The following is a 72,089-nucleotide window of genomic DNA, read 5'->3' as shown; positions in this document are numbered from 1 at the left end:
CCTTGGGTTTGCGCTCTACCTCACCCAACACTGAGGCCACGGGCTCTGCCTCACTCGACCTTTGAGGGCTGGCTCTGCCTTGCCCAACCTCTAAGGGTAGGCTCCACCTCGCTTGACCTCTAGGGCAGGCTCCGCCTCGCCCCACCCTTGGGTCTGTGCTCTGCCTAGCCCGACCTCTGAGGGCGGGCTCTACCTCGCCCAACCTCTGAGGGCGGGCTCCACCTTGTCCGACCCTTGGGTTTGTGCTCCACCTCGCCCAACCTCTAGGGGGGACTCCACCTCGATCGACCCCAAGGCCGGGGGATCCGTCTCGCCCGACGGAGACCCATACCACCACCAACTACTTTAGGTCCAAGCGAATGGGCCTGGGTCAAAGCTCTGACACTAGGAAGGTGACCGGCATGCCTTGACATAACCCATGGTCATGACAGGCTATACCTAGGGATTCACATCAGAAACAACGTCGGGCATACTGATGCTGTTCTGCCTAACCCTCATACGAGCACTGACAGGCGCATCAGTTCACCATGATGTCCGCTAGGATGGAGTGGAGCACCACGACCAGGAGATGATGCCTACGCATGGTGCTAGTGACAGATAGGGCCACGACATGGAGCTATTCCTGTTGACGTCTACAGGGACAGTGGGACCCGCGTGAAGGAAAAAAGGACCCAGCAATCCTGGAGGACTCCTCCTTCTCATTCTCCTCTTTTCCCTCCACTGTAACCCATGCTTTCTCTTGGCCTATAAAAGGGAAAGCAAGGGGTCCCTTGTACGGGGACTCAAACCCATTGAACCCCAAACCAATCAGAACACACAAGCACATAGCTGAGAAGCGACCGAGTTCTCGTCACTCATTCGTTCCTCTCACCAGAGACTTGGGACGTGTTCCTCTCTTCAACCATTTGTAACCCCTACTACGAACTTTCAGTGCTTGTAACACTGAGCAGCAGTAATGAACTAGGACATAGGGACATTCTGTCCAAACCAGTATAAACCTTATGTCCTATTAGCATACCATTCGAGCCAGACACGCAATATTAGAAATTTACTAGTCGATAGCAACTCAAAACATTGACAGTTGGAGCACTAGGTAGGGGCCTTTTGCAGTGTCTCGACATCCACACAAGGCCTCAGATGGCTGGTCGCAATGTCAATTGGGTCCTGAGCACACATGTGCACTTCGGGGACCTAGACTTCATCGTCACGATGGAAGGATAGTTGGCGTAGGCTCCCACCGCCATCCAACCTCTCCACTTGTCCAGCCTCGATGCGATCGCTGAGGCGCTTGAGGAGCTGCAGCTGCATGCACTAGAGGCTCGCGCCTTGGGAGTGGCCAGCTCCATGGCTTCGACTATGGGAGGTTAGAGCGTCAGCTCGATGCCTTCCTAGGACCCCGACCATCCCAGGAGGACTTATGCCACCTCACCTTCTCGTTCGCTAACGTTATGGCACAACTTGCCGGAGGAGAGCCCCTCTCCCTAGAATACCTCATCTAGAGCATCCCAACAGTGCTCCTGTTTGGTCTCCGCAATGCCACAGAGACCATTGGCCACCTGGTGGTGCAACACGTGCCTCCATTCCCCATAAACGATGAGTTCATAGGGATGACCAAATATGTCATGGAGTCTTTCCATGACCTCCTCACAGAAGAAACTGGAGTCGCCCTCCATCTCTGACTCTAGCAAGGGAGCCATCACCCCTCTCATAATGTTTTATGGTAGGTACCCCCGAGGGATACATCGAAAGCATCCATGAGGAGGAGGCTACCCCGACGAACGACCTCAACAATGAGGTTGAGGGGGATATAGGGGCTCCACCCCGCTTGCGGATGGAGCAGCTAAAGGTTCAGCACCAAGAGCTCGAGGAAGCATGACTCTAGCTCGAGCTAGGAACATGCGGAGCTCGATCAAGCGCCATGGACACGGTGGGCACGCATGCGCCATGGCCCGCGACATGAACCTAGAGGATCATCAAGGACTGATGAAGCCCTCCCACACTTCGCTCGGGCAAGCCAGAACATCGCTGCTGCGATGGTCTTGCTTCGTGGGCTTCTAGGGCCTGCAACACCCCTAGGATCATTAGGCCCATCACGAGATTCGTATGCTACTCGAGTGTGTGGCGGCGTAGCAAGCTGAAAGCTCATTGTCTCGATGATGCAAGCTCAACGCTAGCCAACGCACTCCCTCAGAGTGACCCAACAAGGATGCATCAGTCCACCAGGCGCCGCAAGGCAGCAGGCTGCGCATCACGGTCTAGGTGCATGAGCGTCTCAGCTATAACTATGATGCGCACGACACCCTCGACGCCCGCAGGCGTACCCATGGCGATACGGGGGAGGGAGCTAGCCGTGGCTACCACCCTCATCGTGGCGGGTGCTATGACAGCAGCGAGAACTGAAGCCTGAGCCCTGGCCTACCGAGACCTTAGGCCTTCGGCCAGCATATCCTCAACGCCGCCTTCCCGCCATGGTACCGACCACCAACCAACATCCCAAAATACTCTAGGGAAACGAACCCCAGACTATGGCTCGAGGATTATCAGCTTGCTTGCCAAGCCAGTGGAGTGGATAATGATGACTTTATTATCCGCAACCTTCCTTTGTTCCTGGCCAATTTGGCATGAATATGGTTGGAACACCTTCTGCCCAACAGAATCCAAAGTTGGACTGACCTAAAAGAGATCTTCGTGGAGAACTTTCAGGGCACGTACACGCATTCTAGGAACCCATAGGATCTCAAAAACTATAGATAGAAGGCCAGATAAACCCTCTGTGGGTACATCCGATGCTTCTCCTGGCAGTGCAACGAAGCTATCTAACATCGCTGATGCTGATGTTATAGGAGCTTTTCCTGTCTAGGACCACCTGTGAGTCCCTAGTTCATAAGCTAGGAGGTAAGGGCCCGTGAACCACCAAAGAGCTCCTCGACATTACCACTAGCCATGCCTTAGGCTGAGGAGGTGGTCGGAGCGATCTTTGACCACCTCAAAGGACAAGGCGAAGCAGGATGAGGATGTCGGCGAAGGTGCCTCCAACCATCCCTCCAATAAGAAGAACAAGTAGTGGTGCGTGAGGGCTCACTCGTGGCCGCCATCGACCATAAGGGGGGTCGGAAGCCCATAGAGGGTACCCCGAACCACTCTGAAGAAGCTGCTCGAAGGGCCATGCTTGAACAATTCCTTCCCCATCAAGCATCTATACAAGGACTGTGGCCTCATGAAGTGATTCTTATCTAGAGGCTTCAATAGGGGGAGCATGGGAAGGACCCCAAGCCAACTGCGGACGATGCTGAGGGGATGGATGGTGGCTTTCCGACGCCGGATGGCTGCCTCATGATCTTTGGAGGGTCGATGGCCTATGACTCCAAGCGTCGCTAGAAGCTCGAGTGCCGTGAGGTCTATACGGCTAAACCAGCCACACCTGTCTTCCTCCAATGGTTGGAGTCCGCCATAACCTTTCATTGAACCGACCACCCAGGAGAGCGTTTCACAACCAAGGAGATATCCGCTCATGGTCGACCTGATTATCAGCATGAAGTGGCTTACCAAGGTACTGATGGATAGAGGCAGTGGCCTCAACATCATGTACGCTGAAATACTTGACGCCATGGGCAGCGACCGATCGCACGTCCGACCGACCAGAGCACCTTTCCATGACATCATGCTTGGAAAGTAGGCCATGCCACTTGGATAGATCGATCTGCCCATCACCTTTGGGGATCCATCCAATTATAGGATGAAGACCCTCACCTTTGAGGTGGTCAGGTTCCATGGAACCTGCCACGCCATCCTGGGACGTCCATGCTACGCAAAGTTCATGGACGTCCCTAACTACACCTATCTAAAGCTAAAGATGTTGGGACCATGCGGGGTCATCACCATCGGCACCTCCTTCTAGCGCGCCTATGAATGCGAGGTTGAGTGCTATGATCACACCGTGGTAATCATCGCCTCCAAGGAGCTTGCGACCATTGGGAAGGAGGTCGCTGAAGAAGCACCCGACCCCAAGCGGTCAACCGGGTCTTTTGAGCCAGTGGAGGGCGCCAAGGAGGTCCTCATAGACCCCAACAGCTCCAAGGGCGTGGTACACATTAGCACCACGCTTTCCTCCGAATAGGAAAGCATGCTCATTGGCTTCCTCCATGTCAACAGAGATATCTTTGCGTGAAAACCCTTAGACATGTCGGGCATTCTGAGAGAAGTTGCCAAGCATGCCTTGAAGATTAGGCTAGGATCCAAGCCGGTGAAGCAGCGCCTGTGTCACTTCGATGAGGGGAAACACAAGGCCATCGGTGAGAAGATCGTGAAGCTATTGGCGGCAGGGTTCATCAGGGAAGTATACCACCTAGAGTGGTTAGCCAATCTCGTCCTTATATGAAAGAAGAGTAGGAAATGGAGAATGTGTGTTGACTACATGGGTCTCAACAAAGCATGTCCAAAGGATCTATTTCCTTTGCCACGCATAGACCAAGTAGTCGACTCTACCTTAGGGTGCGAAACCCTTTGCTTCCTTGATGCGTACTCTAGGTACCATCAAATTGCGATGAAAGAGTCTGACCAGTTCGCGACATCTTTCATCACCCTGTTTGGATCATTCTACTACGTCACAATGCCGTTCAGTCTAAAGAACACAGGGGCTACGTACCAATGTTTTATGCTCAAGTGTTTTAGAGACCTCATCGAGCGAACCATTGAGGCCTATGTGGACAACATCGTGGTCAAGTCCAAATTGACTGACCAGGTCGTAGCCGACCTTGAGCAGACCTTCACAAAACTCTGAGCAAACAATATTAAGCTCAACCCTGAGAAGTGTGCTTTTGGGGTCCCAAGGGGTATGCTGCTTGGTTTCATTATCTCCGAGCATAGCATCGAAGCCAACCCAGAGAAGATCTCAGCCATCACAAGGATGGGCCTAATTCAGAACATGAAGGGGGTACAACAAGTTACAGGGTGCCTCATCACGCTCAGCTGCTTCATCTTGCACCTCGGCGAACGAGGTCTCCCCCTCTATCGGCTTCTGAAGAAGGCCGACCATTTCAAATGGATGCCCAAGGCCTAGGAGGCGCTTGACACAATCAAACAGCTCCTGACGAAGGCCCTGATCTTGGTTCCTCTGATTGATAGAGAACCGCTTCTGCTCTACATTATGGCCACCACACAAGTGGTCAGTGCAGCCCTGGTGGTGGAGCGAGAAGAAGAGGGACATGCCCTCCAAGTACAATGCCCTGTGTACTTCATTAGCGAGGCCCTGTCCGATTCTAGGACCCGCTACCCCCAAATCCAGAAGCTCCTGTACGCTGTCCTCATTGCCAAGAGGATGCTGTGCCACTACTTCGAGTCACATCTGGTGACAGTCGTGATGTCCTTCCCCCTTGGTGAGGTCGTCCAAAACCAGGATGCCATGGGAAGAATTGCAAAGTGGGTACTCGAGCTGATGAGACAAGGCATCTTGTATGCCTCCTGGATGGCCATTAAGTCCCAAGTGCTGGCTGATTTTGTTGCAGAGTGGACCGAGATCCAAATGCCACCAACAGTCATCGACCAGGAGTACTAGATGATGTACTTCGACGGATCGCTGATGAAGAAAGGCGCCAACGTAGGGCTAGTCTTCATTTTGCTCTTGGGGTACGCATGAGGTACATGGTTCGCATCCATTTCCCCTCCTCCAACAATGTGGCTGAATATGAGACGCACATCAATGGCATGTGCATCGCCATCATGTTGGGTATCTGATGCCTCGATGTTTAGGGTGACTCCTAGCTGGTCATCGACCAAGTCACGAAGGAGTCGAGCTACCATGACACCAAGATAGTTGCATACTACCGAGAAGTTTGCCAACTGGAGGACAAGTTCAACGACCTCGAGCTCAATCACATCTCGAGGCATCTCAATGAGGTGGCCGATGCGCTAGAGAAGGCAGCATCTGGTCGAGAGCTAGTGTCGATATGCGTCTTCACCAGCGATCAGCACAAACCCTCGGTCCACTATGAGGAGCTAGAACAAGCCGGTGACGGGCCGCCTGCCCTTGGCTCTGGGACCAACCAGTTGTTGGCTCTATCCATCCTTGAGGTCATGGAGCTTGATGAGGATCCAGCAATAGAGCCTGACCCTCTGGCTGACTGGAGGACGCCTTACCTCAACTACCTTCTCAACGAGGCGCTGCCAACAGACAAGATGGAGGCTCGGCGGCTCGTGCATCGCGCCAAGTCTTTTGTCCTTATTGAGGGAAAAATCTACAAGCGAAGCCACACCGAGATGCTGTAGCGCTGCATCCCCATCAAACAAGGAAGTGGTTGCTGAGCGATATCCATGGTGGGATCTGCGGTCACCATGCCACGCCTAGAACCCTGATCGAAAATGCATTCTATCAAGGCTTCTACTGTCTGACCGTAGTAGCCGACGCCAAACATATTGTGCGCACCTACGAAGGGTGTCAATACTATGCTCAGTAGACCTACCTACTGGCCTAAGCACTCTAGACAATCCCCATCATGTGGTCATTTGTGGTCTAGGGGTTTGATCTAGTCGGACCCCTCAAAAGAGCGCCCGAGGGCTATACCCACTTTCTTATCACCATGGATAAGTTTACAAAGTGGATAGAGGCCCGATCGATCTCCACGATCAAGTCTAAGCAAGTTGTGCTATTCTTCCTTGATATCGTCCATCGCTTTGGAGTACCAAACTCCATTATCACAGACAATGGTATGCAGTTCACCAGGAAGAAGTTTCACCAATTCTACGATGAATATCACATCCACGTCAATTAGGCTATCGTAGCACCCCCCCCCTCCCCGCACGAATGGGCAGGTTGAGCACACGAACGACATGGTCATATAGGGCCTCAAGCCTAGGATCTTCAACCGGTTGAACAAGTTTGGTGGACAATGGGTCATAGGGCTTCCCACGGTGTTTTGGAGCCCGAGGACGACCCCTAGCCGGGCCACCGACTATACACTATTCTTCATGGTCTATGGTTTTAAGGCTATCCTTCTAACCGACCTCGACTATGGAGCACCAAGGGTCAGGGCGTACGACGAACAGGGAGCCGAGGCGTCCCTCGAGGATGCCATGGACTAGCTAGATGAAGCGCGCGACGTTGCCCTCCTCCGCTCGGCCAAGTACCAGCAAGCGTTGCGCTGGTATCATAGCCATTGAGTGTGGGGTTGGGCCTTCAACATCAGAGACCTGGTCCTTCACCTCATCTAGAGCAGCAAGGACCACCACAAGCTCTCTCCACCATGGGAGGGACCATACCTCATCATGGAGGTGCTCTAACCGGGCGCCTATAAGCTCAAGACCATCGACGATGGAGTCTTTGTTAATGCCTAGAACATCGATTAGCTACGTCTCTTTTACCCTTAATAAACACACATTTTCTCTTATCAGTTTCGCTATCAAACTCCCTTACCTTTAGTGACACCCGACCTCAGCAACGGTGGGGGGTCAGGCCTCACTCGGGGGCTAATAAGAGCATACCTATTTGGTAGAGATTCTCTACGCCTGACCCTCTCTCATGTTAAGGCCCAGAAGCGAGCTTTATCGAAACAAACACTAAGTAAAACTGGTCAGACTATGAGAGACCTACGCCTCGGTGGCTATGGTGCCTTTGCTCACTAGCGTGATCAGAGTTTTTCCACACCTCGGTCTTTTTTGGCCTTAGTCACAAAAAGTGTCGATGCGCGTCTAAGAGTTTATCCACCTGGACAACTTTCTCCATGCCCGACCCCCTATCATGTTAAGACCTAGGAGCTAGGGTTGCAAAAACAAGCTCTGAGTATAACTAGTCAAACTACGAGAAACCTATGCCCCAGTGGCTACGACGCCTTTGCTCACCAGCGTGATCAGAATTTATGCACCCGCACCCTGAGCTTTACGACCTTAACGATGGAAAGGGTCAGAATGCACTAACCTTTTTATACAAAAGGGAGAAGGGCTAAAAAGTTGTTTGGCTATAATAAAATTTAAGAGCTTATCTATTTGTTACAAGTTCGTCGCCTAGCTTATTTGCCTAACTAAATTCTTGTGCGGGATGTTCTCATCCTCTATCTCCACTGGTAAGTCCTATCCCAGTGGGGCAATACAAGTCAACCGAACGGCTTAGCCACTGCCGAGGGATGGGTAGGGAGCAGCAGGATGCCCCACGTGGGTTATGCCAACCCCGTTACAAATGACGGACTCAGATTCTGCTCGAACATATCCAGTAAGAGCTATCTGAACCCATCACTCATGCCATCGAGGTAAGTCCTATGCCAGTGGGTCACCCAAGTCAATCGAACGATTCAGGCCATTGCTGAGAGATGGGTCACCCTTACTTTACATGCATTAATTTTGCTATCGAGCCCCCTGCCCCAGCGACAGCAAGGGGTCGGGTCTCGCTCGGGGGCTGGCAAGAGTGTCTATTCGGTAGACATTCTTGATGCCCGACCCCTATCTCATGCTAAAACTTATAGGCAAGGTGTGTGGAAACAAATACTGGGTCAAATTGGTCAGACTAAAAGAAACCTATGCGCTAGCAGCTACGATGTTTTTTGCTCACTAGCATGATTAGAGTTTGTTGCCCGCACTCTAAGCTTTAGCCTTCACCTTCCCAGGAAGGATTTAGAGGGGCCCACCTACGGAATTTCCATCGAGGAGAGGCCAGCATATCACCCAAAGTCGACCGGAAAGCTCGGGTCATAGCCGAGAGATGGGTATGGAGCAGTGGGGTACCCCATGTAGGTTATGCAAACTCCGTCGTGAATGACAGATCCAGATCCCACATGGACATATCCGATAAGAGCTCCTCAAACCCATCACTCGAGCCATCGAGGTAACTTTACCAACCCCACATTTCTTTTCCAAAGCATGATCATTCATTCATCCATGCTCATGCATGCATTCATGCATTCATCCATACATTCATCCCATACATTCGAGCATTGCATATGCAATTGCTGCACCACAACGCTTCGCATCATGTCACGAAGCGGTAGTCGTCTCATTCAACATGAGCGGTGACCGACTGAGGTTTAAAGGCTAGCCCATGAAGGGCTCGAGGCTGTCTTGTGTCAACCAGAGCCAGTTGAGAAAAATATAGATGAGCCCCAGCGGCCTTGCCCGACCTCACTCAAAAGCAGATAGGGTCATCTCAACCTTTCTTGTTTGATCCTAACCTCGAGTTGAGCCCACAGAATCTCCATCGAGGAGAGGCCAATGGGCCACCTGAGTCGCTCTCCGGAGCAACATGGGCATCTATCGGGAGGTGAGTTAAGGAGCAGTGGAATGCCATATGAGGGCTATGCTAATCCTATCATGAACGATGGACCCAGATTCCACTCGAACATGCCCGATAGCGAGCTCATCGAGTGCGTCACTCAAGCCATCGAGGCAAGTGATGTTAGCTCAACCCCTCTGGTTGTGAAAACCATGGACAGGGCAGCGATCACAAAGATGTGCCGACCCTCGATCGGACTCTTGCTACATGTGGGGGCTCGAGGAAAGTTGGACTTGCAAGGAGACCGAACACGCAGTCGTAGAACAATGGCTCAGATCCCCTGTTCGCACAAAAACAAGAGATGCTTCTCCTACTAGTTTCACTATCCTCTCCTCGATCTTTAGTGACACCCAACCCCAGCAATGCCAAGGGGTTGGGTCTCACTCGAGGGCTGATAAGGGTATACATACACCCTTTCAGAAATAGTCGCCGTGCCCGACACCCTTCCTCATGTTAAACCTAGTAGCAAGGTCTGCGGAAACTAATGACTAAGCAAGGCTAGTCAGACTGCGAGAAACCTATGCCCCAGCAGCTATGGCACTCTTGCTTACCAGCATGACCAAAGTTTCCCTCCTACACCTCGAGCTCTACGGTCTTAACAAATAGAAGGGTCGGAATGCATGAACCCCTTTTCACACATAAAAATGGAGGAAAAACAAATCCATTCGCACCAAAATAAAAGAACAGACTTGGTCAAACGAGACAAAATAACAAGTTTGTTTAAATGATACACAAGGGTCAGCACTTATCCACTAATTACAAGAATGATCGACCGACCTATTGAACTAACTAACCCCTCTAGAGGAGAACTATGCCTTCAATCCTGTCCACCTAGCCCTGCAAAAGGGGAGCCACCGCCGCTTCCATCTCCTTTAGCTCATGGACTTCATAGCTAGGCTGCAAAGCCATGGCTCATCATCTCTAGATCGATGTTGTCCCCATAGTGAGAACTGAGTAATCATGAAGGATTGATTGACCCCAATGCAAAGTGCATTCCTCTCGAGCTGGCGCACCCACATTGTGATCTCGATGGCACGAGCCACGAGCGAGCTGGTCCCCTCCATCCGCACCACCTCAAGGTCGTCACAGACCACTATGAGGGCGGTGCTCAGGATACCAAGCTCGACATTCTCCACCTAAAGACTCCTCCTTGCCTTGGTGAGGTCCACGGCCAGCCCCGCAGAAATGCTTTTGGCCTCCAGCTTCTGGATCATCGTGTTTCCAAGCTCGGCCTAGAGGGAACCGACCTTCTACAATGCATCATTACGCTCCAGGTAGGCCTAGTCATGCTCTTGAAAGGTCTAGTCATGCTCCTCGTGAGCCACAGCGTGTTCTGAGCAGAGCCTCTCCGTGGTTTGGAGTAGCTCATCCCGCTCCTTGCGTAGCCGAGCGACTGCCGTAGCATCTAGGCTTGCCTTCTCTAGGGCCACAAGCTTCTCCTCGCCCCCCAGCTTTAGCTCTGTTTCCTTCTCAACCTCGACCAGAAGGTCGAGGATCCGCTGGCGGGTCTCGGTGTCCTTCTAGAGTAGCTCATCCTACTCCTTCCTGACCTTGGCAGCTTCCTCATCGTCCCTCCGTGACCTCACCGATAAGGCCTCGAACGCCTTCTCGGCCTCGATAGCGTGCCGATAGGCCTTGGCCACCCACGACCAAAGACTGTCCACCTCCTCGGTGAGGGGAGTTAGCTCAACCATCCTCTGCTAGGCGGCAACAAGCTGAGCGGTTACCTCCCCGCATAGCCACGCCTCCTCGATGAGGTAGTCCTAGGTTTCCTTCTATTCATGAAGGAACCGAGACTTCCCCCAGCTATGAGCGATGAGGGACTGAAGGGAGATGATGGTCAGGATGCAAAAAATATAGAGAAAGAAAAGGGCAAGAGGCAGGATCAAGCAAATACCTGGCCGGAGAGAACAACAACATCGCGCAAGGCATCCCTAGCATGGTCCAGGGCTTTGAGCATGGACACGATCCCCATGTCGAGGCTCTCCTGTTCCATGCTCTCGACGGCGGCGACGAGGGTGAAAAGCATTGATGCTGGCTCATGTGGATTTGTCCACTGGAGCAAGGGATCGCCCCACGCTAGGTGAGTCGCTACCCACCAACATCAGGGCTAGGGACAACTCACTATCGGCTCCAAGCACAGCCGACCCTTCTCGCTGTGGCATCCCCACTAGGACACTCCCTCCGATGATGGAAGGGGTTAATGGTATGGACACCAACCCCTCTCCTAGCACCACTGATGTCTGAGGCCCCCTTGGCCGTGTCACCCTCTGTACGGCCCACGCTAGGCGATGTCGCTTGGACTGCCAATGGCGATGGGTCATGCCAGTGCCTCAGGTGCCACCACGGTTGCGCCCTGGTTGTGGCCCACCTATCATAGCCGCTGCCACCTCCACCTGCATCAGTGGGGCCCTATCTAGCCACAGTAGGTGCCACGAGCACGGTCAGGTATCCCCATCTACCTGATCGTTGGTAGCGGTATCACCGCCATCACCGGCTGCTCTGTGACCTCCAAAGGTGCCCCTTGAGCCCCTATGTCTGCCCATCCCGCTGAGGGCATGAGCGCCACCATGGATAGTGCCTGTCTAGCCAGAGACGTAGTTGCACTAGAGTCGCTCTTGCCCAAAATGGGCATGGTGCTAGCCGATGGTTGTCACCTCGCTTGAAGGGCGATGTTTTTTTTTGGTGCCAGTGCTAAAGGATTCCGCTGCCTACCGATGCTACAAGGGACAAAAAACATAAGTCACGATGAAATCCGACCAAAATAGGGAAAAACATAGGAGCTAATAACTCACCTCAGTGCCGTCGGGCGGTAGGTACGTTTGGGGGTGAACCCCTCGACCTCTGCTCTGCCTCATCAAGGCGAGGCCGATTCGAGCCGCCCCCTACTCCTGGGTAGAGGGGCTCGCTCCCCTTGACTCTTGGCGCCCCCTACTCCACCGACATCTCATGCATGGTAGCAGAGCTGCCCGCCCCTATTGATTCATGAGGGAGGCCAATGATACATTCTGCCTCTACTGGCTCCTCGGACGTACCCTCCCCTCTGTGGAATGGGAAGGGTCCTGACTCCTACAAGGATGAACTAATATCTGTCAGCGCATCCTCGTTCTCTAGGATGTCCCACTCGACATCGTCGGCTACCTCGTCATCGTCGCCATCATCATCATCGTCGTCACTGTTGGTGACCTTCCCCCGTTCCCATGCCTCCAGCTTCCACTGGCTCTTCCTCTTCTTGTCCTCCTTCGCCTTCCTCCGCCTCTCGCCCTCGGCGCAATTCGCCGCCCTCATGGATGAATCCCTCAGCAACGGCACCGAGTGATCCATGAAGATGAGGTCCCTCGGCTGGTCTCGCCCCTCTGAAAGTTAGTATTAAGAGGTCGGGAAATCTATTGAAGAGAAGGCATGAGAAGGGTAAACTTATGAAGACGACATGGCCTAGTTCTGGCCACATCAGAGGATGTCCCGGCACCAAGTAGATAAAATTGGGGGGGGCACCCGCGTTGTCCTGCAAGAGCTCCATTGCCTCCTTGATGTGTTGCATGATCTCGGAGTTGGGTAGCACCCCCGCGGTGAGCGTCGTTCCATCGAATGACGCCTCGGGCGCCATTGCGTATAGCGGGAGCACATGCGTCATCAACGGTGCCACCCTCATTGCGTGGTAGGCCCTGATGATGCTCGACCCCTTCAAGCCATTCTCCTTGAGGATGTGGATGGCGGTGATGTGGTCTCGGATCTTCTTCTTATCCTTCTCCAGGATGCCCCACTTCCTTCATGACTCCGGGGCCTCTTCGATCAGGCGCCCGGTGAACTCTGGTAGCAGGGCGATGGCATTGTTCTTGAGGTAGAACCACTGCGAGTGCCACCCCTTGTTGGACGTTGATAGCTGCATTGATGGGTACTCACCGACCCAATTGTTCTAGAGCTGGATGCTAGCGCACCCCATCAGCATGTGTAGCTCCTACCTATCATTCTTCTCCCTCTTCTTCTAGAGGTTGACTACGAATAAGTACCTCCATAAATCAAAGTGGGGGTTGATCCCTAGGAACCCCTCACACTAGGGCGATGAACGCCGCCATGTGCTAGATCCCATTGGGATTGAGATGCTATACTTCGATCTTGTAGTAGTGCAGCAGCCCCTAAAGAAATCTGTTGGTGGGGGTTGCAAACCCACGCTCGTGGAAGTGGGCGAAACGACACCACATAGCCGTCAGGCGACGACGGCACTGTCCTCCTCACCGGGCAGCAGCCACTCCTCGGCCACAGGCCATGCGCAGAGAAGACCACGATGGATGAGGCCCTCCATGCACTGGAAGGTAATGTCAGAGTGGCACCACGGAATCCATTGGAGATGGGGGCGGGTGGATGCGAGCTCGATAGCGGCGGGGATGCAGATACAGGAAACCTGAGCGAATTGGCGGCAGCGGTCATGGTTGCAGAGGCAAGGATGCAAGGTATGGAATCCAGGGGTGAACCCTTTGGTTTTACAGCAGCGACGAATGCTAGGAAACCAACCGTGCGCCTAGATCTACATGCCTGCCATGATCTATCATAGCGTCCTGCCACGAGATGTGCACACGCAATCTCTGTCCGTTCCCTCAAAAAACTCATCGAACATTTCGCCTCTCTAGATGGACCACGACTCATCACGAGTAAGAGGAATACGGATCTAAAAGTGCCTCTATGGCCCGACTAGGCCTAGGAGTTCATAGGTCGGCCCATCGATGGGTTTGACAACTGCTCTAGGCACCTTTAGGGTGTGAGGTGGAAAGGGATGGGCCCGCTAGTGGCCAGTACCTGGGCGCACGAGTGCCACGGGCATCCCAGCTCACATTCAAGACTTCATCAGTTACGATCCATAGGTTTTTTCGAAGAAAGGTACTTAGCCCTCGGGTCCGGTCGAACGGACCCGAGAACTATATGGATTGACCGCTGAGAATCTAGGGTCTGTCACCAAGCTGACCCAAACTAGATCCCCATGAATGGGATGCTAGGGGCCCCACTCAGACTAGCCCATTAATAGCTCACTGGGTGCCATGATTCGTCCTTAGAGGAAAATCATGGCACGGCTCAGCCTCTCTGTTTTTATCAGAAAAAACACTTGAGGGAAGACAATCGCAAAAGACGAACCTGATCCTCGACTGGGCCCCTTGCTATGGGAGAGGGCTTGAGGAAAGGGAATCACTGCCCCTAGGTCACGCTGTGGGCAATAAAAGAAGGCCGAGGCCTTTAGAGTCCTCCCGTTTCAGAAAAGCCTCTGAAGGAGTATTCTACTCCTCCGTAGGCTCGGAGGCTACTTGCCGGGCACCAATACTAGGGTACTTGAAGTGGAGGAGCTAATAACCATCAACATTGATTCATCAGAGCAGTCAAGAGCGTGACTACAGCTCCAACCGACCCCTAGGTGCGTAAGCTCCACCTCGCCCAGCCTCTAGGGGCGGGCTCCACCTCGCTCTACACCGAGGCTTGCAGGCTCCGCCTCGCCCAACCTCTAAGGGCTGGCTCCGCCTCATAATTGTGACCGAACCACCCAATTTATACAAGATTAAGTATGATTGTCCTTGTTAAACATGTTAACACGCGCATACTATCACTTATATAAACCCGGTAGTCCGTCGAGTACCATGAAGGCCCCGATACATCAACTTCACAACCAAGATCATACTTGATTAAGCAAATACATATCACATATACAGAGTTTGCAGCAAAAATAATATTACAATAGGGTCACAAGTAATTAATACAAGTTCAGTTTTAAATCCAATAGGTTAAAACAACATAACTTTGAAATGATTACCAAATCATAATTTTGAATCATATTGCTTGCTTTGATGACACCCTCCAACAAAAGCATAGATGAGAAATAAATACAGAATAGCCAAGCCCACCAGCACTTAGTCACCACCTTCAGCAGACAGAGCACTTTACCTACAATAGGGTGAGATAAAACTCTAAGTACTCAATTGTACTCAGCAAGACTTACCCGACAGGAGAAAAATGAAGACTCCAAGGATATGCATGGTTTATTTGGTGGAGCTAGTTGGATAGCATAATCTTTTGCAAAAGAGCTTACTATGTAAGTCCTTACTTTCAATATTTTAGCATCAAGTTCAGTGAAGCCAATTATAGTTAAGTTTGCATCTATCCTATAACAATCATTTGATTAATAAGTATCACAGTAGTAACCAAATTCAATTATCATGATCAACATAACCATCATGCTTTATCAGTTACTACAATTGTCGGACAGTGACCAAGTTTCTCACTAACCGGGAGAGATGGTAATTCGAATCGATTACATCTGGCTAGGCAATCCCAAACACACACCCATACGAGCCCACATTAGCTCACGTGGGTCACCATTCACTCCATTCGGTGGTGAGTCTAGACCGTTTCACAAAACTCATGATCCTACATGCTCACATGAATTGCTCAAAGCCCAAAGCCCATAGCAAACATGGTCTTGGACTAGTCCCCTTCCATCAAGCTCTCCTCCCAGCAATGCTAACGGTCCAATATACTCAGCCCGAATGAGCTAATCGGCTTCATGGTTAACTATAACTCAGGCCCCTGGTATGTGTTTGGTACCTTCAATCTCAACCAAGGTCTGACAATGAAGCTGGTCCTTAAATGACACAAATAGGATCAAAGAAAACATGCCTAGCCTGGCATCAACAACTAACCATAATAGCACCAGATCCCGTCCAGACACCTAGTTATCCATTATCACCTGGTTCTTTTCCACGATAGCAAATATAGCCAACCATGTTAGAGTAGCCACCTATGTCTCGTAGGCGATAGGAGTCACCTGACTTCTACCTATCTAAGAAGCTAAGCATAGAGTGACCTATACATACTAGTAAGGATACATTTATATATATTGTAGACAAGATAAGACATACAGCAACGTGTTTCAATTCAACTCCTATACTTAATGCACAATACAAAATACAAACTCAAGTGTATTTTAAAAGAGAGGTAGAAGGCTTAGAATGCTTCGAGGCTTACTTGGGTGACTTCATAACAATAAATTAGTTGGCTTTAGCTTCAGGACACGATCAACCATCGTCTTTATCTTCTAGACTTGGTCACCGTTACACCATCTTCTGGTCGGTTCCAACACCACTGTTGAATGCATAGAAGAGCAATGTATGATACATCATAAGAAGGTGAGCAAGGAAAACACAAGGTCACTGTCGGGAACCAATACTAGGGTATCCAAAGAGGAGGAGCTAATAACCAGTCAACATTGATTCATCAGGAGCAATCAAGAGCGCGACTATAGCTCCAACCGACCCCTAGGTGCGCAAGCTCTGCCTCGCCTAATCTATGGGGGCAGGCTCTGCCTTGCCCAGGCCTCTGAGGGTGGGCTATGCCTTGCCTGACCTCTGAGGGCTGGCTCCTGCCTCACCTAGCCTCTGAGGGCGGGCTACGCCTCGCCTAACCTCTGAGGGTTGGCTCTGCCTCACCCGGCCTCTGAGGGTGGGCTATGCCATGCCTGACCTCTAGGGATGGGCTCCGCCTCACCTGACCCTTGGGTTTATGCTCTGCCTCGCCCAACACTGAGGCCATAGGCTCTACCTTGCCCGACCTTTAAGGGCTAGCTCTGCCTTGCCCGACCTTTGAGGGCTGGCTCTGCCTTGCTCAGCCTTCGAGGGTAGGCTCTGCCTCACCCGACCTCTAGGGGCAGGGCTCCTGCCTTGCTCGACCCTTGGGTCTACGCTCCACCTCGCCTAACCTTCGAGGGCAGGCTCCACCTCGCCCGACACCGAGGCCGCGAGCTCTACCTTGCCCTGACCTTTGAGGGCTGGCTCCACCATACCCGACCTTTGAAGGCTAGGCTCCTGCCTCGCCCAACCCTTGGGTTTACGCTCTGCCTCACCCAGCCTCTAGGGGGACTCCGCCTCGACCGACCCTAAGGCCTGAGGGATCTGTGTCGCCCGACGAAGACCCATACCACTACCAACCACTCCATGTCTAAGCGAATGGGTCTGGGTCAAAGCTCTAACACCAGAGAGGTGACCGGCATGCCTCGATATAACCCATGGTCGTGATGGGCCATACCTGGGGATTCACATTAGGAACAGCATTAGACGTACTGGTGCTATTCTACCTAACCCCCGTATGAGCACTGACAGGTGTGTTAGTTCACCATGATCTCTGCCAGGATGGAGCAGAGCACCATGACCAAGAGACTGATGCCTACAGCATAGCACCAGTGATGGATAGGGCCATGATGTGGAGCTATCCCTATTGATGTCCATAGGGTCAGCGGGAACCGCATGAAGGAAAAGAAGGACCCGATAATCCTAGAGGACTCCTTCTCCTTTTCATTCTCCTGCTTTTCCCTCCACTGTAACCCATGCTTTCTCTTGGCCTATAAAAGGGAAAGCAGTGTGTCCCATAAAGGGGACTCAAAATCATCGAACCCCAAACCAATCAAAACACACAAGCACACAGTCGGGAAGCGACCGAGCTCTCGGCACTCATTCGCTCCTCTCATCAGAGATTTGGGACATGTCCCTCTCTCGACCGTTTGTAACCCCTACTATAAACTTTTAGTGCTAGTAACACTAGCAGCAGTAATGAACTGGACGTACGAACATTATGCCCAAACCAGTATAAAACCTTGTGTCCTCTTAGCATACCATCCGAGCCAGACGCGTAATATTAGAAATTTACTAGTCGGTGGTAACTCAAAACACCAATAGTTGACGTGCCAGGTAGGGGCCTTTTGTGTGTCTCAACATCCACATAAGGCCTCGGATGGCTGGTCACCTCAATTGGGTCCTAGGCGCACACGTGCGCTTCAGGGACCTGGACTTCATTGTCACGATGGAAGGAGAGTTGGCACAGGTTCCCGCCACCGTCCAACCTCTCCACTTGTCTGGCCTCGACGCGATCGCTGAGACGCTTGAGGAGTTGCAGCTGCATGCACCAGAGGCTCGCACCCCTGGGAGTGGCCAGCTCCATGGCTTCGACTACGGGAGGTTAGAGCGCTAGCTCGATGCCTTCCTGGGCCCCTGACTCTCCTCGGAGGACCTATGCCACCTCACTTTCTCGTTCACCAATGTCATGGCGTAGCTTGCTGGAGGAGAGCTCCTCTCCCTAGAATACCTCATCCAGAGCATCCCGATAGCGCTCCTATTCAACAATAACTTAGGCCCCTGTTATGTGTTTGGTACCTTCAATCTCAACCAAGGTCCGACAATGAAGCAGTCCTTAAATGACACAGACGGGATCAAAGAATACATGCCTATACGGCATCAACAACAACCATAATAGCACCGGATCCCGTCCAGTCTCCAGTTATCTATTATCACCTGGTTCTTTTCCACGATAGCAAATATAACCAACCGTGTCAAAGTAGCCACCTATGTCTCATAGGCGATATGAATCACCCGACTTCTACCTGTCTAAGAAGCTAAGCATAGAGCGACCTATACATACTAGTAAGAATACACCTATATATATTGTAGACAAGATAAGACATGCTGCAACGGGTTTCAATTCAACTCCTATACTTAATGCACAATACAAAATACAAACTCAAGTTTATTTTAAAAAAGAGGTAGAAGGCTTAGAATGCTCCGGGGCTTGCCTGGGTGACTTCATAACAATAAATTAGTTAGCTTTACCATCAGGACACGATCAACCATCGTCTTTATCTTCTAGACTTGGTCACCGTTACACCATCTTCTAGTTGGTTCCAACACCACGTTGAATGCATAGAAGAGCAATGTACGATACATCACAAGAAGGTGAGCAAGGAAAACACAAGGTCACTATCGGGGACCAATACTAGGGTACCTAAAGAGGAGGAGCTAATAACCATCAACATTGATTCATTCGAGCAGTCAAGAGCGCGACTATAGCTCCAACCGACCCCCAGGTGCGCAAGCTCCGCCTTGCCCATCCTTTGGGGGTGGGCTCCGCCTCGCCCGACACCAAGGTCGCGAGCTCCGGCTCACCTGACCTCTAAGGGCTGGCTCCACCTCGCTCGGCCTCTAAGGGTGGGCTTTGCCTCGCCCGACCTCTGAGGGTTGGCTCTGCCTCACCCGGCCTCTAAGGGTAGGCTATGCCTCGCCTGACCTCTAGGGGCAGGCTCCGCCTTGCTCGACCCTTGGGTTTGCACTTCGCCTCGCTTGACACCAAGGTCGTGGGCTCTGCCTTGCCTGACCTCTGAGGGCGGGCTCCACCTCGCTCGACCTTTGTGGGTGGGCTCTGCCTCGCCTGACACTTGGGTCTACGCTCCACCTCGCTCGACCTCTGAGGGCTGACTCTACCTCGCCTAACCCTTAGGTTTGTGCTCCACCTCACCCAACCTCTAGGGGGGACTCTGCCTCGACCGACCCTAAGGCTGAGGGATCCGTCTTGCCCGATGAAGACCCATACCGCTGCCAACCACTCCAGGTCCAAGCGAATAGGCCTAGATCAAACCTCTAACACCAGGGAGGTGACTGGCATGCCCCGATATAACTTGTGGCTATGACAGGCCATACCTAGGGATTCACATCAGAAACAGCGTCAGGGCGTACCGGTGCTGTTCTGCCTAAACCTCGTACAAGTACTGACAGGCGTGTTAGTTCACCATGATGTTTGCCAGGATAGAGTGGAGTGCCACGATCGGGAGACGAAGCCTATGCATGGTGCCAGTGATGGATAGGGCCACGACGTGGAGTGTCCTTGTTGACATCTACAGGGTCAGTGGGACACGCGTGAAGGAAAAGAAGGACCCAGCGATCTTGGAGGACTCCTTCTCATTCTCCTCTTTTCCCTCCACTATAACCCATGCTTTTCCTTGGCCTATAAAAGGGAAAGCAGGGTGTCCCATGAAGGGGACTTGAACCCATCGAACTTCGAACCGATCAGAACACACACACACACAGCCAAGAAGCGACCGAGCTCTCGGCACTCGTTCACTCCTCTCATCAGAGACTTGGGACCTGTCCCTCTCTCAACCATTTGTAACCCCTACTATGAATTTTCAGTGCTAGTAACATGAGCAGAAACAATAAACTAGACGTAGGGATATTCCACCCGAACCAGTATAAACCTCGTGTCCTCTTAGCACACCATTTGAGCCAGACGCGCAATATTAGAAATTTACTAGTCGTGGCAACTCGAAACACTGACAGTCACGATAGATTGGGCACAACCACTTATATGAATGAAAGTTAACTAAACATCACACAAGTCTACCCTAGAGATATTAAAGCACATCAGCATCGCACACAAGTTAACTTTAGTTCAACTATTTCAAGCAGTCATCAACCGCAAGCTAGTCCAGCTTAGCATCAAACATACATGACTATTTATTAGTTAATTGGTTGATCATATTACATGGAGAGCTCATGAGGTAGTTCAGGTGTATAAGTTAACTTCACTGAGGACATGAATTAATACTAACAAACATTCAAACAAGAGCAAGTTAATAACTCAACTTCCAAGCATATGCAGAGAATCTAGACAGCAGCACAACATTTATTTGTGAGTTAAATGCACCAGCGGCCCTCGAACTTGTAGACGTGTGTCACATAGGTCCATGAACTTGGAAAATGCATTTCTGGGTCACTAAACTTGTTAAGTGGTGCACCGCAGGCCCATACCAGCCACGTGGACATTTTTTTCTGACGTGGACATTTCTTATTAAATAGGTCTGCGGGTGTCTCGTAGACAAGAATCGTTCGTAGCTGGACTGGTCAGGCAGCCGTGTCTCGAGTCGTGTGGGCAGGGTTCGAATCCCTTTGACGACGCATTTTTTTGGTTGACACTATTTTGTATGGTACTGGCGTTTTTGCATGGCACTATGACCGTGCGGGTGGGTCGTGTTTACGCGCGTTGCTGGCTTGCTTGCTCGCGTGCGCACTGTGGGATGGCCCGGCGTGATCGGCCGCCACAGGGCCGGCCCCGCCGCATCCGCGAACTGGAATCATCACCCGCGGCCGCCACGGCCTCCAACGTACCCATCCATTTTCATCGATTTTGGTAGCAGAGTCCACGATTGACATGTGGCAAGAAAAAAAGAGTCAGCTCACCTGGCTTTTGTTTCTCTCGCTCGGCTCATGTCTCTGGCAACAGACCCGAGCAACGTAACCACCGTTCGGTCTCCCAAACGAACCGCACCAGGGTTACCAACCCACCAGCCGTGAATGTCTCTGGCCTGCCACGCCTGTTCCTCGCTTTACATACATAGACATGTTCTAAAGTAAAAGCCTAGGCTAGGATTCGCGGCTATGTACATTCGTGAGTGCGGTTTAAAAGGAGCGGGGATGCAAAGCGACAAACCGATGGTCACCACGGGCTGCTGCACGCTCAGTTGAACGATCCGATCGGTACTAGTATGAAAGGTTGTGGTGTTCACTCATCGTCCTCCACTAAATAAAGCTTACCCCATCGTACGTGCCGTCATCCATCGTACGTCGGGCGGGCGACGCTGCGTGCCCCCGGGCTTTGGATTTTTCCAACGAGCACTCAGGAGCCGTGTATCTGTAGCTCCGCGGTTACTGGATGAGCACGGGGGAGGACTGGAGCAGTGGTCATCGGTCGTCACGACCTGCGTCATATCACAAGAAGTTTAACATGCTGATGCTTATTACGACCATGCACAGGTTTCTCTCAGACACCCTTGCCCATGCGCTGCTCGTCACAACGTGGGGCATGCAACTTGACGGCTTGTGTCGTACACATTGCACAGCCATGCCTAGTTGGCTCTCGTCACAAAGAGAGAAGCTAAAGCCTTGTGTTGGTTCACCTGAAATGCTGACCATGCATGGGTACGTATTGGTCGCTTAGCTAACAGCATGCACGCATGTGGGCGCCGTGGTCATGCTAATGAGATACTTCACGCGGAAGCCTGTTTGGGAGGACGCAAACCAAACAATCCCCGACCCGCCTCGACGCCGGTGAGCCCTTCCTGTCCGGCCGAGCGCGCGAGGCCACGCGGCAGCAAGCTTCTGAACAGTCGGTCACGTTCAAAATTTTCGAACTGAATGAACTGATCAATACCACCTCAAATATAGAAGCTAAAACTCAATCTTCGGCTCCCTCAAACTCTCAAACCAGCCCGATCCAGCGAAAGGTGTAGTAACAAAAATTGTAGAGCTAGAACGATCTACAAGTTTGTTTACATGACTTTGGGATTATTCAGTTCGGTTTGCAAACTACAGACCTCGGCGCGCCAAGTACCGGCCGCTCCACACGGTGCGCACACACAAGGGCGCCACCGACGAGTGCTTCAACTGCGTGTACCAGCGCGAGGACGAGGTCGGCAAGGTGGGCGTCTCCCTGCTGGCGCGGGAGCTCATGGCGGTGGCCGGCGACGCGCTCAAGACCAACATCACCACGCCGTAGATGAGCGCCAAAATACGAAAGCCACATGTGCGAACGTAAAAACGAGCAGCAAACACGCCTGAACGGCGAGCCGTGAGCGGCAGTAAAAATTTTCGCAACAAAATGAACCCAAACAAACCGAGCAGCAAGCCCGCGACGCGCCCAAACGCGAGCAAGCAAGCCAGCGACGCGCGTAAACACGACCCACCCGCACGGTCACAGTGCCATGCAAAAACGCCAGTCCCATGCAAAATAGCGTCAACCAAAAAAATGCGTCGTCGAAGGGATTCAAACCCTGCCCACACGACTCGAGACGCGGCTGCCTGACCAGTCCAGCTACGAACAATTCTTGTCTTGGAGATACCCGCGGACCTATTTAATAAGAAATGTCCACGTCAGCAAAAAGTGTCCACGTGGCTGATATGGGCCTGCGGTGCACCCCTTAATAAGTTTAGTGACCCAGAAATGCATTTTTCAAGTTCATGTACCTATGTGACACACGCCTACAAGTTCGAGGGCCGCTGGTGCATTTAACTCTTTATTTGTTTTAGTCATAACTGAAGTTCTAGATATCCAACAAGGATGATCTTAGACTTTTGGGAAATCTTAAGAAATTACCTACAACTTTCTTATTATCATCCAGAGTGGATTCCATAGTTAACTAGGCCAAACATTACAAACAAATATTTTTGTCCAGACTTGAACGAATTCTGACATTAAACTTCAAACATTTGCAACTGTAGTTCTAGACCACCAAAAGGTATGCTATTTAACATTTTGGAAAGCTTAAGAAAATCACTACAACTCTCTAGTTATCATCAAAAGGTGATTCAAGGCGTAACTAAGACAAACAAGACCAACTCTCAGATCTACATAGAGCACATTCAAAACCTGACTGATGATTTGTAAAATCTATAACTCCCAAACCAGTTAGCCTCAAATCATGAAATTTTAGGACAAGCTATATAAGTAAGTTTTCTACAACTTTTGTATAAATCAAAAACACATAAAAGACAATTTTCACTATGAAAACAGTTCCTCGATAGAAACTGCACATAAAACAAGCATTAAGCTAGATAAATCAAAAACTCACTCATACATGCTCCAATAAATATGAAATTTTTACTACACATTAAGCATCACATGATAAGCCTACCATAAAAATTTCACGTCAATTGGAGCAATACAACAGTAGATATGAATTTCTCCCTAAAAACATATGAAAAAATCTAGAGCAAGATTTTTCTACTAACACATGCAAAATTATACATCCACTGCATAGATCTAGTCATGAGGATTCTGGAACATCTTCATTTTCCATTTTATGATTTTTTCTATAATTTTCTATGAATTTCCAAATTTTCTGTCGAATTATTGATAAAAGAAAAAAACATATAAGACGAACATTTTTCACAGGGGTCCCTGGACAAAATTTTAATTAATTCACATTAAAAACACTATGCATCACTATTCATATGAGTCTAGGACTTCACATCTAGAATCCTGGAAAAACTTCTAATCCAATTTTCACCTTGTTTCTTCTTCTCCAACATAGGCGGAGCAGAGAAGGTCGAACTCTGGGTCGCTTCCGGCGAGAGGAGGCCATGCCGACGGCCATGGAGTGGCGTGGGAGCATCGGGGCTGTCCACTGCGCTTGAGGGTGGCACCAGCTAAGCTAGGGACAGGTCGAGGCGGCTCAGCCACATGCGTGCGCGGCGCCCGAAGGCGCAGCTTGGGCAGCGGCCGTCTGCAGCGGGGATGAGGCCAGAAAAAGGGGGCGCCCTAGGTGGCAGCGCTATGGTGGAGGAGCTATGGTGCTCGACTATGTGGTGGGTGGCTGCGAGGGCAGAGAAGGGAGCAGCGGCGGTAGAGCTCGGCAGCGACCGTCCATGGCGAGTGAGCGAGAGAGAGCGAGAGCGAGCGAGCAGGAGAATGAGAGAGCCAGAGAGATGGAGCGGGCGCTCAGTCTCCAAATCGAACATGCGAGCGAGGTGGCGATCAAGAAGTAGCTCAACGAGGACACGCGGCGCTTCCCTGTGCGAGCCCAGGCGACGACGCTGCCTCTGCAGCAGTTCAAATGGCCAAGGCCCAACTGAAACCCCCGCCTTGGCTCCTCTCTATCTCCCGATCCAAGAGACAAAAGATCAAACCAATTTGTCCAGGTTGTAGAGCTACATGGGCACAACAACTTTTCTTAAAGGACTAACATCAAACTCTCATTGGTTTGAAAGATTTTGAGTTTTGAAAACATATACATGGAAACTGAAAACTAAATTCAGTTTCAGTGCTTCCATATCAGATTTGATTAAGCATTTTTAGGTAATTAATTAGTGGGAAAAACACTTTCAAACAATCCAACCAATGGCTCAATATCAAAGTACAAATATCACACCAGTTCATAGAAGTAAAGTTGCACAAATTTTATTTATGAAAATTGATTTAATAATTCACCAAATATTGAACTTAATAACTGATATTCAGGGACTTAAAAAAGATTTTTGGAAAGCTAAAATAGCACTGCATTCAAACTTGTGATCACTGTTTGAAGCACTCAAAAGCTGAAATAGAGGATGATGCAGAAACAAAGTTTCAAGAACATGACCTACTCTACAACTTTTATCTAGACAAACCTTTCATATTTTGAATAAAAAACAAAGTTACAAATTAAGCAAAAAGGGATCATGAGAAAGGCTTAAACTAGGGTTTTGGATATTTTTTAGCATTTTCTTCACATTTTCCAAATATAAACCCTAACTAACTTTTGTTCAAGAGTTAAATTAGAGTTGTTTGAACATGAATGCAAGGTTTAGTTGACATCACATGTTTCTACTTAATTAACAAAAGTGTTTTTAAGCAAAGCAGAAATTATCATTTCATATAACTTTTTGATCCAAACAATATGCAACTTTTCATGTGACCAGGATATGTTCATGATTGGGTGATGCACATGAAAAGACATGATTAAACTACTCATGCACATTTTGAAATAAAATTTACTTTTAAACAAAAGAGTTTTGTCTTTGCCTTTGAAAAGTTTAAGTTAGGTCATATTTGAAAGAATTTGACTCCACCTCTGTCACCACTTGTCAGGTGTTAAACTAAAGCTCACAATCATCCTTTGACTTGTTTATATTAGACTTAATTCACTGCTTAACTTGAAATTGACACCTAGGGTGTCACAATAATGAGCCTCAAAATCCATAAAATGATATTATGTTGTCGCACTGAAGAAGAGAACTAATATGATCTAAACACCAAGAATATGATCATTTTACCAACAATTGGCATCAAGGCATGTATACAAAAGAAAAACCCAGCAGGCCAACATTTTTTTGTGACGAAAGAAGAATTTATATTAGATAATAGCAGGGTACATGAACACGATACAAGCACTCTAGATTACATAAATATCTAGAAACTAATTTTCATCTAAATTGTACCCACGCTGTGAATAGCTCCAGATCTCAAAACCAAACATGTACGATGCTTTGCAGTATGGATGACTGCACAGGCAAACACTCGGCGAAAGGCCTGAGAACAGATGCCCAAGGAACGACGGCCAACATTCATGTAGGCGGAGTTGAGAAACTTCTTCTTTATGGTGTCTTCCTTCTTCTTTCTGCCACCGAAGAACGAGGAAGACTGATCTGAAAATTATTCTCCCTAGTCCTTCATCGTGGCTAGATCTAACCACGACAAAACAGAGAAGAGACCAAAGAAAATTATTCCATGGCGGCGACGTCATCTCCACCTTGATGTCGCCGTCCGAAAAGAAAGGTCTCCATGTCGTCAAGGCGGTGAAGTTGCTGACGCCGTAGTTGTCGCCCTCATCTCCAGCCGAGCTGTCATGGAGAAAATAATTCCACCCTTCCCCTTCACCGTCACCAGAGAGGAGGAGGAGGAGATGAATCCTCAATACCAATAAATTTAGCATGGAGAGACTCTAACCCTAAGAACTCGATCTACTAGAAAAACTTATGAAAACGATGGATCCCATTCCCTCCGGTCTTCGGCGAGATGGCGGAGGGGAAGGGAGGGGGACCAGCGGCGGTGGAAGGCGGCGGCGGTGGGGCTGCTTTAGTTCGAGACGCGCGAGAGGGGTGGACAGTGGACCAAGCATTAGGAAACCAATATGAACTATTCAGAGCATGCGCCCTTCTTGAAATATTTATTAATTTCCCAATGTTGTCCAGGTTTTATTTGCCAAAAATCAAGGTGTCAAGCAAGATTATGAGACCAAAAAAGAATATAATATTAAATAGCCTTAAAATAGTTGTAAACTAGGTTCTTTCTTTGAGGCGCCTTCGTATCTCTGTAAATACTATTTTTTATTTTTAATTAAAAAATCTAGTAGGGGCCTCCTCTGCTGTTCAGTTAAAAAAAAAGTTGTAAACCATCCATAGGTATTCCAGATCTTCCTCGTGTGCTCCTCTATCTATATGGTTCATCATGCTTATTCCCCCAATATTCTCTTCCACAACATACGCACTGGATCACTTTATAAGTTGCATATTTAAATTGCTCTATCATAGAAGTATGGCATCTGGTTACACAAACTTGAATAAAATATTCCAGAACCTTTTAGACCCTAAACCAAAAAACCGTAAACCCTGGCAGTAATGTACCTCCATTTCAATTATACGCAGCAATAAACCAACCACCAAAGCACGGCACACCACCGAACCGAAGTACAAAACCCTAGGCTCCGCGAGGACCAAGCAGGAAAGCACCTGTACCGTATAACTCTAGCCCAACGGAACACGATAGGAAAAAGTGAAAAACAAATAAATTGAATGCTCGATAAAACCCCAAACCGCAAAACCCAACCCGCGCAAGCGAGCAACCCCTAACATGCGCGTCAGCGAACGGCTACGATGAGTACCCAATTGTGCCGCGAGATAGAATAGAGCTCATCAAAAGGAAGGCAGAGCAATACATTCCTCCACTCTTCGTCAACGATGGCTGAAACCCTAGCCGAGAGGAAGGGGTGAGGTGGAGGCGAAAATGAGAGCATGAGAAAGCGCTTCGCTTGCGAGGTGAGATATGAAAAAGAAAAAAAATCATGATTACCCCTCAAACTACTAGCAAGTCTGCTTTTTATCATTTAGGCTCCGTTCGTTTGGCTGAATTTGGCTAAAAAAACAAGCCAAAACACTGTTCTGGTTGAATTGTTGTAAGAGAAAAATACTGTTCTAGCTGAAAAAAGAAGTGGAACAAGTCAAATTTTAAGACAAGCGAACGAGGCCTTAACTGTAAAACGGGATATAAAAACAACTCTCATCACCTTATCAAAACTTTTGATTTATTTATGATCTCAGGTGAGAGCGAGTTGAGCCGACACGACACGAACGCGAGCGCGAGAAAGCAAGAGGTGAGAGAGGGGAGATGATACATGAGAGGGAAGTGGTCTTGAGTGGGTCCATACGTCGTGTCAGATCTAACTGGAAAATCCTCTACTTTGTGTCTCTATCAGCCAGCCCGTTGTCACTGGGCTGACAGAGACGATGGGTTGCGAGCGGATAAACAGGATATTTGGGCTTAATTCTACTTTACTCTTCAATAATGGGCCTGTAAGAAGCAGCCCTTCTTCGGTGGGTCGGTCCATATCAAATGCCCGGATCTGTTCCGTTTCTATCATTATTACTTCACCTAATGGGACTACATTTCTGTGCGCATAAAGCCGGCCCATCAGATAATCGACACTCCATGCTAGGGACCCGCATGTCGGCTGCCCCTAGGCAATCTCTCTCCCCGTCTCCCGTTCTCCACCTCTCACCGGCCTTCCAGCGGAGTGTAGAAGCTGCTGTCGAGAGCCGTCGCACCGGGCGTGGACCCCGCATGTCAGTGATCCAGCAGCCGACGAAAACATCTGAGCTCTGGAACCTTCGGGAACCAGCTGGCACCTCCACCACGCGCTCCTGACCGAACCCAACGGAACAGGTCAGCTACCTTGACAGCGCTCGGAAAACTTCCCCAACATGGATTTCACAGCGGTGTCCAACCGCCCGACGGGCCCCGCCTGGTTTAGGGCCCACAGATCAGAGAAACGAGGAGCCAGCTCCCGAATGTTCCAGAACCTTCACCGCACTAACCGCCCCTAATCATATATAGCCGCCAATTCAAGCCACCGAAAAATCACATCAGAAACACACCCAGATTCTTTAGATTCTTTCACGGCTCCACCCCTCTCTCTCTCTCTCTCTCGTGCTCGATCGATCGCCTCCTCCTCCTCCCATGGCCTCGGCGAACGACGAAGGCCGCGCTGCGGCGGGCATCCTGCGGCTGCTGATGGGGCTGGCGGCGGCAGCGCCCGCCTCGGCATTGCCGCGGGGCGGCGGAGGTAGCGGGGGGCCCGGCCTGGTGGTGGTCCAGCACGTCATACTCGACGGCGACGAGGATCTGTTCTCTGGCGGGGTCGGCGGCGGCGTGCCGCCGGCGTCGAAGGCCGCGATCGCCGCGCTGAAGGAGGTGAAGGCCGGGGAGATCGAGGGCGGGGGCGAGCTGGGCGAGTGCGCCATCTGCCTGGACGGGGTGGTGGACGCCGGCAAGGAGATGCCATGCGGGCACCGCTTCCACGGGGGCTGCCTGGAGCGGTGGCTCGGCGTGCACGGCAACTGCCCCGTGTGCCGCCGCGAGCTGCCGCCGGCCAAGGAGGAAGACAACGCCGCGGCGGCGGCGGAGGGCGGCGGCGAGGAGAGGCGGAGGCCCAGGGCAGCGGTCGTGGTCAGCTACCTCGTGCTCGGAGGCGAGCGAGGGGAGGCGCAGGCGCAGCAGGAGCCGGAGAGGGAGGAGCCGTGGAACATTAGGATAGAGGACGTGGATTAGGATTAGGAGATTCTATGGTTAGGCCTCTAATCGCTTTCCAATTGGTTCACTGATTGGTTTGATGGTGGAGGTGGTTTTGTACATATTCTAGTGTTATGACGAGTGCTGGCCATGGGAAGGGGAATTGTGAATACTTCGAGTTCTAGATGTCGAAAACGTTGTACAAGGGAAGTTCAATTTGTTGACCAATGCTAAATACACGTTTTCGAAAAAGAGAAGCGGTTCGTTCTCCTGCTGTTTTGATGTGCAATTCTGGCAAATTTCATCATGCTCAGTGTCAACAGTGCGTCGAATCTGCTCTATGGCTTCCAGAGTTTTTCCAAACAAAAGCATCGAATTTGCTCTGTGTATTCTGCTGCTCTATGGCTTCCAGATCTGCTTCCAAGCAAAAACTAAGAGCGTGTGACCTCGATCTATAGTTCGGCGTAAATCAGGGATCCGGAACCGACGGGAGCAACACGAGCTTCTAGAAATTCAATTAGGCCCTGTTCAGTTCCCGGGGAATGACGTCCCGGAACCATTCCGGCCAGGATTGACCATATATTTTCTATAGGACCGAAAGCATTCCTGGCCAGGACTAACCGGGAACGGTGTAAACGAACGGAGCCTTAGGGATGCAATTGCATCACTAAAACCAACATGTTTTAGAATCACTAAAACCATTGCTGCACACGAGTCATAATTCGAATCATCATATATAATTATACGAGATATAGAGGACACGAGAGCGACTTAGGGAAGCATGTGTATCACTCCAATGTTCGAGTGTAATGGAATAAAACTTAATTTAATTCCACTCCAATCCACTTCAACATGTGTGGATTGAGATGAATACATACATATCCAACAAGGCTAAGAGAAAAAAAAATGGGAAGAAAGAAATGAGCCAAAGATATTTTTGGAAATAAAAAAAATTCAAAGCCACGTTTCAGCGTTTAATATTAGAAAAATAGATATAGAGATAGAGATAGACAGAGATAGTTTTGTTATAAAAATACATTTTGCAGTAATCTAATAATACTCATCCCACATCATAGATTTTAGTATTTTTATATTTGATTAAATTTGAGACCGATTTGATTTCACAAAAGTGATATTTATATTTTTCTTGGACGGAGGAAATATCTGAAGGCAAGGCACGTTATGCAAAAAAAAAAAAAAAAAAAAAAACATGTGACTAATCGACGCGTGCTGCGTACAAGACTGAAGCCATATGCTAAGCATTTTCAGTCATTGCCTTTGTTCTGCCGGGAGGATCCACTGCACTGAGCATTTTCTCATGCATCTTGCTGTGTTAAGGTCTGCTATGATCAGATTCTGAAGGTCTGAAAATTCAGCAACCCTCCCCATCCTCCCGAGGGATCTGACGTGCACAGCACAGCATAAGCGCACACACAAAAAAAGAAATGTAGGTCTGTGGATCTTATCATCTCGGCCACTATGGTGACACAACTCTTAACTGAAGAACTGATCGAAGGGTTTAAGATCCGTATATTCAGGGCGCTAACTGCTAAGGCCACATGCCCACAACTCGTGGAAGGCTGGATACGTGTCTTTTCAAGGAATTTTCAGCAGCTTTTGTTCATACAAGTCTTACTACTCTGTGCTCGCTGAGCTACTTCTGCGGCTGTTTCTACGGTAATTTGTGAGAGCAAGTTCTTGAAAGCTGCTGCAGCCAACAGCCAAGGCAGCCGATCCATGATTAGCTTGAATTCAGGCTGCACAGGTACACTACTACATGTATATATATATTTACACTTGCATGTCCCTAATACAATTTTCAAGGCGCTAGCCGATCCATGGCGTACAAGTGCAGAGAGCTCCCGCTCTGTACGAGGTCTGGGAAAAGTGTCAGTGGCAAGCCTTACTCTCGCTTGTGCAATGCGAGGAGACCGCGACTCAAACCCGGGACCTTCCGGTCACAGGCGATAAGACTCTACCGCTTGCACGAGGCCCAAAAGACCCCAGATTAGCTTGAAATCTCTATACACAATCTTCAGGGCTCAGCAGTTCTCTCTGTCTTTGTCGTCATGGGCCCGGTGCTTTTGGAGTGTGACGATCGTTCGGGCCTGAGCCTGGGTAGTCAGTTATCTGCAGAGCCATCCTTCCAAACATCTCTTCAACCACCGCGTTGCTTCTCCAGTTATCCTGCAATATTTTGTGCACGACTGATAAGATTAAGATCCGTTTGGAATGTAGAAATTTTATAGGAACCTCTATTCAATTCTTACAAGAAAAACAGCAAGATGGATTTTCGAAGTTGTAAACAAGGTCTAAGAAATGGCTCACACAAGCACACACACGGGCTTCTCTGAACATTTGGACTTTTGGAGTAAGACCATCATTGGCAGGGCTCAAAGCCGGTGAAGCCCCTTAAATCTAGCTTCACCGACTTGTCTACTTTGCTTGTGTGTCTTGTGAGGAGAGAGAGGAAGAGGTTATTATTGCTACACCTGCAGAGGAAAAGGCAAAGACAGGGTAGCCCGTGCCAAAGAGGACCTAAATCATGAACATATTTTTACTCTTTCAACTTTCAATCATGCTCGGAAAATGGTTTACTTTGTACCATGACATCACTGTTTGCCCTAACTGTTTTTAGTAACCTGTAGTTTTGACTGAAAAAAAATCAATGCACAAATGATCACCTCGAATGAAATCACGCACTTTCAGATAGCTCAACTATACACTCGCATGTAAGTGTAACAGCTTCAGACATCTATCCCTGAACCATTTATCGTTAACTTGTGCTCTTAGCCACACTATACAAAGGCACAAATAATTCTCCAGGCCATATTTTGTTCAAAAAAGAAGAAGAGGAAAAATCTGACTTTGAACAACAAAATTACGAAGCTAACTCTCAAGGCTGTTTATTTGTACTACGTACTACGGCATCTAGCTAGTCAAGTACCTCTGCTGAAACTTGAGCACCATCTAACGCCGGAGCCTCACCGATCCTCGCCCTGAAGCCCCCTGCATGCGTCCACATCAAAATCACCACAGCTGCAGTTCAGATCTCCAGAACATCTAGTACGTAGCGAGATTAACACACATGAAACTATGAAAGGAGGAGTTACTTGTGAAACGAGCGGCTTGAGCGGGCGCGACGACTAGGAGAAAGAGGGCGAGCAGGATCACCAGCAGCCGGCCGGCCGCCTGCAGCCTCGCCATGCCTTTGCCTTCTTCTTCCACGTCGATACCGCAGGAGCGGGCGTATCTGACCCTTTGGCTGGACGAGGCGGCGAAGTTAAATAGCTGCGACGACCGGCGAGGCCATGGCGTGCGTGACCGGCTGTCCGCCCCGCCCTCTTGCGTCTTCCTAGAGTCCACAGCTAATCATGGAGGCCTGGAAAAAACACGCGGAGAGAAAAAGAAGTCTTTTTCTGATGCCCACCACCAACGCAATTGGCCGCCTACCTAACACGGCTTTGTCCACTGACCAGTCATCGCTGCACTGCTGGTGCTGCGGAAGATAAGAGAGCCCCAGCACTAGCTGCTAGCCTGCTAGCAGTAGTAGATGGCCTTGCCGCACGGGGCACAGCTCCAAGCAAGGGCAGCGTCCCAAGATCTCCCCATCTGCTGACGTGCTGATGGCCACCCTACGTTCTGCTTTGTATTGGGTCAGACTCACATCACACATTCTTTTTCCTTTCTAGTGTTTTTGTTACGGCTTTCTATGTTAAACTTCTAAGGGTCTGTTTGGAACGCGGGAATTTTTCCATGTTCCTGTATTTTTCCTGTGAAATTGAACTGATTCTTATGAAATTTTTGCGTTCGGCCCTAAAGGAGTTCTGGAACCACCAATCTTACATCGCTTGCTGCTCTTGTTATATCAGATTCACGTCACAAGTTCTGCTGGTTTACAGGTTTGTTTTTCCAAGCACTGTCTGCTTTTTGGCCACAACGCGTTCTTGGGCAGTAGCTTCAATCTTTTGTCAGACTCAGAGTAAGCATATACTGTCTCTGCAAGCTCCAATCCCACCCTGCAAAGCATATACCCAAACTGAGTTGGACATCAGTTGCATAGCTGGAGGCTAGGGCTACTAGCCAATTTGGAGCGTTTGGGAAGCCCTAAGTGATGTCCTCTTTGGAGTGACTGGCACGATTTGCTTTCTACCACTACGACTACCGTCTCTGGTCAGTTAAAGCTGTCAGGCTTTCAGTCTGTGGACGAATGAAACATACGAGAAATATGTGGTCAGATGCGTCATGCTGATTGCTGGTATTAGCAGATGCTGTCTTTCCTTTTCAGCTCTCGCCACTGTCGATCTTCTTCTTATGCGTGACACGTACGACTGCATGGAGATGAATGAGACAGCTGAAAATGGCTGGTGGCCACTAGGATGAAGGCAGGTGTGCCGATAAGGTCAACCGTGTTCATCATGCGGTTTGATTTCTAAAAAAAGGAGTCAAGTTGATGTAAGCTAGAGTCGTTGCTTCATTCTGACCCTTGGGTACCTGAATGAGTGGTTCAAAATTAAACAAGCACTACGCTAATTAAGTGCTGAATCATGCATGTGTGGATTCTGCACATAATCAATTACTGCCCCTCCCCCATCTTAGGCCCTGTTTAGTTGCCAAAAAATTTTGCATAGTAACTGTCACATCGAATCTTGCGGCACATGCATGGAGTACTAAATATAGACGAAAAAAAAACTAATTACACAGTTGGTCGAGAAATAGCGAGACGAAACTTTTGATCCTAATTAGTCCATAATTAGACACTAATTACCAAATACAAACGACATGCTACAGTGAGCCAAAATCCAAAAAAATTTGGATCTAAACGCACCCTTAATGAAAAATATGCAAGTCTGCGTCGAAAAAATAATCAATTACTGCCCTTTTTGTTCTTGTGGAGTATGCAGTTTTCTGAGGGAAGAGAGAGAATCGTCAACTTTCAGATTCAGGATCAGTGAGTGTTTGTACAGATGGGTTGCTGATGGAGTATATGCTAGCAATGCCGGGGTGTGTAATTAGGCAGCATTATGGAGATGCAGAGATGATGGTTTCATGCATTAATGCATTATCGCTGGTGCTAACCTGCATAGCGTTGGAGAGGCAGCCTGGAGTTGGGAAATACTAGTTGTTACCTTACGTATCGCTAGACCTTTAGATTTGCTTGTACCTAAAACGCATAGGTGCGTTAATGCCATTGAGATTTTCGAAGTGGATTGACGTCCTACGAAAAAGAGGATAGCGTCCCCCAACTGCCGATGAGGACATGGATATGCATGCATATCCTCTTCCTCTCATCGGCTGCCATTCCAACAACTCTTTTTTATGATCTTGCCATTCGTACACCTATATATCAAAGAGCCTGAGTATACCTTGCAACTCGGAATCAACCTGTAAGAAAATTTAAAAGAGAATGCTGGGCCGCGTGTATAACACATGACTCTGAGCAAGCCCAGCATAAGCCTCCGTGCGGCCCTTAAATCACTAGACCTGACGTGTACAGCGGGGGTTCCCACCGCAGCCCATGAGCCGAAACGTTCCACCACTAGAAGCCCATGTTTACTGCTGCAGCCCCACACTGCCACACAGGCCGGCTACACCGAACGGGCCCAAATATAACATGCTTTCCGGTGGGCCACGATCTAACGGGGCCACAACAGTTCCGAGATCTGCTAAAAAAACAACAACAGTTCCGAGTAGGGATGAAAACGAAAATGATAATCTCCGATTTTTAGAAATCATTTTTGAGTTTTTTTCCCCTGATTTTTAGGCCTAAACGGAAACGGTAGCGGTAATCGAAAAAACAAAAACGATAGCGGTAAAAATAATCGGAAATGAAAGCGAAAACGATTTTGTCCTCTTCCGCTCGTTTTCGAAGATTGCCATATTTAACCCGTAATTTACCGTTAGTAATTACCGATACAACACATACTTTAGATCCAGTTGGCCCACACCTAAGCGTGCCTATCCATCTGCACACGCAAGCACATAAGGTTTTTTTTTTAAAGGAACTACACGGCATACAAGAAGGCAATCAGGCAATCAGCCAACAATCACATACTGTTTAACATGCATGAGGTTCATCTTAGGAAAACTACAGCCTCCATTGGAGAAGGAACTCTAAACTAACTTAGAACTTGATCGTTTATTTGTGTCTTTGTCAAGAACTGTCGTGCACTCGCGCCGTTGCCTGGTTTGCCACTGTTTGAGACTAAGATGGTGTGAACTGTGTCGTTTTAGCTTGTGGTATCTTGTCAATTATGGTTTTATTTATTATTGTCAAGTGAGATAGGTTAAGTTATATGGTTCTTCTCATGTTCTGCGGTTTGAGGTGTTTATCGTTTTTAGATATCGTTCTTATGGATTTGGATCGTTATCGATGTATTTTTCGATCGACTACCATCATTTTCAAAATTACCGGAATATCGGTGCCGTATTCGTTTCCAACAATATCGTATCGATTTCGTTTTCGAGAAAAAAATATGAAAATGAAAGTGATTTAGCCTCCTATCGATCATTTCCCGATAGTTTTCATCCCTAGCTCCGAGAGACCTCGTGCGGTTCCCTCGTCATCCTCGTCTACCCCCTTCCACTTTGGGATTTTTAATTTTTTGCCATCCTTACAGATGACATTCCTTCGTTTACCAGTTTTGTGCGCGCTTCTACACAATTGCCATCCAAAACAGTAAACCTTCTACGTATTTGTCACTTTTGCTGATGTGGCACGCCATGTGAGCATGCCAGCACAGCAGTGCCCCTGCAAGCCCTACCTTGGCATGGAAAAAGACTGTTTTGCCCCTACCTCCTTTTGTGTTGTGGCCCAGCGCGTCGCTCCAGAACTCGATCCAGCGCGGCGCCTTCCCGCCGCAGGCCGCGTCGAGGCTGTGACCGTAGCAGAGCGTGCGAGCCGCAGGGCGTAGTCGGGGGCACGGAGGTGACCGAGATGGTCGAGGTCGCGGCCTCCGGAGTGTTCGACGGCAAGGAGGCGATGGCCCTCGCGGTGGACTCCGACGCCGTGCTCGACGCGGTGCTGCTCAAGGCCGACCGGTGCTTTGACCCACTCCGGTGGGCCTGATGGAGCTCCGGGGATGTGTCGGACGCGCTCGGACTGGACAACCGCCGGTGCAAGGAGCGGCCGCGCCCCGCCGTGCGGGTACGTCGAAGATCGATGTCAGGGTCAAGCAGCTCGCGCAGTCGGCGGTGCGCCCCTGACTAGCCCGTGACCTTCCGATGATGTTGTTGAAGTAGGAGCTGCCACAGCCACTGCTGCCGGAGCGCCCCCGCCCTGCGCAGCAGCCAGCACGCCGCGCTTGCACCTGTGGCTTGAGCTCCGTCGCCCGCCCCGCGCAGCGAGCCAAGGTCGCCGCCTGCACGCTCTGCATCTATGCTGATGGGCCGGCTAGTTGCTCACCGCCGATGCCGAGTCGCGCGCATACGCCGACGGGCGGCCTCGTTGCTACCGCGTGCGCACACCGACGGGTGGCCTCGCTATCTCGCTGTGGGCCGCCTCGGTTGCTCCACGCCGGCTCACCGGGCCTGCTCCAAGCTTGCACGTGCAACTGGGCAAGGTCACACGGCCTCTGTGATGCCATCGCACACGAGGTGGCCTCCGCGACGCTCGCAGCCAACCGTGTTGTGCGCCTCCTATGCCTAGTAGCGCTGCGTGCTGCTATCGCCGACGCCGGTAGCGCACGCCCCACCACGCTCGGGTCCCACCCGTGTTCCTCTCCGCGCCGCGTCGAGCTACCCACGCGGCCACGCATGGTGGTGGTGCTGTTGCTTCTTGGGAGAGGACAGGAATGGGAGACATGGTGATGTGTGGGAGCCATGCGTCAGCGAGTGGAGGGAGAGGAACCACGTGTCAGCGAGTGGAGGGAGGGAGAAATGCAACTATAAATACGTACGCACTCATAGGATATATACGTACGCACTCATCGTGGAAGTTCATCAGATGCTTTCGACTTTTGGCCTCTTCCTCCCTGTCTATCTTTTCAGCTCCATAAAATAGATAGAAATGCAACTATAAAGCTCCGATCCTCAATTGTTATTCGGTGCTCATCTATTGTGTAGTATCTTGGGACGTCAGGAAAGCTAATCATGACGGCAGTGCTGCCGCGATGCATAGAAACGAATATGAAGCAAATAAATAAAGTCCGTGCGCAAGTTGACCACATAACATTTTATTGTTTGACATAACATAACTAAATAACCCCGCAAGTTTCGGACGCCAATATTCGTTTGACCTAACAAACTAAGACCCAAGAGTGTAAGGATCTCTTGACGCCTCAGTCTCTTCGAATTTATTGGCAACACATTGGGAGTGTAGCCAACGTCGGTATAGTCACGTCGACGGTGCATACGGCTCGTACCCTGCAAGTATATGATACACACAATTACTTATAATTCTTTATGATCGTTAGTTCATGGAGCATACGTATTTAAAGAAATTACCTTTGTTAGTAAACTGAGCCACCAGCTCCCCCTAGTGATCATTGTCAACTATCTCTATCACTGGAAGTCCCCTCAACCGAAGGCCAAAAATAGCCTTCACGTCCTGCATGGTCAAGGTCATCTCGTCATAAGGTAGGTGAAACATGTAGGTCTCAGGCCTCCACCTGTTATAAGAATAGAACGACTGTTAGTTGCCTCAAATTTATTACAAGAAAGTTTACGTACAAAGAATGCACTCGCACCTGTCTACAGCTGCAGTAAGTAGTGCTATGTCAAGGGGCGGAAGACCGTGGTTGACAATACGGACAAGCTCGAGGAAGCCGGCACGCCGTATGTACGACACGTAACGCTCGTCCCACTGGTACGCCCTGGTGTGCGTGCGGGGCCTCAAAGGAGGCAAGGCCACCTCTGCGTCGTTGTCACTCAAGATGTGTGCTCGGTATTGGTCGTCGTACTCCACCTCAAGAGTGGGGTACAACGGGTGCTGCGTGGAGGGCATCCTGTTACAAATTGATAAATAAAGCGTTAGAGTATTCAAATTAACAAAATTCAAATTAACATTATGTAGCATTGCAATATTTGAACTACTTGTTATTCAATATGAAAGCACATGTATATATTCAAAGTAAAATTAACAGACATATCACGCACTAGTAATATAAACAACCTCACTAGGAATATAAGCATTTGATGAAACTTCATGAAGTCATCAAAATCAACGTATTACGCACCAGTAAGTACCGACATTTGTAAACTAGTATCTATACCCAAAATCCCTAACTAAATAACTAACTATAAACTAAATAACCAACTATAAACTAAATAATAAATACCTAATCAATCTCTAAACCCAAAATCCTAACCTCAAACCTAAAAACTACCTACGTAAATCACAAACAAATTCACTAACCTAACTATCCTAAATCACTAACTATCCTAAATCACTAACTATCATAAATCAATAACAATTATAAAACCCTAACTCTCATATATTACTAATTATCCTAAATCACTAATTATCCTAAAACAATAATAATCAAAATAACATGAAATCGAGAGGGATGTACCTTAGGAGCGGACAGCCTTGACGCGCCGGCGTTCGTGGCGCGGCCGGCGCGGACGTTGCTCGGCGGGAGTGGCTGGGCGGGCAGGGGTGCGTGCGGGCGGGGGGCTCGCTCGCGATATTTATTCGGCTCTGCCGCGCCACGGATCAGGGCGCGGCAGTGCCGCGCCAAGATCGATGGCGCGGCAGGCCCTGCCCCGTCAACGGTAAGTGATTCCGGTCACCGCCACGTCAGCCCTCTGCCGCGCCACCATGCATGGCGCGACACAGGCATTTAACCGCGCCAGGGCAATAGGCATGGCCAAAAATGTTAGTTTTTAAAAAAAAACCCGACCATGTTAAATTTAAAATTAGTTTTAAAAAAGTGTTAAAATTAAAAAAATATCGCTAGCGACACCGACCACTACATGCTTGATCTACAAAAGCTCATAGTACATTTCAGAGGCGAAAAAATGCTTTAATTCTGAGTGTGCAACAGAATTGCCGCCTCAAACATGCTGCATCCTATCTGAACCAAGTTCTATACAGCTCCTTATATGCAGACTCACTAACCAGAAAACAGCTGCCAATTGGTACAATAACATTTCAGTTAAGACCTGGTTTAGTTTTGGCGAAATTTTTTGGAAAATGGTACTGTAGTATTTTCGTTGTTATTTGGTAATTAGTATCCAATCATAGTCTAATTAGGCTTAAAAGATTTGTTTCGTGAATTTCGTCTAAACTGTGTAATTAGTTTTATTTTTTATTTATATTTAATGCTTCGTGCATGCGTCCAAAGATTCGATGTGACAGAAAATCTTGAAAAATTTTACAAAATTTTGGAAACTAAACATGCACTAAATCAGCAAATTCTTACCACCAGTCAACCATTACAACTGCCATGAATGAGGCTGACAGCCTGACAGGTCCCAACCGTTGACATCACATCACTTTGCATACCGTAGAGCAAGATATGACCTGGATCAGTAGTAACATCGCTCGTTGAGAAATGACCTGGATGCATTTCAGATTTGAGCAACCTGGCATCGCATGCAAATTTAGCTTGTTCTGCATCTTTCCTTTCAAAATAAATACCGCCCTATCTTACACTAGCAGAAACTGTATCTTGCGTTCAGTCAGATGACAAGTACCTCTAACCAAAAGGGTACCGCTAACTAACAATATATAAGAGAACAAAGGAATACTGCTATATGTATCAATTTCCATGCAACATTGACTCATTCCAAGTAAACTACTGTTTGGTGAGAATTTTCCCATACATTTTGGTTGACACTGTTAAATAATCTACTGTTCCCTTGTATGAACACACGGTAGAGGAAGGTGGTGCCGAACAGGTACCCCGCCGTGGTACTGTAGCCGCTGTAGGGACAGGCGCCGAACGGCTCACCTGTCGCACTGTAGCCACATCAGGAGCAGACGCCAGAGTCAGCCCTGCTGTCGTATCTAGTCACTATAACAACATGGCAGTTGTACTAGGATTAGATAGATATAGTTGTATATATAGTTTGCCACTACAACTCAGTAAAGAGCGAGTTCATATTTGCATCTCCTATATAGAGCTCCGGCTAACGCTGGTGTCTCCGCTGTATGTGTATGTTATGTTCTTCCTCCCTTCTTCTACCTCTAGCCATAGTGTGTGGTCGGACAACTTTTGTCATGGTCGGCAAGACTGGTGAGAGGTCAACTCACCTGAGCTGGTGATCCTGTGGGCCAACAAGTGGTATCAGAGCCATGCAAGCGCCGTCGCCGGACTAACCGCTGACGATGACGGACGGTTTGAAAATGGACGACAACAGTGGCACTGTTGTGGCTGTCCAGCCACGACAGGAGGTCGTTGTTCGCACGGTACGGGAGGTCAGCGGCACCAGTTGGTTGATGCTGACTCGCACCAACTATGGAGAGGGACCGGTGACCATGAAGGTCAAGCTCAGAGCCAGACAGCTCTAAAATAGTATTGACAAGGGCACCGACAATGAAGAAGATGATATGTCAGCGTTGGAGGCTATCCTCACTGATGTACCGGCGGAGTATAGGGAGTCGTTGGGGGCGAAAAGCTCTGCTAAGGAGGCATAGGAGGTCATTGCGGCCATGCGCGTCGGTTCCGACTGTGCAAAGAAGGCGACGGCCCAGCTTCTGAAGCAGGAGTACATCAACCTCAAATTCAAGGATGGTGAATCGGTAGAAGACTTCTTCCTCCACCTGCAGACGCTCATCAGCAAGCTTAAGAGCCACGACATCACCATCGACGAAGAGGAGACGGTCTCCAAGTACCTCCACTCCATGTCGACAAAGTACATCCAGATCGCTTTCTCCATAGAGACCATGCTGGACTTGTCCACCCTCACCATTGAGGATGTGACAGGTCGTTTACGGGTGGTGGACGAGCGTCTGGAGCAGACGACAGCAACGAAGGACAGCGGCAAGCTACTGTTGACAGAGGAGGAGTGGGCTACTCGGAGGAACTCCGGGGTAGCCTCCTCTAGGCATGGTGGCGATGGCAAGCGCCGCAGCAAGGCTCCTTCGGTGAAGAAGAAGTAGGTCGACCCCAACGCCTGCCAGCGCTGTGGGACGACGGGCCATTTGGCAAGGGAGTGCCCAAATCGCAAGCAGGAGAAGAAGGCTGAGGCTCATCTGACACAAGCTGATGATGACGATGAGGCCACTATCCTGATAGCGATGTTCTGTGCACTACACGATGTCGAGGCCAAGGAGAAGGGAGAGGTGCTGGCGGTGAAAGGACCTAGGAAGGCCCTGAAGGCTGTCAACCTCGACGAACCACATGCCCAAGTCCACCTTGGACATGTGGGTGGCGAGCAGGAGCAACGGTGGTATCTAGACTCCGGTGCCAGCAACCACATGACAGGCTCCAAGACAGCCTTCTCCGAGCTCAACGACGATGTTACCAGTACGGTAAAGTTTGGTGATGGCTCAAGGGTGGCTATCCGAGGGCGTGGCACCATCATCTTCAGGTGTCAGAACGGTGAGCACCGTGCGCTAACGGATGTATATTACAGCCCACAGCTACGTTCAAGCATCATCAGCATTGGGTAGCTGGATGAGCGTGGTAGCAAGGTACTGATCAAGGATGGAGTCCTCAGGATCAGAGACCAGGAGCAGCGACTTCTTGCCAAGGTAAAGAGATACCAGAACTGGTTATACCTGCTCGACTTAAAGGTGGAGCAGCCGGTGTGCCTAGCGGTAAGGCACACCGAGGAGTCGTGGCTGTGGCATGCCCGGTTCAGACATCTCAGCTTCGACTCGCTTGGTCGGCTAGAGAAGATGGTCCGAGGGGTACCCCACATCGAGCATGGAGGCGAGCTGTGTGATAGCTGCCTGGCCGGAAAGCAGAGGAGGCTATCGTTCCGAAAGGCGGCTAAGTATTGCGCGACGGACGCTCTTGAGCTCATCCACGGCGATCTCTGCGGGCCAATCACGCCAGCCACAAACGGTGGTCGGCGGTACTTTCTCCTGCTCATGGATGATTGCAGTCATTACATGTGGCTGCAACTCCTGACGAGCAAAGACGAAGCGGCGGCGACGATCAAGAAGTTCAAGATGCGCGCGGAGGCCGAGAGCGATAAGAAGCTTCACGTGCTGAGGACTGATCGTGGTGGCGAATTCACTTCAGTGGAGTTCGCTGCGTACTACATAGATCAAGGTGTGATGCGACACCACACCGCGTCATACTCACTATAGCAGAATGGCATGGTGGAGCGACGGAACCAGACGGTGGTCGGCATGGCTCGATCCATGATGAAGGCCAAAGACATATCGGCAAGGTTCTAGGGTGAGGCAGTGACCATGGCTATGTTCACCCTCAACCGCGTGCCCACTAAGGCCCTAAAGGGCAAGACGCCGTTCGAGACTTGGCATAGACGCAAGCCAAGCATGTCCTTCCTCCGAACATTCGGCTGCATCGGCCACGTCAGAAAGACAAAGCCGGTCCTCACCAAGCTGGACGACAGGAGCACACCGATGGTGTTCCTGGGCTACACGGAGGGTACCAAGGCGTACCGGCTCTACGACCCACGCAGAGACAAGGTGCTTGTCTCGCGCGACGTCGTGTTCGACAAGATGGCGGCTTGGGACTAGAATAGTCCGAACATGGGGGGAAGCTGGAGGCTTCACTAGCACCTTGATCGTCGAACACTTGGTCATCCACGGTGGTGGAGACGCTGGGGAAGAGGTGCCAAGCACTCCAGCGACAGAGCCAAGCATTCCTGGGGAGGTGCCGAGCACTCCGAGAGGGGTGCCGAGCACTTCAGGAGTGGAGCCAGGAGGTCCTGCAGTGGTGTCGACCACTCCAGGACGGGTACCGAACACTCCCGTAGCGGAGCCGAGGAGTCTTGCAGAGGTGCCGACCACTGCAAGACGGGTGCCGATCACTCCGGGAAGGGTGCAGACCACTCTAAGAGTGGTGACGAGCGGTATCATCGATGGTACCACGGCGTCAGTAGATGGAACACTCTACCGAAGTATCATCGACGGTCTGCGCTACCTAGTCCATACGAGATCGGACATTACGTTCGTCGTGGGCTACGTTAGTCGCTTCATGGAGGATCCTAGAGAGGATCACTGGGCTGCAATGAAGCGGCTACTGCGCTACATCAAGGGGGCGGTGGATCAGGGGATCGTCTTCCCTAATATCGGCGGAAGTAGGCTGCAACTCACTGTGTTCAGCGACGGAGACATGGCGGGAGACATCGACGGATGACGGAGCACCTCTGGCGTGCTCGTCTTCCTCGGGTCGGCTCCAATTTCATAGCTATCGCTGAAACAGAAGGTGGTGGCGCTATCTACGTGTGAGGCAGAGTATGTAGCGACGGCCACAGCGGCGTGCCAAGTTGTGTGGCTGCGCCGATTGCAGGGCGAGCTGACCGGTGTGGAAGCTCACCCACCAGCACTGATGGTTGAAAACCAGTCCGCCATCGCCCTCGCGAAGAATCCGGTTCTCCACGACTAGAACAAGTCCATCGACGTGAAGTTCTATTTCCTCAGGGACTGTGTCGATGGAGGGCAGATCGTCATCGAGTTCGTCGAAACTGGTCGGCAACTCGCGGACGTCCTCACCAAGCCGCTCGGCTGTCTTCGACTCACGGAGCTGAAGGAGATGATCGACATGGATGGGGTTCAAGGGTTAGCAGTAGGATTAGGGGAAGAATTGTTAGATAATTTACTGTTTCCTTGTGTGAACGCACGGCAGGGAAAGGCGGCGCCGAATAGGTACCCTGTTGCGGTACTGTATCCACTGCAGGGGCAGGCGTCGAACGGCTCACTTGCTGCACTGTAGCCACAATAGGAGCAGACGCCAGAGTCAGCCCTGCTATCGCATCTAGTCACTGTAGCAGCATGACAGCTATACTAGGACTAGATGGATAGAGTTGTATATATAGTTTGCCACTGCAACTCAGTAAAGAGCGAGTTCAGATTTGTCATCTCCTATACAGAGCTCCGACCAACGCTGGTGTCTCCACTGTGTGTGTATGCTCTGTTCTCCCTCCCTTCTTCTACCTCTAGCCATAGTGTGTGGTCGGACAACGTTTGTCGTGGTCGGCAGGACTGGTGAGAGGTCGACTCACCTGAACCGGTGATCCTGTGGGCCAATAGACATAAATGTACAAGGACCGATATTGTTGATTAAGACCGTCCATAAACCACGCAAGGCTGGTTTGCATACTAAATTGGTGCAAAAGCGTTTTCTTGTAAATCCACTAAAAATACTTCTAGGGGGCGGGGAGAGATAGCGCTCCATACACCTGCAATGATTATGTTCCAAGGTTCTAATCCAACACACTTTGTGCAATCATACACACATTACCTGGGGTAGAACTTCTCCGAGCAGCATTTGTTGCCTTTACAGTTTACAGTTCTGATGATGAGTTTTTTTGCCACATGGGCATGCAGGACATCTGGCGTCATATACATTCCCTAATGCCAATGCGTGATGCTGCCCGGGCTGCCTGTGCGTCTCAGGCCTTTGTAGGTTCCTGGAGATGTCATCCCAATCTCATCTTCAGTGAGGAAACGTTGGGCTTAAACGAAAATGCATACCGAAAGGATGAAAAAATGAGATACTTTACCAACATAGTTGACCACATTATGAAAAAACACAAAGGAATTGGCGTGAAGACATTTAAGCTTGAGGCTGGGTTAATTTACAATCGAAAGGACTGTTCTCATCTTGATCGTCTTGACAGTTGGCTTCAGATTGCTTTTAAACAAGGGATTGAGGAACTTAGCCTAAATCTGTGTCCAATTACTGCAAAGTACAAAGTTCCATGCTCACTTTTATCAGGCAGAACTGTCGAATCACTCCGATGTCTTCTCCTTGCCAACTGCGACTTTTGTTCCACAGTCAAATTTGGTTGCTTCAAAAGCTTGACAACACTACAACTGTATTCGGTGCATATTAAGGAGGACAATCTAAGGTGTCTTCTTTTCAATACTTCTGCTTTGGAGCGGTTTGAACTCAGATATTGCAATTCCATAGAAAGCCTCAACATTCCTTGCCTGCAGCGAGTCAGCGACTCACCTTCCCCGCGGTGACAACTTGTGAAAGGCTGAAAGTTGTTGCGAACAAAGCTCCGAATCTCTCCAGTTTTCACGTTTTAGGTGATCTCAATGTACAACTCTCACTTGGAGATACACTGCAAATTAAGGAATTATACAGATACTTTGATAATGCTGTTTATTATGCTCGTACTGAGCTTCCATCCAGCATGCCAAATCTTGAAACTCTTACCATACTTTCTGACAGTGAGGTATGTGTTCTTAAAACTTTTAGGTGCCTATAGACTAGCACATATAAGGGAATTGCAACAGTTAATATATTTCAAAAAAATCTGACATGTTTTGCAGATGGTCAATACACCAATTGTACCTAGCAGATTCTTCCACCTCAAATTCTTGAGTATTTCTGTTGGAGGACTGAACTATGATATTTTTTCTATGGTTTCCTTTATTGATGCTTCTCCTAACTTGGAGACGTTCATCTTGGATGTGACTCACTGTTCTTCCTGCCAATGTATAATAATTATTACGGTGGAGTTGTCCATTCAAGTTTGACTTTTCATCTCTAGGTGCTTCCTGAATGTGTGGGGCGTGCCTCGATCTTTGAAGACCCCTCAGGTCTGAAGAGTATGCCAAAGCACCGCCACGACAAACTCAAGCGAATGGAGATCATCCATTTTACTTCTGCAAAGACCTTGGTTGAGTTAACATGTCAGATTCTCGAATCTGCAAGATCGCTTGAGCGCCTTACATTGGACACCACTAACGGTATGCTTAGATGATCTGTTAGCAAATCTGGCAAATGCTTCTTGATGCGCAGAGAGGATCTTGTGGAAGCCCATAGAGCACTCTTGGCTGTTGAAAGCTATGTCAAGCCGAGGGTTCCCTCCACTCTTGATTTAAATGTTTTGGAGCCATGCCGCCAGTGCCATGCTCACATGCCTATATCATAATTATTCTGACGCAGGCGTTGTTTCTTAAATTTACAAAACACCTGTCGGTTTGTCAGACCTGTGAAGTCTTATTTGCTTTGCTTGTCTCTAGTTTATCAGAACGTTTAGCCCTGCAATGTCACATTGGTTGTCATACATTTTTTTTTAGAACTCACATTGGTTGTGATACATCATACATCTTTGTCGTATTATGATTTTGAAATCTTTTCTAATTGCCGTTAACCTACCTGGGAGCAATGATAATTCTTGGCGAGTAATTTCGGTTGCATTTGGCTATCCATCCGTTGAGTTACTGTACTCCGTCTTGCAAATTCTACAAGGTATCACTCTTCCCTACGGCAATGAAGTTGACAAGTTGTGACGTTAAGCCCTCGAATGAAATTAACCAACCGCAACACCCCCCCCCCCCCCCCCCCCGGCCCCACCCACAAAAAAAAAAGAAGTCCATGTTGTGTATGTACTCCCTTCGTCCAGAAAAAAAACGCAATTTAGCTTGCGTTTTTTTAGATGGAGTACTTGATTTTGACCGTCCTAATTTTTTTTAGACAATCAACTAGGCTTTATTACTCAATAACAATGTTTACAAGAATAATATTAGAATAGGGTACACCAAGCCACAGATGACGGCCAGTCCCATATAAAATTATATGCCTAGCTAGATTGTGTGCTTCAAAATTTTGGGCAAAACTACACTAATTGAAGAGTGCAGTTCGGGAATTTATCTCAGCAATGATTGAGCCATAGCTACCCAGAGTTCCTTCACCAATCTCCGAGACAACTGTCTTACAGTCTGAAACAACAAATAATCTCTCCAAAGCAAGACCTTCAGCAAGAGCAAGAGCTTCACGGCAGGCCAAGGCTTCCAAAGTTGCAGGATCTGTGATGCCAACAAAGACCACTACAGAAGCTCCAAGATAAGTACCATCATTGTCTCAGCAGAAGGCTGCTGCTGCCCCTCGATTCTTATTTTTCGACACAGCTGCATCAACATTAATTTTAGGTATAGATCTTGGGGGAGGGATCCAACGAGCTTGCCTTGGTACTGGAGCCGCATGATCTGGTGTCCCACTAGGTGGCTTAGCAATAGATTTCAGGTCCTCCAAATATGAGTTAATGAAACCATGGGTGGATAAAGGACTTTGAAAGATTTCCTCGTGGATAGCCTTGCGACGAGCTGTCCATATGGCCCATAAGGTTATCGTCAGCCGAGTGAACTGCTCATGAGGTAGAGATTCAATGAGGCTGAACAGCCAGTTCTTGGCGTTTGGTTCTCCGATCGACATCATATGCTCCACCATTACCTCATCCGAGAGTGCCCAGACACTAGCTGCCATGTTGCATTCAACAAGAGAGTGTTTCCATGAATCCGCAACTCCACATAATGAGCAAACACAGGAGCTTGCCATATTTCGGTGCTCCAAAACATCTGCAGTGGGCAACGACTGCTGAGCAAGTCGCCACAGAAAGACCCTGACCTTGGAAGGTACAGCCGTTTTCCACAATGAACACCACCCTTTACTACCAGACTCAGTGTTTGATGATCCTGCATTTCCTTCAAAATAATTCTCTCGTTTATTTTCGTTGTCACCATCATCCTATAGGCTGATTTAACTATGAAGAGCCCCTTGCGATCAAAATGCCAAGACCAGAAATCAGGCTATCTGCGAGTGCACAAAGGTATGCTCAAAATAGTCGAAACATCCATCGGGAGAAAGAACTCTCGAATCAGCTCCTCTTTCCATGTCGCTGTAGTTTCATCAATAAGCTCACTAGCAAGCCGTGGAGGATTAACCTTCAGAGAAATTATGGGCTTCATATTACAATCACGTGGCAGCCAGTTATCATCCTAAATTTTAGTTGTTCTGTCATCACCAATGCGGCGTATAAGACCCTGGGTCAAGACATCCCTACCAGCCAGAACTGAACGCCAAATTTGAGATGGATGGGTCCCTAGTTCGACTTCCAAGATTGAAGTGTTGGGAAAGTATATGGCCTTGAGTAGGCGGGCACTTAAAGAGGTAGGGTTTTGCAAGATCCTCCACGACTGTCTTGCTAACAAACACAAGTTGAAAATCTCAATGTCTCGAAAACCAAGACCACCAAGGTGTTTCGGTCTGGTCATCACTTCCCAAGATACCCAGCTCACTTTGCGCTGCCCTACCAGAATTGTCTGATTAGAGAGTTGATGTGGTTGCATAAACCCCACGGAAGTCTGAAGCATGCCATCGAGTAGACTGGTATAGCTTGTGCAATTGATTTTATTAGTACCTCTTTACCATCAGCTGAAAGGATCTTCTCAAGCCATCCTTTGATCTTGCTCCACACGCGGTCTCTCAAGAATTTAAACGTTCCATTAAACGAGTTGCCAACATCCGTGGGCATGCCCAAATAGCGCTCGTTCAAGGACTCACTGTCAACATGAAGGATACCTTTAACAGTGTCACGTGTAGCTTGAGGAGTTGAGGACAAATAAAACCACACTACTGGGTGCCCCCACTGCGGGCCATGAGCCCACGAACAAGTTCCACCAACGGGGCCACGCCCCCACTGTTGCATCGGCGGACCCTGGACACGACGTTATCCTAGCCGTTGCCGGCCGCCGCCGCCGCCGAAGCTTCACTCGACTACATTCTGAGCGTGGAATCGAATCGAACTGAAGACACGTCCCCTCGCTCGTTTCTTCGAAGTCTCGTCGAGACCGCAGTGCAGCCAGATAGGTCAAGCGAAGCCTCGCGCCGTCCATCCGCCGTGATCCATCCGATCTTTCCCGGACGACTAACGGTGGAAAAAACGGCGACCGAGCGAGACCGGACCGGTGAGGAATCGTCGAATCGAAGCAGTTGCGAAGCTGATCGATGGACCCGACCGACCGGGCCTCGTTGGACGCTTTCGCGGTAAAGCGTCTGTAGCTAGCGCGGGCTGGTCTTGCCTGGTCACTTGGTCAGTCGTCAAGACGTACTGTACGTACACGGTACACGTACACGGGGTCGCTCCTGTAAACCGTTGGGCTGATGAGGTCAAGACAACAAGGTGCCAAAGTCCGAACCGCTTGCTGGGCATGCAGCCGTGGTCCGTGGATTATCGATCCATGGATGGATCGCGTCCTTGTCCGTGGTTAGCAGCCATGGGTCGATCGGTCACGTCCTAGCTAGTCCCCGGACCCACGCCTGGCGTTTTTCAGCCTGGCTGCAACGATCCTAGATTATTACTGATGGCTAGTTTAGTATAAGAGAAAAATAATATTCTTACTTATAATGCACGATCGTTTATGATCAAATAAACAGACTGTTTATTTTACAGAGTGAGGAGTGCTCACAGACTGTTTATTTTACAGAGTGAGGAGTGCTCACTCTAGGTAGGCGTACAATAATAAGCAGAAACTTCGCAGTACGCTCCCCAAACATTGATTTATTTGATTTGAACTGGCCCGGTGCGCGCGTTATTTCAAAGTATTTTCGTAGCCGACCGCTGAAGATTTGATCAACCGTACGGTAGTAATGATCAGGTCATAACTCATCCGGGTATGAGCACACACACGAACGAAAAAGAACGAGCGCCCCTCCCCCCCGGGTTCTGCAGCCTGTTCGGTTTGCTGATTCGTATCATTGCTGGTTCGTAAAGAAGTACCGCTGACTGATTTGTGTGAGAAAAAAATATTATTCTAGCTAGAAATTTACGATCGTTTATGACAAGCCACAGCCAAACGAACATGCTGCTGGTTCGGAGTACTGACTGTCGACGGGGTCGAGCAAGCAGCATCGCCCGTACTCGTTCAAACGCCAAACTTTCAGACCCATTTCCTGCCGGCCTGCATGCGCTGCAACCAACAATTAATTTTGCGCCCGTTAAGATGCAACAGACACCTGCCGACATCTCTTGCAATGCAAGTACCAGTCCAGTTCAAACAACTCCGGCCATCCCAAATCGAGCCGCTACGTTGCTTCCAAATTACATGCCGCCAATCCATGCACGTATAGCTGTCGATCCGCAGCATTATCTGTCACTGTCGTTGCAAATTGCAAGGTTTCGCAGACACCCCTCTCTGTTACTGCACATAAAACTATTCTCGCTTATAGCTGTCTTAGCACATAAGCTCGACCAGATCTGGGTTACCGCATGCAGCGGCCTGATGCCAGCTAAACCCGTTTTTTCAAGAAGCAAACAAGGCACGTGGCAGCGTCAGATCGTGTCCACGGCGTACGCACGCGCGGACACACACGTACGGCTCGCGCTCGTCGAGCTCGACGATCGCTCATGCACGCTAACCAAGTTGGCCTGATCCGGCCGGGTGCACACTCACACAGCAGGCTGCCAGGCTCCTAGTTAGCCGTGGTGCTTTTGTACTGATCCCGGCCCCCGGCGACAGTGAGCCGACACACGTACGGGCCAGCGAGGCCAGTGGCCGGATCTTGCTTAGCGCTAACCCTGGCTCCGCCCGACACCAGATCCGGATCAGGCCATAAAGAAAATGGGGAAGGACGATGGATCCGCACTAGTTTATTATGCCTAATTGTCTTGGTTACTAATTATTAATCAGTCAAGTGTGTGTGCTTATGTGCGCGGCTGCTTATGGAGTATCGACGTGCGTGCGTGCGGTGCGAATGCTTGCTGGACAGGGTGGCGCGCACGTCGTCGGCGGTCTGGCTAGCGCAGGGTTTTCTTTCTTCCAGATCGGAGGCTCGGAGCAATTTCGACGGGATTCCCTTTGCCGGCCGTACCTGTTGGACTGGCCGCTAATGGTCGTCATTTGTACACTTGTGCTTTTCATGTTAGGAGGATTATTATTTATGTAAGTGTGCGCCGGCTAAGAAACTTGCAATCCTTAAAGATTGACATTTATGATTTTATATTATTTCTATTGTAAGTATGTGCTGTTAAGTACTCCTCCGTCCCTAAATAACTGTCGCTTTTGGTTTTCGTGTTGTAAGTTTGACTGGATTTATGAAAAATGCGTGCAATATTTGTATCTCTAAATAAATTTATTGTGAAAATAAATTCAGTGATCTATCCTAATGATACTAATTTTCTACCATAAATATTATTTTTTATATATATATTTGGTGAAAGTTGTTTCTCCGAAAACGGAAACGATAATTATTTATTTAGGGACGGAGGGAGTACCCGCGAAAAGAAAAGTAGGTGCTGATGCTAAGGAACTTGCTTAGCAACTCGAATGACTTAATGTTTGGTAAAAAAAGATGTATTATTTTTGGCAAATCATAGTACGTACAAAGTAGACCCGACACTACATACTCCCGCGTTCTAAAAAATGCAATTACGTAATTTGTGCTTGTCAAACTAACTAAAGTTTGACCAAGTTTAAATTGAATAATATTAACATTTATGCCTTCAACCGGATTTACTACAAAATACATGTTCTATAGTTAATTACTTTAATAGTACTTATTTTGTATCATAAATTTTAGTTTTTTTGTATAACTTTGGTCAAACTTCAAACTCTTTGACTTCTTAAAAAATGAGAACTGAATTCTTTGTTGGACGGAGTGAGTACATGTACACATCCATTTTTTTATTTGTATGCACGCACATGCATTCTATCCCTACGAGCATCTTTGAAAGACAAATCTGATATGTTACAATAATATTGCACACCATTCTTTATATTGTTGACGGAGAAGTAGTTTACAACTGCTACAACTTTATATATATTACAATAGTATATGAGAAAATATATAATCACTAGGAACAAACATGATCTCCATTTTTCAAGTTAATCGCATCATAATCACATTCACAGCTCTTAGGCTGATTTTCATTCATATGATCGTGTGACCCAATCTACATATTGCACAAAGTTACACGAATGAGACGAAAAGGAGAGGTGAACCATCAAAATACGTGTACACAAGAGCGGATTCCATACTAGGTGTAGTACAGAATAGAGAGCCAACAACATGTATTGATCTTTGTTGAATGTTATATAGTACAAAAATGGAGTTGCTATTCAACAACTGACTCGACTCAGTGCACGATGGTGCGTGTGGTGAGCGTGGTGACCGCTGCTCTGTGTGTGTGTTCTGTGTGTGTCAGTTACAAGTCAACACAGTGTATGTATCCTCAACACCCCGACCCCACCCCCACCCCCGCAGTCTGAAGTGTGGTAGGTACTACACAAAGACTGGATCAAAAAGCTTCAAAGGTAGCTGTAGGCAGTCCCTTTGTCATGACTGTCTGTGAACTGTTCGCCGATTGGAACATGTAGAACGCTGCAAGTCGTCGAGCTGGACGCGTTCCCGAACAAAGTGAATGTCAAGCTCTATGTGCTTCGTCCTCTTGTGATGAATGAGATTGGAGGACATGTAGACAGCAGACACATTGTCACAATATGCCGCAGTCGCCTTGGACATGCCGCAATGGAGCTCGCCGAGCAATTGACTGGAGCCAGATGCATTCGGCCACCGTGTTGGCCACAACACGGTATTTTGCCTCAGCGCTCGATCGCGATACCGTGTTGGTCACTTTGTTTGATTCTGGATCATCGCATTCATTCATAAGTCAAGCATTTGCAAGAAAGTATGAGCAAAAGATAGTTGAATTGGAATGTGCTTATCGGATCAGTTCAGCTGGGGCTGATCTGTTAACTAATCAGATAATCTAGGGGATAACCCTGAGTATAGCAGACATGCAGTATATGCTTAACTTGATAGTTATGCCAAGTCTAGTTCTAGATGTGATTATAGGAATGAACTGGATGAATAAGATGGGAGTAGTAATTGATGTTGGAGGAAGAAGCATTTCTCTCAAGGAACCTGTTGGAGAAGGTACATTTCAAGTAACCTTACCTAGGAGAATAGATCTGACCAGTAAACTTGTGCAGTCCAAACTACTCTTCTAGCTAAGATTCCGGTAGTGTGCGAGTTTCCGGACATGTTTCTAGATGAGTTACCCAGTCTTCCACCGGACAGAGATGTTGAGTTTGCCCTTGAATTAATCCCTGGGACACCACCGATCTCAAGAAGGCCTTATCGGATGCCTTCAAATGAATTAGCCAAGTTGAAGAAACAACTCCAAGATCTATTGACTAAGGGTTTAATCCGTCCAAGTTCATCAGAATGGGGATGTCCTGCATTGTTCATGAAGAAGAAGAAGGATAACTCCTTACGGATGTGCATGGACTATCGGCCACTGAATGCGGTGACAATTAAAAACAAGTATCCTCTACCTCTGATTGATATATTGTTTGATCAATTATCAAAAGCCAAGGTGTTCTCCAAAATAGATTTGAGATCAGGGTACCATCAGATCAAGATTAGACCACAAGATATACCCAAAACCGCGTTCTCCACTAGATATGGTTTATATGAGTATCTTGTCATGTCCTTTGGTTTAACAAATGCTCCTACATACTTTATGTATCTGATGAATTCGGTCTTTATGCCAGAGTTGGATAAGTTCATGATTGTGTTCATTGATGACATTCTAGTATACTCGGAGAACGAATAGGATCATGCAGAGCATCTAAGAATTGTCTTGACTAGACTCAGAGATCACTAGCTGTATGCTAAGTTTAGTAAATGTGAGTTCTGGCTGAAGACAGTTCCTTTTCTCGGTCATGTGTTATCTGAGAATGGAATCTCAGTGGATCCTAGTAAGGTACAAGAGGTTATGGACTGGAAGACACCAAGCATCGTTCATGAGGTTTGGAGTTTTCTTGGATTAGCCGGCTACTATCGTCGTTTTATACCGAACTTCTCGAAGATTGCCAAGCCAATGACAAGTTTGCTACAAAAGGATCATAAGTTCGTTTGGACAGAGGAGTGTGAGGCAGCTTTCTGCACCTTGCGAAATTTGATAACCACTGCTCCTGTTCTGGCGCAACTGGATATAGAGAAGCCGTTTGATGTGTTTTGCGATGCATCAAAGAATGGTTTAGGATATGTTCTGATGCAAGATGGAAGGGTCATTGCTTATGCCTCACGTCAGTTGAGGAAGCATGAGGTTAACTATCCTACACATGATTTAGAGCTTGCGGCTGTTGTGCATGCTCTAAAGATTTGGAGACACTACTTGCTTAGGAATGTGTGCAATATCTTTATAGATCATAAGAGTCTCAAGTACATATTTACTCAGTCTGAGTTGAATATGCGACAACAAGAAGATGGTTAGAGCTAATAAAGGACTATAATCTGAATGTGCACTATCATCTGGGAAAGGCAAATGTAGTGGCAGATGCCTTAAGTAGGAAGTCACATTCGCTTGTTGTGCAACCATTGTTTGAAGATGTGTTCAATTTGTTGCATCCTGCTGTGTTGCATAATATCCAGGTTAGTTGTACCTTGGAAAGCAAGATCATTGAGGGTCAGAAAATAGATAAGGGAATATTCCATATCAAGGAGAAAATGATGAAAGAATCGACCAAGCACTTTAGAGTGGATGAACAAGGAGTGTTATGGTTTAAGGACCATCTGGTTGTACCTAAAGATCGAGAGCTCAAGAGCAAATTGATGGATGAAGCTCATCACTCTAAGCTGTCTATCCATCCTGGAAGTAACAAAATGTACCAAGAATTGAGACCTCGTTATTGGTGGACGAAGATGAAGGAGATTACAGCGTATGTTGCTCGTTGCGACATGTGTTGTAGAGTGAAAGCTCTTCACATGAGACCCGCAGGAATGTTGCAACCTTTGTCAGTACCAGATTGGAAATGGGATGATATAAGTATGGATTTTATCACCGGTCTCCCCACTACACCAAAGGGGAATGATTTGATTTGGGTAATTGTAGATCGCCTTACCAAATCAGCTCACTTTTACCAGTTAAGAACACTTTTCGACCACCTCAGTATGCTGAGAAGTACATTGTAGAGATTGTCCGATTACATGGTATACCAAAGACTATTGTGTCTGACCGTGGGACACAGTTTACCACTCATTTTTGGGAGCATCTTCATAAAGGTTTGGGTACTAGCTTGATTTGGAGTACAGCTTACCACCCACAGACAAATGGGCAAATGGAGCGAGTTAATGCTGTTCTTGAAGATATGCTTAGAGCTTATGTGTTATCGTCTAGGGTTCATGGGAATCATGGTTACCTTTGGCAGAGTTCGCTTACAACAACAGTTACCAAGAGAGTATCAAGATGGCTCCATTTGAAGCATTGTATGGCAGGAAATGTAGGACACCATTGAATTGGGTTGAGCCTGGAGAAAGAAAGTTTTACGGAATCAATTTTATTGACGAGGCTAAGAAAAAGGTCCGTATTATCCAACAAAACATGAAAGCAGCACAGTCACACCAGAAGAGTTATGCCGATAAGAGAAGGAGACCGCTTGAGTTTGAGGTAGGTGACTACGTTTATCTGAAGGTTACTCCAATGAAGAAAGTACAACGGTTTGGAGTAAAGAGAAAACTTGCTCCTAGATTTGTAGGACCATACAAGATCATAGAGAAGAAGGGTCCCATGGCTTATAAGTTACAGTTACCAGAAGTGATGGGTTCGATCTTCCCAGTCTTCCATGTATCACAGTTGAAGAAGTGCTTGCGTGTTCCAGAAGAGAGAATAGAACCTCAGAGCATTCAGCTCAAATCAGACTTGGAATACCGTGAGCAACCGGTTCGAGTTTTGGACACTAAGGACCGAGTCACTCGGAATAAAGTGGTGAGAACATATAAGATACAGTGGAGTCATCACAACGATGGTGATGCGACATGGGAAATAGGAGAATATCTGCAAAACGCTTATAAGGATTTTTATAACCAATGGTTCGTAACTCAAAATCTCGGGACGAGATTCTTATAAGTGGGGAGGGTTGTAACACCTCAGTGTTAAGCATGCATTAACATTCCATCTCATGAGCATAATCATCATTTCATTATGCATAAGCAGCATCTATGCATTCCATTCTAAAGAAAGGAAGTGGCATTTCATGTGGTGCTGAAATTAAATTGAAATTCATCATGTTTAAACTATTTGAAATGCCATGCTCATGTTTAGGTGATATGATTTCTTGGTTTGATCACTAAGATAGCTCATAAATATTTAGGATACAATTTGGAGCAAAGTTTATATTTAAATTTTTGCCAAATTTTGCTTTTAAAAATAATTCTTCAAAATTAGGGTTTTGAATTATTATTGATTTTAATTTTGTAATTCAAAATCTATTTGGAATTTGACTTTGGTCATAAAAGCAAAGTTGTAGAGAATAAATTTTTGAGCAACTTTTATTTTTGGGCCAAAGTTTGAAACTGCTTTAAAAAAGTTCAAAAATTCATTTGAATGAAATAGGAATAGAAAATAATTTGAAAAATCACATTTTTACCTTATTGGGCCGCCACCTCCCTTTCGGCCTAGCCACGTAGGCCGGCCCGGCCTGGCTCAGCGCCGCGCCTCGCCCGTTCGCCACGCCCACGCCCGACCGGTGCCAGAGCGTGCACGCCACGTGGTGGCCATGCGCCGGCAAGCACACCGCGTGGCACCACCGACCTACACCGTTCTGACCGGCCACGCTGTTTCATGGTTGTCCGACCGCGCGCACGCCACCCCACTCCACACTCCATCATGTGTCCTCCTCCTTCCTCTCCATTTCGATGTCCCATGGGAGCTCTCACCATCGAGCGCCGCCGCTGCTCCGCCAGCGACGTGCCCCTCCACCCGCGCCTCTCTCTTCGATTCTTCTAGCCAACAGTTCCGCCTCGTCAAGCTCCTTCGTTTGTGCCAACGTGCGGCTGCCGTAGTCGAGGTGAGAGGCTATGGTGGCCAATCTTCTTCTCCGCACCGCCATGGCCGAGCTCGCCGGAGCTCGTGCCCGCGTAGGCGACCCGCTCCGCCTCCTCTTTTCCCCTTTTTCTCAAGCGCTTCGGCTTCTCCATGGCACCGCAAGGCATACGCGCCCCTCGCCTAGGCTTGCCACGGCCATGAACGGCGGTGAGGCCACCATGCAGCTCTGCCGCTCGTCGGTGTAGCTCACCGTGGTGGTTAGCGCCTATCCGCGCTGCCCTTTTCTAGCTTGCCGAGCTCACGCCGCGAAGAGGAGTCTGTTGGTGCCGGTGGCACCACTGGAAGGCTAGCCGCCGGTGAGCTCTGGCTGGCGGAGCCTCTTCCCCTGCTTCCGTGCGGCTGACCGGTGGGACCCAGTTGGCTCTCGGGCCCTGTTGTAGTGACTGGGTCTGGATCTACGTGCACGGAGCTGGGTGCCCGTAGCATTTTAGATCCGGTTTTAAAGAAAAGGATTTCTAAAATGATTTCAAAAATTGATTAAAAAGCTTGTAAAATGTCTAGCTCGAGTTATATTGCTCCAAAAATGTCTAGCTACGGAGCAAGGCATAGTGCGGTCCTGGCTGTTATCCCGTGGCTACTTGGAAAGTGTCATTGGTGATCTGTAGCACACTTGATCGGTGAGTGTGGTTTGTGTGAGGAATAAATCACCGGCTAGTTAGGAATCGATTCGAATCGCCATCGCTCCTACATAGTGAGCACTTGACTCGAGCTACAGCATCGTAGTAATTATTATGGAACAATGATGGTTATCTGGATGGTATGGGATCTGCTAAATCTAAGTTGGTAGCTAGATGTTATTGGTTAATCATGTGATTGCTATAGTACAGGTGCTTACCTAGAAGGATAGGTCATAATAAAGATGATGCAAAGTACTTAAAATGGTTTATTCGTGATAGCTTATGCTTTTCGCAAACAAGTCAGCTAGCCCACTAAAAAAGCCTTGCATAATCCTTGATGTCGCTTTATTTTGGTTTAAGACGGGTAAGTCTAGTTGAGTACCTTCTCGTACTCAAGGCGTTGTTCCCATTGTTGTTGCAGATGGTCAAATATACTACGACTATTGCATTAACTGCCTGTACCCGGTGATGGGTGACAACTAGGACCAAGGGCAATGGTCACTCCATATCTCTCATCTGATGCTTTTGTTGGAAATGACTACCTACTGGCACTGTATCTGAACTAAAAGTGTGTGTGTGACTTGAAAACTATTTGCTTCCGCTATTTCAGATTGAACCTGGGTTGTAATAACTTTATATTCTAAACTCTGATGTATCCTACTGTCATTGTGAACTTTATGTAACATGTGATGGTATTTGCTAAACTTGTACGATCTTGGTTTGTATGTCGATTGGTTTGAAATCCTTTGTGGTTTCACGGACTATCGGGTTATATGAGCTTAAGTTTGCTAAATTATCTGCTTCGGCGGAAGATTTCCTTACTTAATCTCGTATAATTATCTGCCAGCCCAATCGGCGGAAAATTATCTGTCAGCCCAATCAGCGTCGGAGTACGCGGTGATGGCGAGCTCGGAGGAGGCATGGAGGAAAAGACCATTCGACGATGTCCCACGCACATATCATAGAATGTGCTTGAGCAGCGCCATGTACGGCGCTCATGGATCATGCATGTGGAGGCAGAGTTGCTGAACCGCGAACGCCAAATTGGACCTGTCACCATCAGGTACTGTAAGGCTCCCGCCAAGCTTCTGTAGGAGGCAGCGTCATCAATAGCATCACTGTCGGCATCAAGCTTGCCTTTGGAGTCGACTGGTGTGGAAACTGGCTTGCAATTGGTCATACCGACGCACTTGAGAATATCCTCGGCGTAGAAGCCGGCACATGATCGCTTGACGTCAATGCTGAGGAAGAAGCATAGGTCACCCATGTCTTTGATGGCGAACTCAGCATGAAGAGATGCGATAATGTCTTGCAGCAGGGCTGAGTTCAAGCCCGTGAGAACAATGTCGTTGACATACAAGAGCAAGTAAGTGATGGCATTGCCACAACGAAGGACAAAGAGAGAGGAATCAGAGCGGGTAGCAGTGAACCCGAGTGGGGTGACAAACTCAGCAAATCTGGTGAACCACGCATGTGGAGCTTGGTGAAGTCCATAGAGGGACTTGTCCAGCAGGTAGACGACATTGGGTTGTGCAGGATCAACAAACCCAATGGGCTACTGATAGAGATCATGTTCTTTGAGATGGCCATGGAGAAATGCATTTGTAACATCAAGTTGTTTGGTGGCCTAGCCCTGAGATGCAGCAATAGTGAGCACAGTTCGAATGGTTGCTGGTTTGACGACCGATGTGAAAGTCTCACCAAAATCAACCTCGGTGCATTGACTGAATCTGTGCATGACCCAGCGAGCTTTGTAGCGTTCCAGCGTGCCGTCGGGATTAAGTTTGTGGTGGAACACCCACTTGCCAGAGACGATATTGGCGTTGGGTGGTCTGTCGATAAGACACCAAGTACGTTGCACTGCAGAGCGTCGTACTCGCTGGCCATGACCTGACACCAATTCAAATCTTTGAGGGTAGCGCAAATGGAGCTGGGTAGTGGTGAAATAGCAGGAGAAGAAGACAATGGAGCTGGTGTGGTGGTGCTAGCAAGAGCATATTTGGGGTTAGGCCTAAATATGCCTGCTCAGGATTGAGTCAGCATTGGGTGCTATGGCGCTAGAGCAGCAGTTTGTGCTGGAGATGGAGAAGCCGATGCGACATGCGGTGGCGATGTACTGTTGATTTGTGGTGATGATGGGGATGATGATGTTCCAGATGGTGTGCTTGTGGCCGGAGACAAAGAAGCAGATACAGGCAAAGGCGATGTTGGCTAAAGAATGACAAGATCTTCAGGTACTGTAGCTGGCCCAGCTATTGTCAGTGAGGGAGCAGACTGAATCTTACGGAAAGGAAACTGTGATTCATCAAACATGGCATGACGGGATGTAATGACGTGTCGACTTTGAAGATCAAGGCAGCTATACCCACAATGACCTGCCAGATATCCAAGGAGAACATAAGGCATCGATTACGGACTCAGCTTATGTGGAACTATAGCGGTTTGGTTAGGGACGCAGAGGCATCCAAAGACGCACAGATCATTGTAACAAGGTGGTGTCCCGAGCAGTAGCTAGAATGGTGTGATAGTGCCGCTGGTTTGGCAAGGACGGTGATTCAAAAGATGTGTCGCCGTGGATAATGCTTTAGCCCATTATGGGGAGGGCATGCCTGCATGAATGAGCAGACTGTGAACACAGTCATTGATAGTGCGAATGATCCACTCGGCCTTTCCATTTTGGGAGGAAGTATAGGGGCAAGAAAGGTGGAAAGCAATGTCATGACGGGCGAGGTGGTCACAGAGAGCGTGGTTATCGAATTCATGACCATTGTCTATTTGCAGAGCAATGAGCGGCAGCTGAAATTAGATGCAGACATAAGCATGAAAATGCAGAATGCACTAAAAAACTTCAGACTTGGCACATAATGGAAAATTTCAGACATAATGTGTATAGTCATCGATGAACACAAGGTAATATTTGAATCTAGAAAGACTAACAATGGGAGATGTCCATACATCAGCGTGCACTAACTGAAAAGGAACATAGCTAACTGAATTTGAAGACGAAAAAGTTAGGCGGACATGCTTGCCAAGCTGACAGGCTTCACAGGTTGGGGAGTGCTTGTTGTCGGATGTGAATTCAAGGTGGAGGAGGGACTGTTGAAGGGTTCAGCAACCTAGGTGTCCCAAACGTTGGTGCCACAGCTCGTCGATGGGTGCAGTAGCTAGATGAGCCTTCGGCGTGGTGGATGCCAGAGGATAGAGGGCGTCACTGCTATCACATCGGAGGACCTCAGTGCGGGTGGGAAGGTCCTTGATAGAAGAGACAAAAGGGTCCAATTCAACACTGATGTTGTTGTAGCGAGTTAAAGAGCGAATGGAAATCTGATTCTTAACCAAAGAAGGAGACACAAGAACATTGTTGGCAATAGCCATGGGCGAACGATGAGTAATAGGCAATTGTGCGCCATTTCCAATAGTGATAGGAGAGGAATCAGAGAATGGTTGAGGCAAAGCGAAGTTACTAGGTGTTGATATTTATAAGTGAAAATAGAATATGAAGGACTCCGTAAGCGCACAGAATACCATTGTAACATTTTACCAGGAGTATTCTAGGTATCGTTATTTATATTTTATCATAGGGAAACAATGGAGTAATGAATTATTGAGTAATAAAGGAATGTCTACCAATCAACCCCTAGACCTATGTTGTTGATCCTTTTTTTGCATTTATATAAGTTATATTGATGGTTTATGATGAACGTTAACTACCGTCAACAAGCTCCCCCACACTTAACCTTTGCTAGTCCGTGAGCAAAGCCAAACTCAGTAATGGATCAGGAGTTAGTACAATGCTTTTACTCCTCAAAAGTACACAGGTGTTCAATAAAAAATTCTCCTCCAGATTAGAGTAAACTGATCTAACTTTCAAACTTACCCATATTACCTTCAACCGTGGGGCTTCTTAGCCTTCACTTGGGTCTTGAGCAATTGAAAGATAGAACGATCAAGTCAAGCACTATGTCTCAAGTCCTTTGTTCCACCATTATTCCAGAGTTTTTATAAGTTTTTAAAATAAAACTTAGTGTGGGGGTATGGCCCCCAAGACATGGGCCGCACCATCGGAGGTGGCCCGGCCCACAAGATCAAGGCGTGCACGGCGCTGCTCGGCATGCACCGTAAGATATTGTATAGTACCAAATAGGCTACTTTCTGTTAACACAAAATATGACGCACTGTGCCTCACACACAGCAAGCCGAAAAGCGTAGCTTCAATTGGGTTCCCGGGTGTCTCGTTATCCGGAAGCGTGCCAGTCAGTTTGCCCTGAAAACTAACAAGGGATAAAACAATTAAATGTCAAACCGGAACATGTCGGGTAATACCAGACAGTTCCACATATACGGCCCTGAAGCCACTTACAACGACATACAGCTATAGAGAGCTGTCTGCCAATGAGTTCATAAACCGTTTCGGCTAATCGCAAGATGAATGCACGTGGAAACCTGAGCGCCGAATACACATGCATGGGAAGACATATTTGAACAAGTGAAATTAATTATGAGTTAACGCATAACCAAACTCGGCAGTCCAGCCGAATTGGGGTCCATGAAGAAGGAACGTGCAAATAAAAACGATTAAACTAATCCAAAACCTGCATCTGCCGCACGACACCTGGTTTTGTTAAAGCTTAAACATGATTAACATGCATGAACCCGCGACATGTGACAACCTAGATTAAAATAATTCGGCCATTATGAGCACACTATCTAGTTGCAAAGATATTATGAAAAAGCAATGATCGTTGAAACACGAATAAAACCACAAGAGAGAGAAGGCCGAACAATATCAATCTAGATTGGGCAGAAGTGTGTTACAAATATATATATATAAAATGTTCCGTAACATGCAACACTGGATAACTTAATGAATCTATTTAGATTTGCCATATCTAAAAGAGCCGATAACTATCTTGCTTTCACTAAGCATATTGAGTAAACGCCTGCCGCACGGTATCTACTCATACACAAAGCATAAGCAAAGACTTCTTGATTGTCAAGCAAAGATCCGCCGCACGACCATTGAAAACAAACAAGACTACTTGCATCACGTCTAAATCCACCGCATGATACTAAACATGATAACAAGGTTGCCGGAACTTACGGAGGTCGACGGATCGATGATTCCTCTCGAAGAACTCGACGACACGACAAGAGGACTCGAAAGTTGGCACGGGGCCGGTTGTATTGATTTGGTTGTGAACCCCTTTTACAATGGTCGAGGGTCAATATTTATACCCTAGACAAAATGTGAGTCCTAGAGGACTACGATTTACAAAGGAACTTCTAAACAAACCTAGAAACTTACGATTCCTTACCCTAAACTTATAAATTCCTTTATTATTACAACTCTCATCTTTCCGATCGGTCTTGCCTGCCATCTTCTGTTTTCCCAAATGGAGTTACCGCCTTCTAGAGTAACCGACCGCACAAGCATTTAGCCGACCGCTTGTTTTGTTTGCTGAACACCCTTCTTCCTGCATGTGGGTCTACCTGTCATCTTCCAGAATCGACCAAAATCCAGTGTTAACACATGCCCCCTCAATTTCGGGATAAAAGTTGTTTTATTCTAAAATTGACCACAAGCTCTTTCATCCTCCTAGGTCATCACCGTTCAAAACCGCAGCCGCTGCCCAAAAATTCAAGCTTTCAGCGCAACCTCGGACCTCCTTCAAATCTTCAATGGCGACCCAGGATGAAATCCCAGAGGTAAACTTTACTTATATTCGGCAACTTTCATCTTATCCTCCCGTTCCTCTTTTGATTTTTCCTTCCTCATTCACCAGGATAAGGGTCATCAGCTCCAGCCAATACCATCTCCTTCCTCCGGTGACGGCAACTCAACCGGGAACTCCATCATCCGGCTCTTCCGGGTCTTCCAGCTCTTCAAGCTCTTACCATTCCAATCCTTGGGGTTCGGCAGAACCAGCAGATGCACACCATCCATACTCTCACGAGGAGGCGCTCAAGTTTCGCTAGGAGAGAGACGAAGCCCAGGAGGAGCTAGGCGACGTCTCCAAGAAGTTCGGCATCGATCAAGCCGAATGGGAGGACCAGCGGAAGCAATTCTGCGACGCCATCACCGGTTTGATATCTTCATTTAGTTTTATCATCCTTGCTTCCTTTGCTTGCCGACCCATTTCTTCTTTTCTGCCCAGCTCTTTCCGCGGAGAATGACCGCTTGAAGGCGGCGGCGAACAAGATTGCCGACAAGGTGAATGCCCAGGGGGAGACATCCGAAGCACGCCTTGATGCTGTGGACGGCCGCATTGATCAGGCCATCATCCAAGGTGTGCACCTCGGCGCTTCTCTCGGGCTAGCGGCAATGACCTCCCAAACCAACGAGGACTACTCCTCTCAGCCAGTTGGCTTCGTTGGAGGACGCCCAGACGAGATCGACGACATTGATGAACGTCTGGAGGCCTACGATGATCATGCCGCTGCCCTTGCTGAAATCACAAACCCCCAGTCCGTCCTCAACAAGTTATTTGAGGAGTAGTTTGTATTAGGATGGACTTTTATAAATAATCTCGTCCTTTGGAATAATATTTACTTCTTTGATTCTTTTCGGTAAAATTCCACTTGCGACTGTCAGAAAAATGCTGAAAACAACCCAGTTTTGAATAAACATTCTTGTGCTAGAGGCGATGCAAACTGCATCGGCTATTTTGTGCTAAAGGCGATATGAACGATATCGGCTGTTCTCAGTCTTGTATCCGATTTTTAGGCCAAAGGCGATTTTCTCTCTATCGGTTTTTCTGATCTACATTCATGAACCGACCTCAACACTGGGGTAGTATCTCTTAAGAAATCTTCCATTAATAGCTCTGGTAAACTCTTCTCCAAATAAAGTCTTTAATATGTATGCATTGCCAGGCACACATTCTACAATTTGGAAAGGACCTTCCCAATTTGGAGACCATTTGCCGAACGCTCTATCCTTTGTCCCAACTGGCAATATAGTTTTCCAAACCAAATCTCCTTCTACGAATTGCTTCAGCCTAACCCTTTTGTTATAATACTTGGCAACGGGCATTTTATTTTTCTCAATATTTTCTAATGCCTTGAGACGAATCAAATGTAAATCTTCCAATTCATCCATCATCAGATTCTTATAGTCTTCTTCTGCCAATTCTTTCTATAACACAACTCGCCTTGAATCTGACCATAATTCCCATGGTAGTACGGCATGATGCCCATAAACCAGTTCATAGGGAGACGTTTGAGTGGATCCATGACAAGCCATTCGGTAAGCCCACAGTGCTTCACTAAGAACCAAGTGTCATCTCCTTGGTTTTTCATCAATCTTTTTCTGAATGATTTTAATCATAATCTTATTTGATGCTTCTACCTGTCCATTAGCTTGTGCATAATAAGGAGAAGAATTATACAACTTAATCCCCATATCCTTGGCAAAATCATAGAATTCTGAAGAAGTAAACTGAGTTCCTTGATCAGTTGTTATAGTTTGAGGAATCCCGAATCTGTGAATTATATGTTCCTTAACAAAACTGATCATATTCTCTGACGTTACCTTCTTTAACGGGATAGCTTCAACCCACTTGGTGAAATAATCCGTGGCCAAGAGTACAAACTTGTGTCCTTTATTAGAAGGAGGATTGATCTGACCAATTAAATCTATACCCCATCCTCTGAACGGCCAAGGCTTGATTATAGGATTCATAGCAGACGCTGGAACTTTTTGAATATTGCCGAATTTTTGACAATTGTGACACCCTTTGTAATATTCAAAACAATCTTCCAACATAGTTGGCCAAAAATAACCAGTTCTCCTAATTATCCACTTCATCCGATAAGATGACTGATGTGCACCACACAATCCCTCGTGAACCTCATACATCACTTTCTTAGCCTCTTCTTGACTTAAACATTTGAGCAATATTCCATCGATGGACTTGTAATATAACTGATCATCAAGAAACACAAATTTGAGAGCTTTGTACCTGAGTTTTCGGGAAACCTTTTGAGATGGATTTTTCAGATAATTGGTAACTTCGCATCTCCAATCACCATCTACTGGATCAGTATTTAAAACATCTTCCTCCATAGCAAAAACTTCCCGACTTTCTCGATATCCAGAAGCAGCTTGAGCTAACTTATTTGCTTCATCATTGTACTCTCTAGGGATATGATGCAAGGTCACCATTAGAAAATTCTTCAAAAGTTCTCTGCACTCTTCATAATATTCTCTTAACACATTGTTCTTGCATTCATACTGATCATTCAGTTGATTAATCACCAACTCAGAATCCCCAAAGATTTCAACAGCAACGGCCTTTACTTCTATAAGAAGCTGAAGCCCTCTAAGCAATGCTTCATACTCTGCCTGGTTGTTAGTAACATGAAATTCAATAGGAACTGCATACTCAAAAGCTTTTCCTTGTGGGGAAATCAAAAGAATACCAGCACCACCACCTTTGCTACAAGATGATCCATCGAAGAACAAGGCCCAAGGCACAATGCTTATCGCCTCAACAGAAAGATCCCGATGTTGGGTAATAAAATCGGCAATAATTTGACCCTTTACCGCCTTTGCCGATTCATATCTTAAATTAAATTCCGACAACGCTAAAATCCATTTTCCAATTCTTCCATTCAAAATCGGCATTGATAGCATATGTTTGATTACATCAAAACTAGAAACCACCACGCATTCGGAATTCAACAAATAGTGCCGAGATTTGGTACATGAGTAATATACACATAAGCAAAGTTTTTCTGCAGCCGAATACCTTGTTTTCGGGTCTAACAGCTTTCGGCTAAGATAAGCTATGACTCTTTCTTTTCCTTCAAACTCTTGCATAAGGGCCAATCCTATCGTTAGGCTATCAGCCGCCACATACAACTTAAAAGGCTTGTCAAGTTGTGGAGGTACTAGCACAGGTGGTGCCTTCATATATTGCTTGATCTCATCGAAAGCCTTTTGTTGTATGTCACCCCATACAAATTTTTGATCCTTCTTGAGCTTCAATAAAGGAGAAAAGGGTAAAACTCTCTCTGATAGATTGGATATGAATCTTCTTACAAAGTTGATTTTGCCTAACAATGATTGTAATTCCGTGAGATTAGTTGGCGGCACAACTTTGTCTATTGCTTCCATGCTCTTTTTCCCAACTTCAATTCCTCCTTTATGAACTAAAATCCCAAAAATTCACCAGCCGAAACTCCAAAGGCACATTTGTTTGGATTCATCTTCAAGCCATGCTTTCTTGTGCACTCCAGAGTCTTTCTTAAATCGGCTAAATGTCCTTCATGATCTCTAGATTTGACTACTACATCATCGATGTAGATTTCTACAATCTTGCCGATCAGCTCGTGAAAAATATAATTCATAGCTCTTTGATAAGTTGCACCAGCATTCTTTAACCCAAACGTCATGACTATCCATTCGAATAAACCAATATGACCAGGACATCTGAAAGCTGTTTTCGAAATATCTTCTATTGCCATAAAAATTTGGTTATAGCCAGCATTACCATCCATAAAACTAATGACTTCATAACCTGCTGCTGCATCTACCAGCAAATCGGCAACTGGCATTGGGTAACCATCCATGGGAGTAGCCTTATTAAGATTTCTGAAATCTATGCAAACTCTCATTTTTCCATTTTTCTTGTATACTGGTACTATATTTGAAATCCACTCTGCATACTTGCATGGCCAAATGAAGTTTGCTTCTATTAACCTTTCAACCTCCCTCTTCACATCGGCCAATACTTCCTCTTTGTATATCTTCCTTGGAGGTTGCTTATAAGGACGAAATCCAGGTTTAATGGGTAATCGATGCTCAACAATGGAACGATCCAATCCAGGCATTTCCGTGTAACCCCAAGCAAAACAATCTTTAAACTCTTTCAACAAATCTATCAACTTTGATTTATATTCCGAGTCTAACTTTGCACTAATATACATCGGCCTCGGCTTAGATCCATCACCAACATTAATTTCTTCCAATTTATCAGCCAACATAAAACCACGTCCCAACTTTCCTTTGTTGCCATCGACGGGATTTCCCATTAAAAATTGCTATGAGAGCCGACTGCTTGGATCGGCTGTTGGCCTTCGCTGAAAACATTTACAGGACCTTCTTTCCACACTTTTCCAGAGAAACAATCGATGCCCTCATACTCCCAATAGGTAGATTCTGTGGCAGCAACACTCACCGAATTATCAGCATGTACAACTTCAACATCATCTCCAATCCATTGAATGAGAATTTGATGCATAGTTGAAGGAATGCAACAATTAGCATGGATCCAATCTCTGCCCAAGAGTAGACTATATGCCCCCTTGCCATCAATGACAAAAAAGGTGGTAATCAGAGTTTTTGACCCAATAGTCAACTCAACATGGATAGCACCTCGGGTATCAGAAGGATTGCCAGCAAAGTCCCTAAGCACCATGTCAGTTTTCAACAATTCTTCATTAGTCATCCCAAGTTTCCTGAAGGTAGTATAAGGCATGATATTGATAGCAGCCCCTCCATCAACAAACATCTTGGTCAAAGGCTTGCCATTGACATATCCTTTTAAATAGAGTGGCCTCAAGTGACGATTCTTGATTGGTTTGTCAAAAACAGCTTGCTGTGTTAATACAAGCTGAGCCATCAAATCCTGACATTCACTTTCATCAAAATCAGAGTACACCTCTTCTTGGACATCTTGGCTTTCGGGAGCTATAAACTCTGATGGGAGGAAGAAAGCCATGCAAGCATTAGCCGAAGGACCATATCCATCAGGCTTCTTTTTAGGACGCCATATTTGCTTTGTTTCGGTAACTTCCAGTTCCAACTCCCTATTCCTCAACCGTTGCACTCTTCTTTTCTGACTTTTCCTCAGGCCTGGAGGACATCACTGTCCTTTTTGCCATACGTATTTATAGAAGTCAACTTCTTCATCATGCACTCTATCATGCATCCAACCTGAACCTGCAACTCTTTTCCTTTGCTGATTCTCAAAGTCATCTATTTTTAAGCGCCGATCATCTTTAGGAACCTTCGTTCCAAGTCTTTCATAGACGGGACGGCGGTTGACTCAAGATTGCCTATACTCGGAGTACTGAGCACTACACTCTGGACAATTATTTCTTGCAGGCAACTTCAAGCCTTCATTCCAACAATGCTTAAAGAACGAACAACCCCAATGAGACTGCTCCTGTTCTATCATGTATTCTTCTTGCTCCCTTCGGTATACTTCTTCCTCATACCTCCGGCATTCTTCCATAAACCATTGTTTCTTACAGTATTCCTTCTCTTGTTCCCTCTGCCACTTGTTTAGCAAAATACGTAATGTAACTCTGGGTTTGGAAGTTTGACCTTTCTCGGTTCGGCTACTCTGAAACCGAACTCGTTGCTGCAACTCTTTACTGGTGACTTGCCGATCCGGGTCAACAGCACCACTCTCCTTTGCTCTATCAGAAGTCAACACTTTCACCTTGCCTTTACCTTTGAGATCATTGGTAGAGACCATATTCATAGAGAAAGAAATCATATTTTGTGGAAAAGGCTGATCATCAATTTTCATCTTGCCATCAAACCTCAAGTGTCCCTCTTGGATAGCTTTCTGGATTCGTATTCTAAACACTCGGCAATCATTGATAGAGTGAGAATTAGTGTTATGAAAGCCACAATACTTTTTGTCTTTCACTCCTTCAGGACGTAACATGGGATGTCCTTCTGGCAACTTGATGCGTCCTTCCTTTATCAACAATGCAAAAAGTCTGTCTGCTTTAGTAACATCAAAATCATAGGTTCCCTTTTGTTGTTTCAACCAGCGTTGACTAACTTGGGTGGGTTCCTTTGCCCAATTTAACTCAGCTGCAGCTATCTCATCTTCATCAATATACTCAGTTGCTTCATCCAAAAAGCCTTGATACACCTCATTAGTGGCATTGTTCTTCTGAAAGCGATTATCTCTCCTAAATCCTTGGGCTTGATTACTCATAGCTGCTAAACGCTGTGCAAGTTGGCCAAGATCATCAAACTCTAAACCGAACAACTTCTCCCTGATATTCGGCAACATTCCTGCTATAGCTATTCCAGGTAATTGATCATCTGGTAAATTTAGAGAATAACACATATTCTTGGTCTCCCTAAATCTGCGAAGATACTCCAATGGTGTCTCATTTGTTCTCATCCTCAGACTCATGAGATCAACCAACTTCTTCTCATTAGTACCCGTATAGAAATATGAATGAAACTTCTGCTCTAGTTCTGCCCACATACCAATGGAATGAGCTGGTAGAGACGTGAACCATGTGAAAGCTGGTCCTGTAAGAGACAAAGGAAAATATCGAATTCTCCAAGCTTCATCTAAAGCAGCCTCTCCAAGCTGCATTAAGTACCGACTGACGTGCTCTATGGTACTAGTATCATCTTGACCAGAAAACTTGGTCAAATCTGTTGGAGGCTTCACCCTTGGAGGCAACGCCACTCTGTTGTACCATTCTGGATAAGGAGACTTGTATGAATAGGATTGATTCTTTGGCTTCAAGCCGAACTGATTTTGCATCATATCAGCCATCCTGTGCATCAAAACATCAATGCCTGGATCCTGATTTCCTTGTACTTGCACTCCAGAAGGCAATCCTAAAACACTTCTATACCCTGGATTTGGCACAGCATTGATAGCACTGTAATCAGTAAATTCTTGATACCCATCTCTATACATATTCTTCTACAATCTGTTTGATGCTGGAGAAACTCTATAAGCTGAAGGTGGCACTTCTCCTGTGGTACCAAATGTTACTTGGCCATAGGTGGGATGTGATTGCTTTTCAGTGTGAGTCAATCCACCTATATTTGAAGGCGACGCTACTTCTTTTCCAACAGGTTTCTCTTGATACTTTAGAACATTGAAAAGCGTCGGTCCACTGAGTGGTCCAACATTTTCTTCGAAATATTTATCAACCATTGGACCAAAAGTACTGATCATGATTGCCCGAAAGGTATTTAGAAAAGCTGTGTGATGATTTGTCATGGTTTCTCCCATAGCTTTATAGACCAGGGCTGCCATCTTCTGAGCATCCTCCTCTTCAGTGTAATCAGTTTGATGCGGAAGAAGAACCCTTGGCATTGATTGCTTTTGAAATACTTTATTGCTCTTGTTTTTGGAAAAAGACATCAAGCATTTCCATTGGTATTGCTCACATGCTTGTAGCACTAAATCCTTATAATTATCTGGCAATTCTGCCATGCTTACATCCAGAACATGATCATTGTTGATCTCAGATGCCATCTTAAACTAGCAGATTGTCCCACTAGGCATGCCAAAAAGTGTGTTGACACAAAATGTGACGCACTGTGCCTCACACACAGCAAGCCAAAAAGCGTAGCTTCAATTGGGTTCCCGGGTGTCTCGTTATCCGGAAGCGTGCCAGTCAGTTTGACCTGAAAACTAACAAGGGATAAAACAATTAAATGTCAAACCGGAACATGTCGGGTAATACCAGACAGTTCCACATATACGGCCCTGAAGCCACTTACAACGACATACAGCTATAGAGAGCTGTCTGCCAATGAGTTCATAAACCGTTTTGGCTAATCGTAAGATGAATGCACGTGGAAACCTGAGCGCCGAATACATATGCATGGGAAGACATATTTGAACAAGTGAAATTAATTATGAGTTAACACATAACCAAACTTGGCAGTCCAGCCGAATTGGGGTCCATGAAGAAGGAACGTGCAAATAAAAACGATTAAACTAATCCAAAACCTGCATCTGCCGCACGACACCTGGTTTTGTTAAAGCTTAAACATGATTAACATGCATGAACCCGCGACATGTGACAACCTAGATTAAAATAATTCGGCCATTATGAGCACACTATCTAGTTGCAAAGATATTATGAAAAAGCAATGATCGTTGAAACACGAATAAAACCACAAGAGAGAGAAGGCCGAACAATATCAATCTAGATTGGGTAGAAGTGTGTTACAAATATATATATATAAAATGTTCCGTAACATGCAACACTGGATAACTTAATGAATCTATTTAGATTTGCCATATCTAAAAGAGCCGATAACTATCTTGCTTTCACTAAGCATATTGAGTAAACGCCTGCCGCACGGTATCTACTCATACACAAAGCATAAGCAAAGACTTCTTGATTGTCAAGCAAAGATCCGCCGCATGACCATTGAAAACAAACAAGACTACTTGCATCACGTCTAAATCCACCGCATGATACTAAACATGATAACAAGGTTGCCGGAACTTACGGAGGTCGACGGATCGATGATTCCTCTCGAAGAACTCGACGACATGACAAGAGGACTCGAAAGTTGGCACGGGGCCGGTTGTATTGATTTGGTTGTGAACCCCTTTTACAATGGTCGAGGGTCAATATTTATACCCTAGACAAAATGTGAGTCC

At 47.5% G+C, this 72,089-nt stretch overlaps 3 protein-coding genes and 1 pseudogene across 3 annotated transcripts; 3 read left to right on the top strand and 1 right to left on the bottom strand.

The window, feature by feature from the left end:
- The first annotated feature begins 28,706 nt into the window (after positions 1-28,706).
- LOC136552764 (E3 ubiquitin-protein ligase RING1-like) lies at positions 28,707-29,552 on the top strand. Its single transcript, XM_066544331.1, has one exon. It carries the CDS (start codon positions 28,817-28,819, stop codon positions 29,405-29,407), a length of 591 nt encoding a protein of 196 aa, XP_066400428.1. The 5' UTR covers positions 28,707-28,816; the 3' UTR covers positions 29,408-29,552.
- A 1,511-nt stretch (positions 29,553-31,063) lies between these two features.
- Positions 31,064-32,791, bottom strand: LOC136552763 (uncharacterized). Its single transcript, XM_066544329.1, has 3 exons — positions 32,482-32,791; positions 32,316-32,377; positions 31,064-31,555 (listed from the first exon to the last, which is right to left on the bottom strand). Exons 1-3 carry the CDS (start codon positions 32,573-32,575, stop codon positions 31,436-31,438), a joined length of 276 nt encoding a protein of 91 aa, XP_066400426.1. The 5' UTR covers positions 32,576-32,791; the 3' UTR covers positions 31,064-31,435.
- An 8,173-nt stretch (positions 32,792-40,964) lies between these two features.
- Positions 40,965-41,414, top strand: LOC136549152 (uncharacterized). Its single transcript, XM_066540435.1, has one exon. It carries the CDS (start codon positions 40,965-40,967, stop codon positions 41,412-41,414), a length of 450 nt encoding a protein of 149 aa, XP_066396532.1.
- Positions 41,415-44,768: 3,354 nt separating this feature from the next.
- LOC136549151 (putative FBD-associated F-box protein At5g56700) lies at positions 44,769-46,339 on the top strand (annotated as a pseudogene).
- Positions 46,340-72,089: the final 25,750 nt, after the last annotated feature.

This window comes from Miscanthus floridulus, chromosome 4 (genome assembly GCF_019320115.1).
Source record: "Miscanthus floridulus cultivar M001 chromosome 4, ASM1932011v1, whole genome shotgun sequence".
NCBI lineage: Eukaryota > Viridiplantae > Streptophyta > Magnoliopsida > Poales > Poaceae > Miscanthus > Miscanthus floridulus.
The sequence above is the reverse complement of the archived record's forward strand: the minus strand, read 5'-3'. Positions and strand labels throughout refer to the sequence as shown.

Bases quoted from the DNA above. Each gene is read 5' to 3' on its own strand.
- LOC136549152 (XM_066540435.1), top strand. From the start codon at position 40,965: ATGCGCGTCGGTTCCGACTGTGCAAAGAAGGCGACGGCCCAGCTTCTG.
- LOC136552763 (XM_066544329.1), bottom strand. From the start codon at position 32,575: ATGGCGAGGCTGCAGGCGGCCGGCCGGCTGCTGGTGATCCTGCTCGCC. The intron at 32,378-32,481 runs GTAACTCCTCCT...GGACGCATGCAG, and splicing joins TCAAGCCGCTCGTTTCACAA to GGGGCTTCAGGGCGAGGATC. The intron at 31,556-32,315 runs GTACTTGACTAG...AAAATATTGCAG, and splicing joins GTGCTCAAGTTTCAGCAGAG to GATAACTGGAGAAGCAACGC.
- LOC136552764 (XM_066544331.1), top strand. From the start codon at position 28,817: ATGGCCTCGGCGAACGACGAAGGCCGCGCTGCGGCGGGCATCCTGCGG.